Below are 56,864 nucleotides of genomic sequence, written 5' to 3' on the forward strand. Positions count from 1 at the left end.
TCACCTATAGGACTAGGTGCAAAAATAAAAAGCGTCTGCACCCTGAATCCTTTGAATTTACCCTTTGAATTTTCTCACAACAGCCAAATAAATGTCAGAACGCGTGGCAATTAAACACTTAACGTTTGTGGACGCGTGCCATTTGCCAGCAACTCCACCTAGACCTACGGTGCAACTTAAAATGGCCTAAAATGTTTCGAATATCTTACCTAAGCCTTCATTGTGAGTATGACTGAATTTAACTGTGAAAGCATTGGAGGCAAATCAACACAACTTAATGAGACTAAGTTAGGCTTTTCTTTCTTCTGGCTCCGGAGTGGCGGATCGGTCAAAGGCACTGCATCTCAGTGCTAGTGAAGTCACTACAGACACCCTAGTTCGATTCCAGGCTGTAATAAAACCGGGCGATTGCGGCCCATAGGGCCTAGCGTCTTCCTGGTTTTGCCGGTGTAGGCCGTCATTGTAAAAAACAATTTGTCCATTAACTGACATGCAGTAATTAAATAAAGCATAAACAAATTCAACTAGACTTACTTGTTCAACATATGTGACCATATGAAGATAACAAGATTATAGCATTTTAAGTTGCACCGTAGGTCCAAGTTTTTCTGTTGAACATCAATAAAACAAACTGACATACTGGTAAATATTTAATCAAGGAATGTTTTTTATTTTGTAATATAATAGGAAAATACTCTAAAAATAAATTAATGTGCAAAATAGACTAGATAAATATGACAGAATAATATAACTTATACATAGTACATATTGTGATGGTGGAGTCACAGTAATTGTGTAATATTTACAGAATGTACATTTGCTCTTGTGCTAGATCAGGGCCAAGGCCGCCACACAGACTGGCTGGCTGGAAGGTTCTGAGATTGGGCTTCTTTGGCAGCGTGTCTGTGGGGCAGCTGGGGAGGTTTGGGATCTCCATGTCGGAGTGAAGCTCTGTGAGCATGAGACAGATGTCTCCTGTAGACTTCACAAAGCTGTTGTCTGTAGTGGGACTCCTGTATCTTCATCAGGTGTGAGGACTGGTGGCACATTGTGCTGGGCAGAGAGTTGGAAGAGTGGGCTTTAGCCGGAACTTCGGTGTTCATACAAGCATAGCTGTTCAGACGAGCAGAGAAAGTAGAGTTCAGTGCTGCCTCCAGCTGCAGGCCCTCCCCTTCCTGCCCCAGGAAGTGTGCAGCTCTCTGCAGGCAGCCTGAGAAGCCATCCTGGAAGGGATGTTGCTTTTCTCCATCTTCACCTTTTTTCCTGTCCCCATCTCCAGTGTTCTGGAGAAAGAGAACAGTGTGTTCCAGGATCTCAGCTTTCTCCACTCTACGCTGAGTCACACCCTGTTGGAGAGAAAGAGAGTGCAGATTAATGCACAGTCATACTACACTTCTCAGAGGAGCTGACACCTGTATGAGCTGCATTTAGAGCAGAGTCAAGTTAGAGGTGAACTTCATACTTGATGTAGTGGTCCCTGCAGCAGCAGGGTTCTCAGGCTCTCCAGACTGTGGTTCATTCTCTCTCCGACGTCTCTCCACCTGAGGCTTGAGGAGCTACAAGAGGAAGATGAAAGGAGATCAGACCAGGGAGATTAGACCAGTGTCTCTGCTAAACCAGTGTGTCTGAAACAGTCACTTTGTACTAAAGTAAGGGCTCCTAAAACCTAAATCTATTTACATGGTAGGACTAGCTCCTTAGGTACATTTTAGGAACACATTGTTATTCCAATTTCAATAAAAAGCTAAGAACAAAATAGGCCTACGTGTTTTAGTTGAAATCGATTTTGATTGACTAATAGGTATTACAGATATACTGATGAATATAATCACTTCAAAGGTTAAAATCTCACCATTCTGTCAATTTTCCTGTTCTCTTTTTTCCCAAGTGGTTTCGTCTTTGTTAATCAACAAGCTGCTGTTGTCCTTCATCCAGAGGTCAGAGAATGTCCAGATGTAAATAATCAAGAAGAACAGTAGTATTTCTCTGTGCTGTGTCACTGAATCTGGCATTCTGTCTCTGAACGACTTTTGAGTCCATAGGAATACGAGGTGACTTTGTACTCCTCCCATTGCCACCGGTAGCCGAACCCTGAGCTTCGCGGTACGCGCCTTGTACTGTTGAAATACAGTAGAGTAGCCTGCACAAGTTAGAAATGTAATACAAAGTGAATTCATAGAAGATGTCAGGATAGTCATAAGGAGGATAAATAGCATAATGGGTTGTACAAATCTGTAGGCCGATTGAAACGGACTGATGGCCAATGTAACCCAGTGAAGTGATGAAAGTAGTTGGTTCAAGTTAGTTTGACACAGATCATTGTCGTGCTTTCTCATGGTGTCCCAGGTTTAACAACTTGTATATCAAATAGGACCTCATGGTGCTTCCGTAGAATCCATCACATCCGCAGTAAAACCCCTGGGCACGTGTGCGCTAACAAAAGCCACGCGTATTGTAATTATAACAATGGAGGTGTAGGCGAGTGTCGACGAGTCTCCAGTGTGACACGGATTTGCAAATGAATTAAGTGACACCTCAGCCTCTCAAACACAGACAGGCACACGCACAGCCACAAGGTTTTGTCCATTCCAATCTGCACAACATTTTACGCACAGAACCAACACGCGCTTCTGACTTTGTTAGTGGATGAATATTGCTTTAATACAATTGACTATTACACTATTATTTTGATTTAATTATATTGTTATATTAGCCTATGTTAATTAACATTTCAGAGGTCAATGTGTGCGCGTGAGAACTGGGAACCTGGGAATGCTCCATTAGATAGTCGGTGGCGGTATTTGCTAAATTATGTACAAATTCTAACAGGTAATAAAGAAGAAACTGCTGTCTTTCCTACATCTTTTCCCAAGGGAAAAATCTCAGGACAATTTCCCAGTGTATCACATCAGGGACCATATATGATTTTGGTCTCCTCATTTTCTTGGCTTGTCAATATAACTATTTCAGGTTAATCTTATAAAAAATTGGGCCTATATTGAGCCACATGCTGTAAAAGGTACTTTGTCTGATAAAGGTAGTGTGAATTTATAATATTATTGGAAGTAGTTGAGATTCCATCACATAACATTCTAATAACCGAATAATATGGTGATATTGATAAATATATATCCTGTCTAAGAAATATGTCTTCCGTCCCAGACTTAAATTAATCGGATCAAGTCAGACTTTTTATAATTGCCACACATTGTAATTGTACTGATGATGAACCACATTTGTTAAATATTATTAGCTCAGACTTACTAATATTAATGAATGTTAATTACGTTGGAATTTGCTTTCAGACTATAGGTTACTCTCGATATTTTAGAGTAAATCGTTCTATAGTTGTAAACGTTCCTTACACCAAGGCTGTCCCACTGCTGTTTTAGGCATAATTTGTTATAAAGCCTATATAAAATATACTTTGGAGAAAAAATAACGTTTTTTTCAATTAAGGAAAATGAAATATTTTACCATGAACCTCTGAACAAAATACTGTGAATGAATGATTCATTCCTATATTCCAAGAATGTCACGCCCTGACCTTAGATATCTCTGTTTTTCTATATATTTTGGTTAGGTCAGGGTGTGACTAGGGTGGGTACGCTAGTTTTGTATGTCTAGGGTTTTGTATGTCTAGGGTTTTTGTATGTCTAGGGTTTTTGTATGTCTAGGGGTTTTGTATGTCTAGGGTTTTGTATGTCTAGGGTTTTTGTATGTCTAGGGTTTTTGTATGTCAAGGGTTTTTGTATGTCTTGAGTTTCGTATGTCTAGGGGTTTTGTATGTCTATGTTGGCCTGATATGGTTCCCAATCAGAGACAGCTGTTTAACGTTGTCTCTGATTGGGGATCATATTTAGGTAGCCATTTTCCTCGTTTGTGTTGTGGGATCTTGTCTACATTGAGTTGCCTGAGTGCACGCGCACCTGTAGCGTCACGGTTCGTTTGGTTGGTTGTTTTGTTTGGTGAGTTTCAGTTGATTAAAAATATGTGGAACTCTACTCACGCTGAGCCTTGGTCTCATCTTTACGACGAGCGTGACAAAGAAGAAGGAGAAGGAGGACATCATTTTTCTAAGTCGAGAGAAACTCCTTGTTTCCGTCATTCCGCATTCTCTCGGTTATAAAAAGGCCCTAAAAACCTTCGTTTGAGTTTGAAGTGTGATTGGAGGTCGCTGTCCCTGAACCGTTTGCTCTTCTTGACCGGGACGTAACAGGTGTTAAAGCGCGCGGTCTCTTCGCACCTTTGACTTAAACACACACATGCCAGCTATCAATGAAATGAAAATCTATGAAAACTTTGCAGTACTTTTAACTGGCATCGGAACGTGCCTAGACACCTTGAGTAAGTTGAATGGTAAATAAGTCATTTAAATATTGAATGTCTGGCTGAGAAAGCAGATGACAACAATAACCAAAAACAAATTTGACACTTTAATACATTATGGATTAAGATACCATTGAGACAATGTTTTTAAAGGAATGTGTTTTATTTGTATTTCAACATACAGGCCTATATATCTGGAAAAACATAGGAACAAGTCCCATAATAAGTTAATGTGCAAAAATAGACAAGATATCAGAGTACTACAACTTATACATAGTACATGTTGTAATACTAAAGTATAGAGAAATTGTACAATATTTATATTTTCTTTGCAGTACAACATTGTCATATCACTGCAAATCTATGGAGTCCCTGAGTCCAGTGTTTACAACACTGTATGCATTTAAACACCATAGCAACCTCAGCAGCAAAGGATGTGGCATCCTGGTTATCAGTTCATAGGATATTGGAGTTGTTTTACAGTTCAATATCCCAATTCAGGCTCCTCTGCTAGATCAGGGCCAAGGCCGCCACACAGACTGGCTGGCTGGGAGGTTCTGAGATTGGGCTTCTTTGGCAGCGTGTCTGTGGGGCTGCTGGGGAGGTTTGGGATCTCCATGTCGGAGTGGAGCTCTGTGAGCATGAGACAGATGTCTCCTGTAGACTTCACAAAGCTGTTGTCTGTAGTGGGACTCCTGTATCTTCATCAGGTGTGAGGACTGGTGGCACGTTGTATTGGGCAGAGAGTTGGAAGAGTGGGCTTTAGCCGGAACTTCGGTGTTCATACAGGCATAGCTGTTCAGACGAGCAGAGAAAGTAGAGTTCAGTGCTGCCTCCAGCTGCAGGCCCTCCCCTTCCTGCCCCAGGAAGTGTGCAGCTCTCTGCAGGCAGCCTGAGAAGCCATCCTGGAAGGGATGTTGCTTTTCTCCATCTTCACCTTTCTTCCTGTCCCCATCTCCAGTGTTCTGGAGAAAGAGAACAGTGTGTTCCAGGATCTCAGCTTTCTCCACTCTACGCTGAGTCACACCCTGTTGGAGAGAAAGAGTGCAGATTAATGCACAGTCATACTACACTTCTCAGAGGAGCTGACACCTGTATGAGCTGCATTTAGAGCAGAGTCAAGTTAGAGGTGAACTTCATACTTGATGTAGTGGTCCCTGCAGCAGCAGGGTTCTCAGACTCTCCAGACTGTGGTTCATTCTCTGTCTCCGACGTCTCTCCACCTGAGGCTTGAGGAGCTACAAGAGGAAGATGAAAGGAGATCAGACCAGGGAGATTAGACCAGTGTCTCTGGTAAACCAGTGTCTCTGAAACAGTCACTTTGTACTACAGTATGGGCTAAATATATTTACATGGTTGGACTTGCTCCATAGGTACATTTTAGGAGCACACTGTTTTTCCAATATCTGTCAACAACATGAGATAAAGCTAACAACAAAATAGGCCTACATGTTTTAGTTGAAATCGATTTTTATTGACTAATAGGTATTACAGATATACTGATGAATATAATCACTTCAAAGGTTCAAATTTTACCTTTCTGTCAGTTTTCCTGTTCTCTGTTCCCTCAAGTGGTTTCATCTTTGTTAATCAACAAGCTGCTGTTGTCCTTCATCCAGAGGTCAGAGAATGTCCAGATGTAAATAATCAAAAAGAACAGTAGTATTTCTCTGTGCTGTGTCACTGAATCTGGCATTTCTGTCTCTGAACGACTTTTAAGTCCATAGGAATACGAGGTGACTTTGTACTCCTCCCATTGCCACCGGTAGCCAATCCCTGAGCTTCCCTGCGCCTTATACTGTTGAAATACAATAGAGTAGCCTGTGCAAGTTAGAAATGTCATACAAAGTGAATTCGTGGAAGTCAAGATAGTCATAAGGAGGATAAATAGTATAATGGGGTGTAAAAATCTGTAGGCCGATTGAAACAGGCTGATAGCCAATGTAACACAGTGAATGAAGTGAAGAGAGCAGTTGGTTGAAATTATTTCGACATAGCTCATTGTCTTCCTTTCGGACGCTGTCCCACGTTTAACAACTTGTGTATCAAAGAGGACCTCATGGCACTTCGGTACAAGCCATCACATCCGCAGTAACACCCGTGGGCATGTGTTCGAAAGCGCTAACAAATGGCACGCGTATTGTAATTACAAGAGAGGTGTAGGCGAGAGTCGACCAGTCTCCAGTGTGACACGGATTTACAAATGAATTAAGTGACACCTCAGCCTCTCAAACACGGACAGGCACACACGCATAGCCAAAAGGTACTGCCCATTCCAGTTGCCACAGAATTTTACGCACAGACCCAACACGTGTTTTTTACTTTGTTTTTAAAAAATATAACCTTTATTTAACACGGCAAGTCAGTTAAAAAATAAGTTCTTATTTACAATGACAACCTACAGGGGAGTAAATGCCTTGTTCAGAACGACAGATTTGTACCTAGTCAGTTCGGGAATTCAATCCAGCAACCTTCCGGTTATCGGCCCAAAACTCTAACCACTAGGCTACCTGTCGCTCGTAGATGAATGTTGCTTTAATACAATTCACTATTACATAGATACTATTATTTAGATTGAATTATATTGTTATATTAGCCTATGTTAATTAACATTTCAGATGCCGATGTGTGCCGGTGAGAACTGGGAACCTGGGAATGCTCCACCAGACAGTCGGTGGCGGTATTTGCTAAATGATGTACAAATTCTAACAGGTAATAAAGAACAAACTGCTGTCTATCCTACACCTTTTCCCAAGGGAAAAATCTCAGGACAATTTCCCAGTGCATCACATCAGGGACCATATATGATTTTGATCTCCCCATTTTCTTGGCATGTCAATAGAACTATTTCAGGATAATCCTTTTTTTTAAAATGGGGCCTATATTGAGCCACATGCTGTAAAGGGTACTTCGTCTGATAAAGGTAATGTGATTTAATAGTATTATTGGAAGTGATTGTGATCACGTGTGGCTCAGTTGGTAGAGAATGGCAGCTGCAATGCGGGTGTTGTTTGGTCGATTCTCACCGCAGACCAGTATGAGCAAATATGAATGTACTCACTACTGTACGTCGCTGTGGATAAGAGCGTCTGCTAGATGACTGAACTTTGGAAGTTTCCTCACAGAACATTTCTATTAACCCAACCATTATCCCACTCATAAATTCATTGGATCTCATCAGAGCAAATTTAATAACCACACATTGTAAGTGTACTGATGATCAACCACATTTGTTAAACATTTCTATCTTAGACTTACTAATATTAATGAATGTTAATTACGTTGGAAGTTGCTTTTAGGCTAGTTTTGATATTTGAGAGTAAATCGATCAATATATGTAAACTCTCCTTAAACCAAGGATTTCTCCCTGCTGGTTTAGGAATAATTTGTTATAAAGCCTACATACCATAGCTCTATGAAATAAAACAAATCTGTTAAGAAAAGCTAATATTGTCTCATTAACCTCTGAACAAATGACTGTGAATGTATTATCCTTTTCAATAACCCAACGAGACGAGGACATAATTTTTGTATATTTGAGAATGTCAAGAGAAGCTCCTTGTTTCCGGTAGATGGCATCCTCTCAGGTTATAGAAAGGCCCCAAAAATCTTCCGTTGAATTTGAGGTGTGATTGAAGGTTGCTGTCACGTAGCACTTTGATGTTCATGCCCGGGTCCGCACAACATGAGGTTTCAAAGCGCGTGGTCTCTACGCACCTTTGACCTAAACACACACGTGCCAGCTATCAATGAAATGCAGATCTATGATAACTTTGCAATACTTTTAACTGGCATCGGAACGTGCTGGATCGTGCTGGAAAGTGCCACTACATTAGCAGATGATAAGCATAACTAAAAACACAGGTTATACTGCTATACATTATGGATTAAGATACCATTGAGACAATGTTTTTAAAGGAATGTTTTTTAATTGTATTTCAACATACAGGCCTATCTGAAAAACATAGGAACAAGTCCCAGAATAAATTAATGTGCAAAATAGACAAGATATCAGAGTACCTCAACTTATACATAGTACATGTTATAATACTACAGTATAGAGTAATTGTACAATATTTAGAATTTATATTTGCTTTGCAGTACAACACTGTCATATCACTGCAAATCTATGGAGTACCTGAGTCCAGTGTTTACAACACTGTATGCATTTAAACACCATAGCAACCTCAGCAGCAAAGGATGTGGCATCCTGGTTATCAGTTCATAGGATATTAGAGTTGTTTTACAGTTCAATATCCCAATTCAGGCTCCTGTGCTAGATCAGGGCCAAGGCCGCCACACAGACTGGCTGCCTGGGAGGTTCTGAGATTGGGCTTCTTTGGCAGCGTGTCTGTGGGGCAGCTGGGGAGGTTTGAGATCTCCATGTCGGAGTGGAGCTCTGTGAGCATGAGACAGATGTCTCCTGTAGACTTCACAAAGCTGTTGTCTGTAGTGGGACTCCTGTATCTTCATCAGGTGTGAGGACTGGTGGCACATTGTGCTGGGCAGAGAGTTGGAAGAGTGGGCTTTAGCCGGAACTTCGGTGTTCATACAGGCATAGCTGTTCAGACGAGCAGAGAAAGTAGAGTTCAGTGCTGCCTCCAGCTGCAGGCCTTCCCCTTCCTGCCCCAGGAAGTGTGCAGCTCTCTGCAGGCAGCCTGAGAAGCCATCCTGGAAGGGATGTTGCTTTTCTCCATCTTCACCTTTCTTCCTGTCCCCATCTCCAGTGTTCTGGAGAAAGAGAACAGTGTGTTCCAGGATCTCAGCTTTCTCCACTCTACGCTGAGTCACACCCTGTTGGAGAGAAAGAGTGCAGATTAATGCACAGTCATGCTACACTTCTCAGAGGAGCTGACACCTGTATGAACTGCATTTAGAGCAGAGTCAAGTTAGAGGTGAATTTCATACTTTATGTAGTGGTCCCTGCAGCAGCAGGGTTCTCAGGCTCTCCAGACTGTGGTTCAATCTCTCTCTCCGACGTCTCTCCACCTGAGGCTTGAGGAGCTACAAGAGGAAGATGAAAGGAGATCAGACCAGGGAGATTAGACCAGTGTCTCTGCTAAACCAGTGTGTCTGAAACAGTCACTTTGTACTAAAGTAAGGGCTCCTAAAACCTAAATCTATTTACATGTTAGGACTAGCTCTGTAGGTACATTTTAGGACCACATTGTTATTACAATATCAGTCAACAAGCTAAGAACAAAATAGGCCTACATGTTTCAGTTCAAATCGATTTTGATTGACTAATAGGTATTACAGATATACTGATGAATATAATCACTTCAAAGGTTAAAATCTCACCATTCTGTCAATTTTCCTGTTCTTTTTTTCTTCAAGTGGTTTCATCTTTGTTAATCAACAAGCTGCTTTAAAAGCATATTCATCCAGAGGTCAGAGAATGTGCAGATGTAAATAATCAAGAACAGTAGTATTTCTCTGTGCTGTGTCTCTGAAGAAGAATCTCAATATGGCATTTCTGTCTCTGGACGACTTTTAAATCCTTAGGAATACGAGGTGACTTTACACTCCTCCCATTGCCACCGGTAGCCAATCCATGAGCTTCGCGGTACGCGCCTTGTACTGTTGAAATACAGTAGAGTAGCCTGCACAAGTTAGAAATGTCATACAAAGTGAATTCATAGAAGATGTCAGGATAGTCATAAGGAGGATAAATAGTATAATGGGGTGTAAAAATTTAGGCCGATTGAAACGGACTGATGGCCAATGTTAACCAGTGAAGTGAAGAGAGCTGTTGGTTAAAATTATTTCGACACAGCTCATTGTCGTGCTTTCCCAGGTTTAACAATCAGTATATCAAAGAAGACCTCATGGCGCTTGGGTACAATCCATCACATCCGCAGTAACACCCGCGGGCATGTGTTTGAAAGCGCTAACAAAAGTTGTAATTATTACAAGTGAGGTGTAGGCGAGAGTCGACCAGTCTCCAGTGTGACACGGATTTTCAAACGAATGAAGTGACACCTAAGCCTCTCAAACACAGACAGGCACACGCACAGCCAAAATAAATTGCACATTCCAATTGTGACAACATTTTACGCACAGATTCAACAGGCGTTTCTGACTTGTTAGTGGATCAATATTGCTTTAATACAATTGACTATTACATAGATAATATTATTTTGATTTAATTATATTGTAATATTAGCCTATGTTAATTAACATTTCGGAAGTCAACATGTGCGCGTGAGAACTTGGGAGCCTGGGAATGCACTAGACAGTCGATGGCGGCTTTCATTAAATGATGTACAAATTATAATAGGTAATGAAGAACAAACTGTTGTCTATCTAATCCCTTTTCCCAAGAGAAAAAGCGCAGGACAATTTCCCAGCGTTTCACATCAGGGACCAAAGATTCATTTGGTCTCCTCATTTTCTTGGCATGTCAATAGAACTATTTCAGGTTAATAGTTATAAAAAATGGGGACTATATTGAGCCACGTGCTGTAAATGGTACTTCGTCTTATAAAGTTAGAGTTAATGAATAATATTTTTGGACGGTATTGTGGTCACGTGTGGCTAAGTTGATAGAGAATGGCATTCGCAATGCGAGGTTTGCTGGTTCGATTCTCACGGGGGAATTGTGTTCAAAAATATGAAAATGTATTCACTCACTATTGTAAGTCGCTGTGGATATGAGTGTTGGCTCAATGTAAATTCCATCACAGAACATTTCTAATAGCCGAATAATTTGGTGATATAAATAACTAGCTATCCTGTCTAAGAAATGTGCCTTCTGTCCCAGACTTAAATTAATAAGATCTGGTCAGATTACTTATTTTTTACCACTTTTAATAGGCACACATTGTTATTATACTGATGATGAACCACATTTGTTAAATATTATTAGCGTAGGCTTACTAATATTTATGTATGTTAATTACATTGGAAGATGCTTTTAGACTGTAGGCTAGTCTCGATTTTTGACAGCAAGTCGCTCAGCAAGTCGTAAACTCTCCTGAAACCAAGTCTGTCCCCCTGCTGGTTTAGGAATAATTTGTTATAAAGCCTGCATACTATAGCCCTATGAAAGAAGAAAAAAAACATGTTAAGAGAAATCTAATATTCTACCATGAACCTCTGAACAAATTACTGTGAATTAATGATCCGTTCCAATACCCCAAGGAGAAGACGAATGCATAATTTTTGTATATTTGAGAATGTCAAGAGAAGCTCCTTGTTTCCGACAGATGGCATCCTCTCCGGTTATAGAAAGGCCCTAAAAATCATCCTTTGAATTTGAGGTGTGATTGAAGGTTGCTGTCACGTAGCACTTTGATTTTCTTGCACGCGACTTAACAAGTTGAGGTGTCAAAGCGCGTGGTCTCTTCGCACCTTTGACTCAAAAACACACATGCCAGCTATCAATGAAATGCAGATCTACGAAAACTTTGCAGTACTTTTAACTGGCATCGGAACGTGCCTAGACACCTTGAGTAAGTTGAATGGTAAATAAGTCATTTAAATATTGAATATCTGGCTGAGAAAGCAGATGACAAAAATAACCAAAAACAAATTTGACACTTTAATACATTATGGATTAAGATACCATTGAGACAATGTTTTTAAAGGAATGTGTTTTATTTGTATTTCAACATACAGGCCTATATATCTGGAAAAACATAGGAACAAGTCCCATAATAAATTAATGTGCAAAAATAGACAAGATATCAGAATAAAACAAGTTATACATAGTACATTATGTAATACTAAAGCATAGTGTAATTGTACAATATTTCGAATTTATATTTTCTTTGCAGTACAACATTGTCATATCACTGCAAATCTATGGAGTCCCTGAGTCCAGTGTTCACAACACTGAATAAATTATTAGATCCACAGCAACCTCAGCAGCAAAGGATCTGGCATCCTGGTTATCAGTTCATGGGATATTACATTTGTTTTACAGTTCAATAACCCAATTCAGGCTCCTCTGCTAGATCAGGGCCAAGGCCTCCACACAGACTAACTGCCTGAGAGGTTCTGAGATTGGGCTTCTTTGGCAGCGTGTCTGTGGAGCAGCTGGGGAGGTTTGGGATCTCCATGTCGGAGTGGAGCTCTGTGAGCATGAGACAGATGTCTCCTGTAGACTTCACAAAGCTGTTGTCTGTAGTGGGACTCCTGTATCTTCATCAGGTGTGAGGACTGGTGGCACGTTGTGCTGGGCAGAGAGTTGGAAAAGTGGGCTTTAGCCGGGACTTCGGTGTTCATACAGGTATAGCTGTTCAGACAAGCAGGGAAAGAAGAGTTCAGTGCTGCCTCCAGCTGTAGGCCCTCCCCTTCCTGCCCCAGGAAGTGTGCAGCTCTCTGCAGGCAGCCTGAGAAGCCATCCTGGAAGGGATGTTGCTTTTCTCCATCTTCACCTTTCTTCCTGTCCCCATCTCCAGTGTTCTGGAGAAAGAGAACAGTGTGTTCCAGGATCTCAGCTTTCTCCACTCTACGCTGAGTCACACCCTGTTGGAGAGAAAGAGGGTGCAGATTAATGCACAGTCATGCTACACTTCTCAGAGGAGCTGACACCTGTAGAAGCTGCATTTAGAGCAGAGTCAAGTTAGAGGTGAACTTCATACTTGATGTAGTGGTCCCTGCAGCAGCAGGGTTCTCAGGCTCTCCAGACTGTGGTTCATTCTCTCTCTCCGACGTCTCTCCACCTGAGGCTTGAGGAGCTACAAGAGGAAGATGAAAGGAGATCAGACCAGGGAGATTAGACCAGTGTCTCTGCTAAACCAGTGTGTCTGAAACAGTCACTTTGTACTAAAGTAAGGGCTCCTAAAACCTAAATCTATTTACATGGTAGGACTAGCTCCGTAGGTACATTTTAGGAACACATTGTTATTCTAATTTCAATAAAAAGCTAAGAACAAAATAGGCCTACATGTTTCAGTTGAAATCGATTTTGATTGACTAATAGGTATTACAGATATACTGATGAATATAATCACTTCAAAGGTTCAAATCTCACCATTCTGTCAATTTTCCTGTTCTCTTTTTCCCCAAGTGGTTTCATCTTTGTTAATCAACAAGCTGCTGTTGTCCTTCATCCAGAGGTCAGAGAATGTTCAGATGTAAATAATCAAGAACAGTAGTATTTCTCTGTGCTGTGTCACTGAATCTGGCATTCTGTCTCTGAACGACTTTTGAGTCCATAGGAATACGAGGTGACTTTACACTCCTCCCATTGCCACCGGTAGCCGAACCCTGAGCTTCCAGGCACACGTCTTGTACTGTTGAAATACAGTAGAGTAGCCTGCACAAGTTAGAAATGTAATACAAAGTGAATTCATAGAAGATGTCAGGATAGTCATAAGGAGGATAAATAGCATAATGGGTTGTACAAATCTGTAGGCCTATTGAAACAGGCTGATGGCCAATGTAACCCAGTGAAGTGATGAAAGTAGTTGGTTCAAGTTAGTTTGACACAGATCATTGTCGTGCTTTCTCACGGTGTCCCAGGTTTAACAACTTGTATATCAAATAGGACCTCATGGTGCTTCCGTAGAATCCATCACATCCGCAGTAAAACCCCTGGGCACGTGTGCGCTAACAAAAGCCACGCGTATTGTAATTATAACAATAATTGGCAAGAGTCGACGAGTCTCCAGTGTGACACGGATTTGCAAATGAATTAAGTGACACCTCAGCCTCTCAAATACAGACAGGCACACGCACAGCCACAAGGTTTTGCCCATTCCAATCTGCACAACATTTTACGCACAGAACCAACACGCGCTTCTGACTTTGTTAGTGGATGAATATTGCTTTAATACAATTGACTATTACACTATTATTTTGATTTAATTATATTGTTATATTAGCCTATGTTAATTAACATTTCAGAGGTCAATGTGTGCGCGTGAGAACTGGGAACCTGGGAATGCTCCACCAGATAGTCGGTGGCGGTATTTGCTAAATTATGTACAAATTTTAACAGGTAATAAAGAACAAACTGCTGTCTTTCCTACATCTTTTCCCAAGGGAAAAATCTCAGGACAATTTCCCAGTGCATCACATCAGGGACCATATATGATTTTGGTCTCCTCATTTTCTTGGCTTGTCAATATAACTATTTCAGGTTAATCTTATAAAAAATTGGGCCTATATTGAGCCACATGCTGTAAAAGGTACTTTGTCTGATAAAGGTAGTGTGAATTTATAATATTATTGGAAGTAGTTGAGATTCCATCACATAACATTCTAATAACCGAATAATATGGTGATATTGATAAATATATATCCTGTCTAAGAAATATGTCTTCCGTCCCAGACTTAAATTAATCGGATCAAGTCAGACTTTTTATAATTGCCACACATTGTAATTGTACTGATGATGAACCACATTTGTTAAATATTATTAGCTCAGACTTACTAATATTAATGAATGTTAATTACGTTGGAATTTGCTTTCAGACTATAGGTTACTCTCGATATTTAAGAGTAAATCGTTCTATAGTTGTAAACGTTCCTTACACCAAGGCTGTCTCACTGCTGTTTTAGGCATACTTTGTTATAAAGCCTATATCAAATATATTTTGGGGGGAAAAACTACTTTTTTTTTCAGTTAAGGAAAATGAAATATTTTACCATGAACCTCTGAACAAAATACTGTGAATGAATGATCCATTCCTATATTCCAAGAAGTAGAGGACATCATTTTTCTAAGTCGAGAGAAACTCCTTGTTTCCGTCATTCCGCATTCTCTCGGTTACAAAAAGGCCCTAAAAACCTTCGTTGGAGTTTGAAGTGTGATTGGAGGTCGCTGTCCCTGAACCGTTTGCTCTTCTTGACCGGGACGTAACAGGTGTTAAAGCGCGTGCTCTCTTCGCACCTTTGACTTAAACACACACATGCCAGCTATCAATGAAATGAAAATCTATGAAAACTTTGCAGTACTTTTAACTGGCGTCGGAACGTGCCTAGACACCTTGAGTAAGTTGAATGGTAAATAAGTCATTTAATTATTGAATGTCTGGCTGAGAAAGCAGATGACAACAATAACCAAAAACAAATTTGACACTTTAATACATTATGGATTAAGATACCATTGAGACAATGTTTTTAAAGGAATGTGTTTTATTTGTATTTCAACATACTGGCCTATATATCTGGAAAAACATAGGAACAAGTCCCATAATAAATTAATGTGCAAAAATAGACAAGATATCAGAGTACTACAACTTATACATAGTACATGTTGTAATACTAAAGTATTGAGAAATTGTACAATATTTCGAATTTATATTTTCTTTGCAGTACAACACTGTCATATCACTGCAAATCTATGGAGTCCCTGAGTCCAGTGTTTACAACACTGTATGCATTTAAACACCATAGCAACCTCAGCAGCAAAGGATGTGGCATCCTGGTTATCAGTTCATAGGATATTAGAGTTGTTTTACAGTTCAATATCCCAATTTAGGCTCCTGTGCTAGATCAGGGCCAAGGCCGCCACACAGGCTGGATGGCCAGGAGGTTCTGAGATTGGGCTTCTTTGGCAGCGTGTCTGTGGGGCAGCTGGGGAGGTTTGGGATCTCCATGTCGGAGTGGAGCTCTGTGAGCATGAGACAGATGTCTCCTGTAGACTTCACAAAGCTGTTGTCTGTAGTGGGACTCCTGTATCTTCATCAGGTGTGAGGACTGGTGGCACATTGTATTGGGCAGAGATGTGGAAGAGTGGGCTTTAGCCGGGACTTCGGTGTTCATACAGGCATAGCTGTTCAGACGAGCAGAGAAAGGAGAGTTCAGTGCTGCCTCCAGCTGTAGGCCCTCCCCTTCCTGCCCCAGGAAGTGTGCAGCTCTCTGCAGGCAGCCTGAGAAGCCATCCTGGAAGGGATGTTGCTTTTCTCCATCTTCACCTTTCTTCCTGTCCCCATCTCCAGTGTTCTGGAGAAAGAGAACAGTGTGTTCCAGGATCTCAGCTTTCTCCACTCTACGCTGAGTCACACCCTGTTGGAGAGAAAGAGGGTGCAGATTAATGCACAGTCATGCTACACTTCTCAGAGGAGCTGACACCTGTAGAAGCTGCATTTAGAGCAGAGTCAAGTTAGAGGTGAACTTCATACTTGATGTAGTGGTCCCTGCAGCAGCAGGGTTCTCAGACTCTCCAGACTGTGGTTCAATCTCTCTCTCCGACGTCTCTCCACCTGAGGCTTGAGGAGCTACAAGAGGAAGATGAAAGGAGATCAGACCAGGGAGATTAGACCAGTGTCTCTGGTAAACCAGTGTCTCTGAAACAGTCACTTTGTACTACAGTATGGGCTAAATATATTTACATGGTTGGACTTGCTCCATAGGTACATTTTAGGAGCACACTGTTTTTCCAATATCTGTCAACAACCTGAGATAAAGCTAAGAACAAAAAAGGCCTACATGTTTTAGTTAAAATCGATTTTGATTGACTAATAGGTATTACAGATATACTGATGAATATAATCACTTCAAAGGTTCAAATTTTACCTTTCTGTCAGTTTTCCTGTTCTCTGTTCCCCCAAGTGGTTTCATCTTTGTTAATCAACAAGCTACTGATGTCCTTAAATAGTGTATTTTTCAAGAGGTCAGAGAATGTCCAGATGTAAATAATCAAAAAGAACAGTAGTATTTCTCTGTGCTGTGTCACTGAATCTGGCATTCTGTCTCTGAACGACTTTTAAGTCCATAGGAATACGAGGTGACTTTGTGCTCCTCCCATTGCCGCCGGTAGCCAATCCCTGAGCTTCCCTGCGCCTTGTACTGTTGAAATACAATAGAGTAGCCTGTGCAAGTTAGAAATGTAATACAAAGTGAATTCATAGAAGATGTCAGGATAGTCATAAGGAGGATAAATAGTATAATGGGGTGTAAAAATCTGTAGGCCTATTGAAACAGGCTGATAGCCAATGTAACACAGTGAATGAAGTGAAGAGAGCAGTTGGTTGAAATTATTTCGACATAGCTCATTGTCTTCCTTTCGGACGCTGTCCCACGTTTAACAGCTTGTGTATCAAAGAGGACCTCATGGCACTTCGGTACAAGCCATCACATCCGCAGTAACACCCGTGGGCATGTGTTCGAAAGCGCTAACAAATGGCACGCGTATTGTAATTACAAGAGAGGTGTAGGCGAGAGTCGACCAGTCTCCAGTGTGACACGGATTTACAAATGAATTAAGTGACACCTCAGCCTCTCAAACACGGAGAGGCACACACGCATAGCCAAAAGGTACTGCCCATTCCAGTTGCCACAGAATTTTACGCACAGACCCAACACGTGTTTTTTACTTTGTTTTTAAAAATATAACCTTTCTTTAACACGGCAAGTCAGTTAAAAAATAAGTTCTTATTTACAATGACAACCTACATGGGAGTAAATGCCTTGTTCAGAACGACAGATTTGTACCTAGTCAGTTCGGGAATTTAATCCAGCAACCTTCCGGTTAGCGGCCCAACGCTCTAACCACTAGGCTACCTGTCGCTCGTAGATGAATGTTGCTTTAATACAATTCACTATTACATAGATACTATTATTTAGATTGAATTATATTGTTATATTAGCCTATGTTAATTAACATTTCAGATGTCGATGTGTGCCAGTGAGAACTGGGAACCTGGGAATGCTCCACCAGACAGTCGGTGGCGGTATTTGCTAAATGATGTACAAATTCTAACAGGTAATAAAGAACAAACTGCTGTCTATCCTACACCTTTTCCCAAGGGAAAAATCTCAGGACAATTTCCCAGTGTATCACATCAGGGACCATATATGATTTTGATCTCCCCATTTTCTTGGCATGTCAATAGAACTATTTCAGGATAATCATTATAAAAAAATGGGGCCTATATTGAGCCACATGCTGTAAAGGGTACTTCGTCTGATAAAGGTAATGTGATTTAATAGTATTATTGGAAGTGATTGTGGTCACGTGTGGCTCAGTTGGTAGAGAATGGCAGCTGCAATGCGGGTGTTGTTTGGTCGATTCTCACCGCAGACCAGTATGAGCAAATATGAATGTACTCACTACTGTACGTCGCTGTGGATAAGAGCGTCTGCTAGATGACTGAACTTTGGAAGTTTCCTCACAGAACATTTCTATTAACCCAACCATTATCCCACTCATAAATTCATTGGATCTCATCAGAGCAAATTTAATAACCACACATTGTAAGTGTACTGATGATCAACCACATTTGTTAAACATTTCTATCTTAGACTTACTAATATTAATGAATGTTAATTACGTTGGAAGTTGCTTTTAGGCTAGTTTTGATATTTGAGAGTAAATCGATCAATATATGTAAACTCTCCTTAAACCAAGGATTTCCCCCTGCTGGTTTAGGAATAATTTGTTATAAAGCCTACATACCATAGCTCTATGAAATAAAACAAATCTGTTAAGAAAAGCTAATATTGTCTCATTAACCTCTGAACAAATGACTGTGAATGAATTATCCTTTTCAATAACCCAACGAGACGAGGACATCATTTTTCTATATTTGAGAATGTCAAGAGAAGCTCCTTGTTTCCGGTAGATGGCATCCTCTCGGGTTATAGAAAGGCCCCAAAAATCTTCCGTTGAATTTGAGGTGTGATTGAAGGTTGCTGTCACGTAGCACTTTGATGTTCATGCCCGGGTCCGCACAACATGAGGTTTCAAAGCGCGTGGTCTCTACGCACCTTTGACCTAAACACACACGTGCCAGCTATCAATGAAATGCAGATCTATGATAACTTTGCAATACTTTTAACTGGCATCGGAACGTGCTGGATCGTGCTGGAAAGTGCCACTACATTAGCAGATGATAAGCATAACTAAAAACACAGGTTATACTGCTATACATTACGGATTAAGATACCATTGAGACAATGTTTTTAAAGGAATGTTTTTTAATTGTATTTCAACATACTGGCCTATCTGAAAATCATAGGAACAAGTCCCAGAATAAATTAATGTGCAAAATAGACAAGATATCAGAGTACCTCAACTTATACATAGTACATGTTATAATACTACAGTATAGAGTAATTGTACAATATTTAGAATTTATATTTGCTTTGCAGTACAACACTGTCATATCACTGCAAATCTATGGAGTCCCTGAGTCCAGTGTTTACAACACTGTATGCATTTAAACACCATAGCAACCTCAGCAGCAAAGGATGTGGCATCCTGGTTATCAGTTCATAGGATATTAGAGTTGTTTTACAGTTCAATATCCCAATTCAGGCTCCTGTGCTAGATCAGGGCCAAGGCCGCCACACAGACTGGCTGCCTGGGAAGTTCTGAGATTGGGCTTCTTTGGCAGCGTGTCTGTGGGGCAGCTGGGGAGGTTTGGGATCTCCATGTCGGAGTGGAGCTCTGTGAGCATGAGACAGATGTCTCCTGTAGACTTCACAAAGCTGTTGTCTGTAGTGGGACTCCTGTATCTTCATCAGGTGTGAGGACTGGTGGCACGTTGTATTGGGCAGAGAGTTGGAAGAGTGGGCTTTAGCCGGAACTTCGGTGTTCATACAGGCATAGCTGTTCAGACGAGCAGAGAAAGTAGAGTTCAGTGCTGCCTCCAGCTGCAGGCCCTCCCCTTCCTGCCCCAGGAAGTGTGCAGCTCTCTGCAGGCAGCCTGAGAAGCCATCCTGGAAGGGATGTTGCTTTTCTCCATCTTCACCTTTCTTCCTGTCCCCATCTCCAGTGTTCTGGAGAAAGAGAACAGTGTGTTCCAGGATCTCAGCTTTCTCCACTCTACGCTGAGCCACACCCTGTTGGAGAGAAAGAGGGTGCCGATTAATGCACAGTCATGCTACTCTTCTCAGAGGAGCTGACACCTGTAGAAGCTGCATTTAGAGCAGAGTCAAGTTAGAGGTGAACTTCATACTTGATGTAGTGGTCCCTGCAGCAGCAGGGTTCTCAGACTCTCCAGACTGTGGTTCAATCTCTCTCTCCGACGTCTCTCCACCTGAGGCTTGAGGAGCTACAAGAGGAAGATGAAAGGAGATCAGACCAGGGAGATTAGACCAGTGTCTCTGCTAAACCAGTGTGTCTGAAACAGTCACTTTGTACTAAAGTAAGGGCTCCTAAAACCTAAATCTATTTACATGGTAGGACTAGCTCCTTAGGTACATTTTAGGAACACATTGTTATTCCAATTTCAATAAAAAGCTAAGAACAAAATAGGCCTACGTGTTTTAGTTGAAATCGATTTTGATTGACTAATAGGTATTACAGATATACTGATGAATATAATCACTTCAAAGGTTCAAATCTCACCATTCTGTCAATTTTCCTGTTCTCTTTTCCTTCAAGTGGTTTCATCTTTGTTAATCAACAAGCTGCTTTACGCTTAAAGAGCATATTCATCCAGAGGTCAGAGAATGTGCAGATGTAAATAATCAAGAACAGTAGTATTTCTCTGTGCTGTGTCTGTGCTGTGCTGTGAAGAAGAATCTCAATATGGCGTTTCTGTCTCTGGACGACTTTTAAATCCTTAGGAATACGAGGTGACTTTACACTCCTCCCATTGCCACCGGTAGCCAATCGATGAGCTTCGCGGTACGCGCCTTGTACTGTTGAAATACAGTAGAGTAGCCTGCACAAGTTAGAAATGTAATACAAAGTGAATTCATAGAAGATGTCAGGATAGTCATAAGGAGGATAAATAGTATAATGGGGTGTGCAAATTTAGGCCGATTGAAACGGACTGATGGCCAATGTTACCCAGTGAAGTGAAGAGAGCTGTTGGTTAAAATTATTTCGACACGGATCATTGTCGCGCTTTCTCACGCTGTCCCACGTTTAACAACTTGTGTAAGAGACCCAAAGAGGACCTCATGGCACTTCGCTACAAGCCATCACATCCGCAGTAACACCAGTGGGCACGTGTATGAAAGCACTAAGAAATGGCACGCGTATTGTATTTATAACAATGGAGGTGTAGGTGAGAATCGACCAGTCTCCAGTGTGACACGGATTTACAAATGAATTAAGTGACACCTCCGTCTCTTAAATACAGACAGGCACACGCGCAGCCACAATGGCCTATTCCAATTGGCACAACATTCTATGCACAGACCTTTTCTGACTTATTTGTACAGACCTTTTCGGACTTATTTGTTGACTTCACATACGTAGCTAACTACACTCACCTACGTATTTATTTGGAAAGTGAAGCTAAAACTTATTATGTGGCTCTATTCTCCAGCATTTTGGATTTCACATCAAATGTTTAATATGAAGCGACAGTAGAGCCTGTGGAATGTCACCTTTTATTTGAGGATATTTTCATACATATCTGTTTAGAAATGAAAGCACTTTATGTATCTAGTCTCCTCATTTGAAGGTGTCATAAGTATTTGGACAAATTATCTTATAGTATATTACATTTAATCAAACGTTTAGTATTTTGTCCCATATGTTATAGCTCACAATGACGACATCAAGCTTTTGACTCTACAAACTTGTTGCATGCGTATGCATTTTAGTTGTGCGCAATGAATGGTAAATCATGTATTGTGTAATTTTGGAGTCACTTTTTATTTAAAATAAGAATAGAATATGTTTCTGAACAGTTGTACATTAATGGGTGCTACCATAGTTACGAATAATCATGAATGAATCATGAATAATGATGAGTGAGAAAGTTACAGAGGCATGAATAGCATACCCCCCCCAAAAAAATACTAAACTCCCCTTTTATTGGTAATGGTGAGCAGTGGCATATCCAGGAGATGACACAGGGTGGCCACTGCTCCACATATATCCGTGACCCCCCAGAAATTCGGAGATCTGATAGGTCGTCTCTGAATATAGCCTATAGATCATTTTGACCAAGACACTCACCGACAGCATCAATCATGTCATATTTGTTGGCCAAACAGCATTAACTACACGGGCTACAGATACTAAGACAGAGAAATGTTTGCCTTGCTCGGATGCTTTTTCTGGTGAAATAGATTCAGCCTCTTGCGAATTGAAGGGAAATTATTAAACACTGATAGACATGAACGAGAAATAATTGTATAAGTTTGTTTCTTTTTTATGGTAATTTTTGGGGGGAAGCCTGGCTTCCCTTGGCATCCATGAATACAAGCCACTTTGTAGGCTGAATGTCATTACACTAATGGTGTTAATAATATATGTCCTTTTCCATTCAAATGGATGCTAAACTTATTTTGGAATACATTTTATTGACAATCAAATGAAAACATCATGACTGGTTGTGTTCAGGACACATTAAAAGGTATTACATTTTTACAGTTAAATGACATGCCTTTACTATAAAGCCCATATAAAGCGACAGTAGATCGTGCGCGTGCATACATAAATAGAGAATCCCGAATGTCACAGTATAATTCGCACTCTGGATATCACTTTCAAGTGATTTTACTGATTTAAGCTAATACCCTTATTTAAAAATCTGCCCTTGAATGCAAACACTGTAACATTTTATTTTATTTAACTAGGCAAGTCAGTTAAGAACACATTATTAAAAGGCCCTGGGGGCTGGGATTAAAAATAAAATAAATAAAAATATAGGATAAAACACACATCACGACATGAGAGACAACACAACATTACATAAGGAGAGACCTAAGACAATAACATAACAAGGCAGCAACAAATGACAACACAGCATGGTAGAAACACAACATGACAACAACATGGTAGCAACACAACATGGCAGCAGCACAACATGGTAGCAGCACAAAACATGGTACAAACATTATTGGGCACAGACAACAGCACAAAGGGCAAGAAGGTAGAGACAACAATACATAACGCAAAGCAGCCACAACTGTCAGTAAGTGTCCATGATTGAGTCTTTGAATGAAGAGATTGAGATAAAACTGTCCAGTTTGAGTGTTTGTTGCAGCTCGTTCCAGTCTCTAGCTGCAGCGAACTGAAATGACGAGTGACCCAGGGATGTGTGTGCTTTGGGGACCTTTAACAGAATGTGACTGGCAGAACGGGTGTTGTATGTGGAGGATGAGGGCTGCAGTAGATATCTCAGATAGGGGGGAGTGAGGCCTAAGAGTGTTTTATAAATAAGCATCAACCAGTGGTTCTTGCGATGGGTATACAGAGATGACCAATTTACAGAAGAGTATAGAGTGCAGTGATATGTCCTATAAGGAGCATTGGTGGCAAATCTGATGGCCGAATGGTAAAGAACATCTAGCCGCTCGAGGGCACCCTTACCTGCTGATCTACAAATGATGTCTCCGTAGTCTAGCATGGGTAGGATGGTCATCTGAATCAGGGTTAGTTTGGCAGCTGGGATGAAAGAGGAGCAATTACGATAGAGGAAACAAAGTCTAGATTTAAATTTAGCCTGCAGCTTTGATATGTGCTGAGAGAAGGACAGTGTATGTCTAGCCATTCTCCCAAGTACTTGTATGAGGTGACTACCTCTAAACCCTCAGAGGTAGTAATCACACCTGTGGGGAGAGGGGCATTCTTCTTACCAAACCACATTACCTTTGTTTTGGAGGTGTTCAGAACAAGGTTAAGGGCAGAAAAAGCTTGTTGAACACTAAGAAAGCTTTGTTGTAGAGCGTTTAACACAAAATCCGGGGGGGGGGGGGGGGGGGGGGCAGCTGAGTATAAGACTGTATCATCTGCATATAAATGGATGAGAGAGCTTCCTACTGCCTGAGCTATGTTGTTGATGTAAATTGAGCGTGGGGCCTAGGATCGAGCTTGGGGTACAGGCGAGTGGCTGTGACAGCAGATGTTCTGACTTTATACACTGCACTCTTTGAGAGAGGTAGTTAGCAAACCAGACCAAAGACCCATCAGAAACCAGTCAGTTGATTATTGACAGGTTTTTCCAACACTTTTGATAAACAGGGCAAAATAGAAATAGGCCTATAACAGTTAGTATCAGCTTGATCTCCCCTTATTGATCTCCCCTTATTAATAACGACTATTAACGATTAATAAGTATCCATAATCATGGTAGAATCCACATGACTGTAGAAGTGTTCAGAAACATATTATATTCTTATTTACAATAAAAGTGACTCCAAAATGACACAATACATTCTTTACCATTCATTTATATTGGTCACAACATAATTTGAAACACAACCAAGACAAACTGAAAATGCATCCAAGAAGTTTGTAGAGTCACAATCTTGGTAGTCATTGCATGCTATGAATATGGGACCAAATACAAAACTTTAGACTACTTTAATACACATAGCCTATATTAATACAAATCAGTGAATTTATCCAAATATTTATGACACCTTCAAATGGGGGGATGAGATTATTTAATTTCTAAATGGTAAAACAGGTGTGAAAATGACATTCTGCACTGTTCTAAAATCAAAAATCTGGAGTACAGAAAGTTTTAGCTTCACTGTCCAAATAAATACGTAGAGGAGTGTATGTGATAAATAATTCTATTCAGATGTAATTATATTTAACCTTAATTTACATTTAAAGGGAAACGTGTGCTGTGGCAACCATCGCACTTCCAGTGGCAACACGTCATCGCTAAATGATGTACAAATTCTAACAGGTAATGTGTTAAACCCAAAACTTTCCCAAGGGAAAGGGTTGAGTGACATTTTCCCAGACTGTCACATCTGCGAACAGCAAAGTGAATTTGGTCAATGTTCTAAAGTACAGGCCTAACATAGCAACTGAATGCATTAAACAACCACAGCAAAATGCGCAAAACATACAGTGAACGCTGTGATGAGTGACATGCTTGACAATCTGGAACTAAAAACCAAACAAATATTAATTAATCTAATTTCAAGAGTTTGCCCATTATATTGAGAAAAACTAATATTGCAATTGTTCACATTAATCTATTTTTGTGCTATAAGATCTTGTTGAGGGATCGCCATTGATCTCTCAAGTGTTCATACCGCCCTCTTGCGCTGTCGCTAATAACTTGAGGATCAAAGCAACCTCATGGATCTGAGGCACGCGCTGTCCTAAACAAACCAACCCTGGCACGTGTGTGTGATAGACAAATGTCGTGCGTACGGGAGAGGTGTTGGTGACAGTTGAGAAGTGAGATGATTGGCGAGAGTCGACCATCAGTCTCGACGGCACACGCAGCACCAAATGGTATTACGCATTCCAAATACGCTCAGATTCAATAGCTTAAGCTTTTCGATTTTGACCAATTCAGACAGGATGAATATTGACTTAATATGTAACTTTGTGATAGGCTACATTTTGTATGTAATAATATGCTAACGTTATGTTTAGCCTACATTTAAGAGGACAATGTGTGCTGTGGGAAACATCGCACCTCAGTCATTGGCGACACTTGTCTTCTAAATTATGTACAAATTCTAACAGGTAGGCTCATAAACAAATGTGTAAATCCTATAGTTTTTCCCAAGGGAAAGGGCTGAGGCACATTTTCCCAGTCTGTGACATTAGAACAGCAAAATGAATTTGGTCGACTCACCTTAGAAAGAACGGGCCTATCTCATTGCTCCCGAGTGGCGGAGCAGTTTTAGGCACTGCATCTCAGTGCTAGAGGGGTCCACACAGATCTAATTGGCTTCCAGGCTGTATCACAACCGGCGGTGATTGGGAGTCCCATAGGGCGAAGAACAATTGGCCCAGCGTCGTTAGTGTTTGTCCGCGGTAGGCCGTCATTGTAAATAAGAATAGGTTCTTAACTGACTTGCCTGGTTAAATAAAGATACAAACACAACAACCCAGGCACGTGTGTGTGAAAAACAACTTCAACTTCTGAGTTTGACATTAAATGTGACCCCCAGACTGACAAGGCAGAACGGACAGATATATTATGGCATTCTGCGCAAAATTCAATAAGCTATTCCAACTATATGTTGAATGGGTGTTAATTGAACTTATTGTGTGAGTTGTGTCAGGACATTTGATTCCAGGGTCAGAGGGTCGACATGTGCGTGTGGGAACAAACACACCTATCAGAACGTTAGCGGCAGCACTTTGATATCATATTATTTTACTTTTTATGAAAATGTATTTAACTAGGCAAGTCAGTTAAGAACAAATTCTTATTTACAAATGACGGCCTACCCTAGACAACCCGAACCTGGGCCAATTGTCCGCTGCCCTATGGGACTCGCGATCACGGCCGGTTGTGATACAGCCCGCGATCGAACCCGGGCCTGTAGTGACGCTGCGCCACTCAGGGTCCCTTAAATGACCTCTCACTGAATAATGTACATATTCTAACAGGTAATAAACCACAACTCCTGCCCTTTCACATGAGAGAGTGGGCGGCAGGTAGCCCAGTGGTTAGAGCGTTGGGTCAGTAACCCGGTTGCTAGATCGAATCCACAAGCTGACAAGGTAAACATCTGTCGTGCTCTTTTAACCCACTGTTCCTAGGCCGTCATTGTAAATAAGAATTTGTTCTTAAATGACTTGCCAGTTAAATAAAAAAAGAGGGAGATTGTTGACATTTTTCCAGGCATGGTCATTTGTGCGAAATGTTCCGATGAAACGTCGACACAAACAATTAACAGGATGTAACGGAATATCATCGAGAAGATATTTGACATCCCATCTTGGAAACATTGCTTTTAATAGTTTTAGCATGTATGTTATACTGTTATTTCAAACTTACTGTGCATCACTTGTGTTTATAGCCTTCTCCCAGTTAATAGCCTTTTCCCAGGGTATGCCCGTGGCAAATTTGCACCTCTGTCCAGACTTCCCACTTGTGCATTTGTTCATTCACTGCTGTTACGCGCGGTCATGCACCTCCAAAGTTTATCAAAATTTGGTTTGTTTTCGAATTATTTGTGGGTCTGTGTAATCTAAGGGAAATATGTGTCTCTGATATGGTCATACATTTGTCAGGAGATGCAGCTCAGTTTCCACCTCATTTGTGTGCAGTGTAAACATATAGCCTGTCTTTTGAGAGCCAGGTCTGCCTACGGCAGCCTTTCTCAATAGCATGGCTATGCTCACTGAGTCTGTACATACAGTAGTCAAAGCTTTCCTTACGTTTGGTCAGTCACAGTGGTCAGGTATTCTGGCACTGTGTACTCTCTGTTTAGGGCCAAATAGCATTCTAGTTTGCTCTTTTTTTTTGTTAATTCTTTCCAATGTATCAAGTAAATATATTTTATTTTCTCATGATTTGGTTGGGTCTAATTGTGTTGATGTCCTGGGGCTCTGTGGGGTCTGTTTGTGTTTGTGAACAGAGCCCCAGGATCAGCTTGCTTAGGGGACTCTTCTCCAGGTTCATCTCTCTGTAGATGATGGCTTTGTTAAGGGTTTGGGAATCGTTTCCTTTAAGGTGGATGTAGAATATAATGGCTCTTTTCTGGATTTTGATAATTAGCGGGTATAATTCTGCTCTGCATGCATTATTTGGTGTTTTACGTTGTACACGGAGGATATTTTTTTTATTTTTTTTATTTTTTACGCAGGACCGTAACCATAGATGGAAGTGCTATTCTCGATTCTTGTGCATGTCAAATTTCCCACGGCTCATATGTGTATTTCATGTTGATTAATAACGCAACCTCACCTGCAGCAGATGGTTAGTATGGCACGCTCACACAAGGTGCGGCTATTGTAAAGCCTAAATTGGCACTTACATGGAATGTATACATCATAAAGGCGAGTGTGTTCGAGTTGGTGTGATTGTGTTCATTCTGACACTTTTTCACCAACAGTATTTCTCTGTTCCCACGAGAAAACCAACGTTCCCAGGGCACTCTTGTCTAAAAGGACAATTTGGCACATACATATGAAGTTATGCTATACTGCTATGGATAGTCAAAATACCCCCTATGATGCATTGAGTGTGAAGACACTCCAACCAACTCAATATAGTATTCCAGCTATAGACACATTTTGTACCAAATTGGTCCTATATTTACATAAAACAATCACTGCTTTACTGGTCAATTGCGCCAATAATGTCATAAACGTATTATTGTCAATGCCAAATAAAGGTCAAAGAAGTCTAACCCGGGCATTTACACGTCATAACATAATACTGTATAGCAAATGGCTGCGTCTTATGGGGGGGGGGGGGGGGGTCATTTTATATACATTTTTGTAAAAATAATAATAATAATAATAATAATGCACCGAATCACACAGCCTACTCTTCTTCGTCAGCCATATCTACAAGTTATGGGCTATATGGACTCTACTCTCATTCTAAATGTTTATGCTGTATTGTATATATATATATATATATATATATATATATATATATATATATATATATATATATATATATATATATATATATATATATACATATATTAGACCATTCCAAGGAGGCACATTGATTTACTGAAATGAAGCTAGATTACAGTAGCAGAAAACAGCTAATGTTTTGCCAATAGATTTATTTTCTCCATATCTTTGAACATATAATCATTTTTGGAGTATCAAGAAGGGGTAAGTGCAGTTAGCATAAGGTCGTGAACGCCATTGTCACCTTTCAACCAATGACAATCGGTCTGCTTGACCTTATAAATAGCCTGCGGGCTCAAATGATAATAAACCAGTCCCGAGCGAGTGTGGATACTTTCTTTTCAGCTTGACCTGGCCGGATTGGATGAATTTATCGTTTTCTTTTTGGAAAAGTCGTCTTTATTAATATAGGTCTACTCTTCTTCATCGAGTAAAGTTCGAGAGATCAAACATGGATAATCGTAAAGCCTTAAAGAGGGTAAGTTCAGACCCTGCGTAAAATGTATCTTTCAACTAGTTCATCTATATATTTTGGTGTCCGTGAATTGGTTTTGGATTTGGTTTTGTTGAAATAACTGATTATAATTATTATTTTCTAGGTTCTAAAACCGGTGATTGAAAAGAAGAGGCGAGATAGGATAAATCAAGGCTTGGATGAGCTAAGGACTATTCTGCTAAGCAAAACTTCTGACATGGTGAGCGGAGTTGGCCACAGCTTTTCTAGTTGCGTCTGAAATCAGCTCCTTGTGTGTCCCTCTTGTATGAATGAGCCCACTGGACACAGACGTCAATTCCACGTTGGTTCAACCTATAGTTATTGAAATGACGTGGAAACAACGTTGATTCAACCAGTGTGTGCCCAGTGGGAGGGGGGAAATAATAAACAGCAGGGAACCGATAAGTTGTATATTAATAATAGACGTTGTCAACTTATTAATGACATTTCAAATAGCCCATAAAACCACAAACAAACCAGACTCTTGGGAATGATATGGAGAAATGGTGTTGCGCGAAACTTCGAGTTTTACGCACGTATCCTAATCTATGTCCTCAATTGAATGGAATTGAAAACGGGACTTGAAAACGGGACTTGATAGGCACCTCTGTGGCATATATGTTGTTTAAATTTGTCTTAAAAACATAAGATTTGACCATAAAATCATAATTACTTCCATACCAAAATGAGTCCTTCAAAATTAAAATGTGAAATATTGTGCGCAATGGCTGTGTATTATGCCATGTTCAGTAGGATTATTCTTTCTCTCTCACAGCGGCTGAAAAATCCAAAATTAGAAAAAGCTGAAATTTTAGAGTTGACCGTCGATTACATACGAAGAAAATCAAATGGAAATGACAGCAAAGGTATCTATCAATCCATTAAAAAAAAAGTTTTCTGGTGTGGGTTTGTTATTTAATTTATTTCAGAAATGGTAAATATGGTAATACGCCCCCAAATTGCTGATATAGACACAACATTGTTGATATTAACGTGAGTGCTAATAATTTTTTTCTCTCTCCCCAAAACCTCCCTATATCTCACCTACAAACACACACACACACACACACACACACACACACACACACACACACACACACACACACACACACACACACACACACACACACACACACACACACACACACACACACACACACACACACACACACACACACACACACACACACACACACACCATTGGCTTTTGCTAATTGTTTTGACTCTCCCATTGATTTATATCCTGCTTCTCCATACTGTTCTCTCTCTGTCCACTTTTGAATGATCTTTTATCACCTGCTCATCTTCCTCTCTGCTTTCTGTTCTCTCTTCTCTTTCTGTCCTCACTTCTCTTTCTGTCCTCTCTTCTCTTTCTGTTCTCTGTTCTCTGTTCTCTGTTCTCTGTTCTCTCTTCTCTCTTCTCTCTTCTCTCTTCTCTCTTCTCTTTCTGTCCTCTTCTCTTTCTGTCCTCTTCTCTTTCTGTCCTCTTCTCTTTCTGTCCTCTTCTCTTTCTGTCCTCTCTTCTCTCTTCTCTTTCTGTTCTCTCTTCTCTTTCTGTCCTCTCTCCTCTTTCTGTCCTCTCTTCTCTTTCTGTTCTCTCTTCTCTTTCTGTTCTCTCTTCTCTTTCTGTTCTCTCTTCTCTTTCTGTCCTCTCTCCTCTTTCTGTCCTCTCTTCTCCTTCTCATTTACTCCCTGTACTGCCTGGCTCTCACTATTGACCAACACTAGCCTTCACAGAAAATTCCATGAAAGAGTCCTCTGCTCCAGTGACTAGTGCTGTGAGTTCCCAATGGACAGACCCCATACACGAGCAAACACCGCCATTACCCAACCCTGTCTATAGTGCAGGTTTCACAGAGTGCATCTCCCGCCTGGGCAACTACATCGACAGCGTGGACCCATCCCAGAGAGAGAGCTTTGTCCAGGGACTTAGGGACCACCTTGATACCCACAGTGCCTGCCCTCTGGGGAAGGTGCAGAGCCAGACCTTCCCCCTGGACTTCCAGCCCTGGGGCCCTGCAGCAGAAAGACCATGCTTCCTGGGCAGAGTAAAAAACAGGAAGGGGAGCACAGTGATGGGGCATCAACGAGCCAGCAGGGAGGCCACTTTCCCTTATATCAACACCTCTCTTCCCATCTATCCCAACACCTTTGTGCTTCACCACCCCCACCCCCACCCTACCCAACACCTCTCACACCCATACCCATCTCCCCCTTACTCCCTCTCACCCCCCCCCTCCCCCTGTTACTCAAACTCCTCGCCACCTTTCACCACTACCTCTCCATACCTCTCCATGCCATGCCACTTCCCCTTCCCTCCTTCCCCCTCTCGTCGTCCATCAGATTCCTTGTCATCCCCCTCTCACTCTACACCTCGGCCCGTGGTGCCTCTGGTACCAGCCCATCCTCCCCTGGTGTCCAGTCCCCCCACCCTTCTAAGTCTCTCTGGCCCTGAGCCCGTAGGCCCAACACGGACTCTGAGGCGGTCACTATTTCAGATCCAGCCCCAGGTAGTATGGAGGCCCTGGTCCTGATATGTGGAAATCCACACAGGACACACACACACACGTGTCCACAATCTGTGTTCTGAGAGAATCTTTACGGAAACCTAGCCACCCAGATCATCATGGGACACGTTCAGGACAACATTCATCTTTCCTATCAAGCAGCGTGTGGTGAGGACCGGCTAAGAGAAAAAGATGTGGAGGTCAAGGACAATCAAACGTTTTCTGAAAACCTGTCACTTTAGAAGGCCTGTTTAACAGACTGAAGAATTCTCTGTTTTATGACATTCTCTTCAGAGTTCCTGGAGCTCCTCTTTATTTTCTTGTCGTGAACAATGAATTTCTTCTTTTACATTCCTATACAGTTATTCCCTGTCCCCGGTTCTTTCCTACATTATAAATCATGTAAAGTATTGTAAATATATTTATGTTTTATCATGTAAAAAGTATTGTAAATAAACTCATGAGAATAAAGTTCTTATTTTGTTAACTTGCTTCATTTCCAACTTGTCTCACTGCCTGTCAGTGCTAATGTAACCAACTCAGTAGAACATTTAAACTGAATAAAACTGGATTACATTTTTTTTAAATTAATGCATTAGAAATGTAATCACTGTAAGGAGCTAATTATCAAAATCATGATAATAACACGAGTATGGTTTAAGTGCCAGATTAACTGCTAGTTAGGCTATAAGTATGGTTGAGATATTTGTCATGGTTTAACATTTTTGTAGATGGTATCCAAAGCCATAATCTATTATTTATGTCTCCAATGAACATGAACAACCCTGGACTTTTCAGTGCCTTGCTAAAGTATTCATCGCCCTTGGCGTTTTTTCCCTATTTTGTTGCATAACAACCTGTAATTTAAATAGATTTTTATTTGGATTTCATATAATGGACACAAAATAGTCCAAATGGGTGAAGTGAAATTTAAAAAATGACTTGTTTAAAAAAAAATTGCGGAAAAGTGGTATGAAGCCCCTAAATAATGTCTGGTGCAACCAATTACCTTCAGAAGTCACATATTTAGTTAAATAAAGTCCACCTATGTGCAATCTAAGTGTCACATGATCTGTCATATGATCACAGTATATATACACCTGTTCTGAAAGGCCCCAGAGTCTGCAACACCACTAAGCAAGGGGAACCACCAAGCAAGCAGCACCATTAAGACCAAGGAGCTCTCCAAAGAGGTCAGGGACAAAATTGTGGAGAAGTACAGATCAGGGTTGAGTTATAAAAAATATCAAACATTTTGAACATCCCACGGAGCGCCATTAAATCCATTATTAAAAAATGGAAAGAATATGGCACCACAACAAACCTGCCAAGAGAGGGCCGCCCACCAAAACTCACAGACCAGGCAAGGAGGGCATTTATCAGAGAGGCAACAAAGAGACCAAAGATAACCCTGAAGCAGCTGCAAAGCTCCACAGCGGAGATTGGAATATAGGACCAATTTAAGCCGTACACTCCACAGAGCTGGGCTTTACGGAAGAGTGTCCAGAAAAAAAGCCATTGCTTAAAGAAAAAAATAAGCAAACACATTTGGTGTTCGCCAAACGGCATGTGGGAGACTCCCCAAACATATGGAAGAAGGTACTCTGGTCAGATGAGACTAAAATGGAGCTTTTTGGCCATCAAGGAAAACGCTATGTCTGGCACAAACCCAACACCTCTCATCACCCCGAGAACACCATCCCCACAGTAAGGCATGGTGGTGGTGGCAGCATCATGCTGTGGGGATGTTTTTCCATCGGCAGGGACTGGAAAACTGGTCAGAATTGAAGGAATGATGGATGGCGCTAAATACAGGGAAATTCTTGAGGGAAACCTGTTTCAGTCTTCCAGAGATTTGAGACTGGGACGGAGGTTCCCCTTCCAGCAGGGCAATGACCCTAAGCATACTGCTAAAACAACACTTGAGTGGTTTAAGGGGAAACACTTAAATGTCTTGGAATGGCCTAGTCAAAGCCCAGACCTCAATCCAATTGAGAAATCTGTGGTATGACTTAAAGATTGCTCTACACCAGCAGAACCCATCCAACTTGAAGGAGCTGGAGCAGTTTTGCCCTGAAGAATGGACAAAAATCCCAGTGGCTAGATGTGCCAAGCTTATAGATACATACCCCAAGAGACTTTCAGCTGTAATTGCTGCAAAAGGTGGCTCTACAAAGTATTGACTTTGGGGGGGTGAATAGTTATGCACGCTCCAGTTTTCTGTTTTTTTTGTCTTATTTCTTGTTTGTTTCACAATAAAATATATTTTGCATCTTCAACGTGGTAGGCATGTTGTGTAAATCAAATGATACAAACCCACCAAAATAATTTTTAATTCCAGGTTGTAAGGCAACAAAATAGGAAAAATGCCAAGGGGGTGAATACTTTCGCAAGCCACTGTATATGCCTATTGATGTTGGATATCGTCTAGCTAAAAAACATTAACTTTTTTAAATAAATCCCCAACCAGGTGGCACGGAGCCAATATTATGATGCAATAGCAAAGTAATCAAATGCTCACCCAGAGGCAACAACAACAACATGCCTCTAGGCCAGCTACATTTACATTTACATTTAAGTCATTTAGCAGACGCTCTTATCCAGAGCGACTTACAAATTGGTGCATTCACCTTATGATATCCAGTGGAACAACCACTTTACAATAGTGCATCTAACTCTTTTAAGGGGGGGGGTTAGAAGGATTACTTTATCCTATCCTAGGTATTCCTTAAAGAGGTGGGGTTTCAGGTGTCTCCGGAAGGTGGTGATTGACTCCGCTGACCTGGCGTCGTGAGGGAGTTTGTTCCACCATTGGGGTGCCAGAGCAGCGAACAGTTTTGACTGGGCTGAGCGGGAACTGTACTTCCTCAGAGGTAGGGAGGCGAGCAGGCCAGAGGTGGATGAACGCAGTGCCCTTGTTTGGGTGTAGGGCCTGATCAGAGCTTGAAGGTACGGAGGTGCCGTTCCCCTCGCAGCTCCGTAGGCAAGCACCATGGTCTTGTAGCGGATGCGAGCTTCAACTGGAAGCCAGTGGAGAGAGCGGAGGAGCGGGGTGACGTGAGAGAACTTGGGAAGGTTGAACACCAGACGGGCTGCGGCGTTCTGGATGAGTTGTAGGGGTTTAATGGCACAGGCAGGGAGCCCAGCCAACAGCGAGTTGCAGTAATCCAGACGGGAGATGACAAGTGCCTGGATTAGGACCTGCGCCGCTTCCTGTGTGAGGCAGGGTCGTACTCTGCGAATGTTGTAGAGCATGAACCTACAGGAACGGGTCACCGCCTTGATGTTAGTTGAGACTTTCATGTAAAGCTACGACTTTCATGTAAGGTTAATAAATTCACCTGAGATTATAATTGAATCAAAACAGTTTCTCTGGGCAATATAAATGGGTTAGCTGACAACGTCACAAAAACAATGTGCATGCTTCAATGGGGCAGAAGTCTGTGAGTTGTTGTGATTCTGGATGGCCAGATAGCTATCAACAATGACAAGAAACTGTCATGTGGGGAATCATCATTTATTTCAGCTAGTTTCATGTTGTTCTTGATACCATGTGTTGTTTTGAGGTGTTTCCACTGATTTCATATCACTGCTAATATGGATAAAATTCACTAGCTAGTTAACCAACACATGTAACAATGTATCTCAGAGACAACACATGCTCATTGTGCAATTGCATTTATGTTTTCAATAAACATTGGAGACTAAATATTGTTTACATGTTGTCAACAATCTAAGCCAACACCATCTGTTTTGCCTCATAGTTAAGCACGTGTAGGTTTCGTTGCTAAACAACCAACCCCTCTAGGGTTAGCAAAACATCACTGTCCTGACATCTATAGCCTAAAATAAACATTTTTAAAAGGGTTACAGGAGATTTGATTTAATTAATTACGATCCCTGTTACCCGACGCCAATGGCAACAGCTAGTCTGACTGGGGTCCGACATAACGAAGAAGACATTACAGACAAAATACTTTACAATTTACAAACATTTAAAAACATTAACATGTAGTGTGTGTGTGCATCTATTAGTTACACATACTGTACATGTCAGTACATACACAAGCAAGTAAGTCACATGGGGGAGAGGCGTTGTGCTGTGAGGTGTTGCTTTATTTGTTTTTTGAAACCAGGTTTGCTGTTCACTTGCACTATATTAGATGGAAGGGAGTTCCATGCACTCATGGCTCTGTGTAATACTGTACATTTCCTTGAATTTGTTCTGGACCTGGAAAGACATTGGTGGCATGTCTGGTGGGGTAAGTATGTGTGTCAGTGCTGCGTGTAAGTTGACTATGCAAACAATTTGGAATTTCCAACACATTGAGGTTTCTTATAAAAACAAGAAGTGATGAAGTCAGTCTTTCCTCAACTCTTAGCCAAGAGAGACTGGCATGCATAATATTAATATTAGCCCTCTGATTACAATGAAGAGCAAGACGTGCCGCTCTGTTCTGGACCAACTGTTGCTTAACTAGATCTTTCTTTACAGCACTTGACCATATGACTGGACAATAATCAAGATAAGATAAAACTAGAGCCTGCAGGACTTGCTTTGTGGAGTGTGGTGTCGAAAAAGCAGATTATCTCTTTATTACAGACAGACCTCTCCCCAGCTTTACAATGTGTAACCTTTATTTAACTAGGCGAGTCAGTTAAGAACAAATTCTTATTTACAAACATTGAACCTATAAGTTTTGACCATGACAGTTTACAATCTAAGGTAACACCAAGTCATTTAGTCTCCTCAACTTGTTAAACAGCCACACCATTCATTACCAAATTCAGCTGAGGTCTATAATTTAGGGAATGATTTGTACCAGATACAATGTTCATAGTTTTAGAGATGTTCAGACCAGTTTATTACTGGCCACCCAATTCAAAAACAGACTGCAACTCTTTGTTAAGGGTTTCAGTGACTTCATTAGTTTGATTGCTGATGCGTATATGTGTCACGGCTTTCTTCCTGGGATGAAGGAGAGGACCAAAATGCAGCGCAGTTAGTGTTCAACATGTTTAATATAACGAACTGTGAACACTTACAACAATACAAAACAACAAACGTGAAAACCGAGACAGTCCTATCTGGTGCAGAACACAAACACAGAGACAGGAAACAACCACCCACAATCCCCAACACAAAACAAGCCACCTATATATGATTCTCAATCAGGGACAACGATTGACAGCTGCCTCTGATTGAGAACCATATTAGGCTGAACACAGAAACAGACAAACTAGACACACAACATAGAATGCCCACCCCAACTCACGCCCTGACCATACTAAACAAATACAAAAACAAGGGAAAGCAGGTCAGGAACGTGACAATATGGTTGAATCGTCAGCATACATTGATACACATGCTTTGTTCAATGCCAGTGTCATTGGTAAAAATAGAAAACAGTAGAGGGCTTAGAGAGCTGCCCTGCGGTACACCACAGTTTACATATTTGACATTAGAGAAGCTTCCATTAAAGAAAACCCTCTGAGTTATAATAGATAGATAGCTTTCAACATAATAGATAGATAGCTCAACATTTTGCTAAGTGCTGGCAGCAAGCTGATAGGTCTGCTGTTAGAACCAGTAAAGGCGGATTTACCACTCTTGGGTAGCGGAATGACTTTAGCTTCCCTCCAGGCCTGAGGACAAAGACTTTCCTATAGGCTCACATTAAAGATATGACAGATAGGAGTGGCTGTAGAGTCAGCTACCATTCTCAGTAGCTTTCCATCTAAGTTGTCAATGCCAGGAGGTTTGACATTATTGATCGATAACAATCCACCTCTTCCACACTAAAATTCAAATTTGCAATGCTTTTCTTTCATCATTTGTTTTTTTATACATGAGTACAAAGGCTCACTGTTCGTTGTTGGCATTTCTTGCATCTGCATTTGCAGGAATGGCTCCCCCTCGAGCATCCCAGTGCTGCCTACATGAACACCACCCCCATCCCATTGGTTCCTGCCCTCACCATCGTTAACAGAACTATGGGAAAACAATGCCCGACAGGCATCGATGAAGGACACTGTCTTCTGGTTGCCCCTGCCTCCTGCTAGCACAGCAGGCGGAAGGCTGGGGCGACACTGTGTGCTAGCTAACTAGCTATCTTGCTAGTTAGCAACACCATGTGCTAGCTTCTTAGTTAGCTAGCTAGCAGATGGTTTCACCCCCGCTTTCCACCCGCTGTGTACCTGAGAAAACTGTGCACGATTGGTGGGGGTGAAGGACACTGTCTACCAGTCATCCCCGCCTCTGGCTAACACAGCAGACTAGCAGGAGGCTAGTTGACACCACAGATAGAACATTGAGACAGATATTTCACCGGATGTATAAATGTGAAGCATCCACTTAGGGTTTCCACTCACTACCAAATATGGTGATGAGAGGAATCCCAGTGGCCGGCAGTGAGAGAAGGTGGATCGAGATGGATTTTGGTCGACATTCTGCAATTTTTTTCAGCAATAAAACATTTGATCTCCTTACAGTTTTCTGTTTCCAAAACTATAATCTATAACAAACAGAGTGGACTGCTTTTTGTAGACATTACCCTTTGCCCAAGTTTTTAAAAATTGCATTGTTTAGAAGGAGTGCAAGGGCGAATTGAGTTATTGCACGTGTCCTTCACAGATTAGGCCATCCCTAACGGAAATATGCAAATAAATGCTAGAATGCACCAATAGGCTCTCAGTAGCTTGTGCTTGGCTCTGCCCACTTCCATGCTTGTTCTGCCCACTATGATCAATTTGCTCCCATTGGAAATGACAGGCTCTGGTCTACCTTGGGTTAGTTATACAACTCTTTGGCGACACCGTGTGCTAGCTTGCTAGTTAGTTAGCTGGTGACACCGTGTGCTAGCTTGCTAGTTAGTTAGCTAGCACACGGTGTCACACCTGCCTCCAACTTGCTGTGTACCGGAGAAAACCGTGCCCGACAGGCGGTGGCGAAGGACACCTTTATACTGGTCGTCCCTTCCTCCCGCTAGCACAGCAGGCAGAAGACGAGGCGACACTGTGGGGCAACACACTAGTTAGCTAGCACATGGTGTTGCCCCCACCTGCTGTGTATCGGAGAAAACTGTGCTCGACAGGCGGGGGCGAAGGACACTATCTACTGGTTGTTCCCGACCTCCCGCTGTGTGATAGTTCTGGTACACAGCTTGCTAGCTAGTTAGCTAACTCACAGTGTTTCCCCTGCCTCCCGTGTACCAGAGTACTCTTTCATCGCCGTATTTAACAGAACTGCAGGAAAACAGTACCTGACAGGCGGGGGCAAAGGACACTGTCTACAGGTGTACGGCTAGCTACCTAGGGGTCTACCCTTCTTCTGTGGGGTTTATAGGTGGCTGGCATCCAATGTTATTGCGCATGAACATCATCCATGGTACTGGAGTGCCCCTGCCCCTGCCCCCGGCCTGTCCTTATTGAAAAATTGACCAATAGAAGTATAAAGAGGGTTCTTGCATATGCAGGAATGACCACATACAGGAACGCCCCACAATTGCACCCTTCTCGAAGATCCAGGACATTGTTGGATAAAAACTACAAATCCCAATGACAATTCTCAATTGCCCGCCCTACCACATGTCAGTGAATGAGAAGGGGGTGGGAGCGTTGTAATCTGTTGTTTTGTTTTGCCTCTCCAACCTTACCTTGATGTAAAATGTGTTAACAAAATGATGCGTATAGACCGTATACAGATTTACAATATATTCTTAAATATTTAATTTCGCCAAATGGCGGGGGAATAACAAATACAAATTCAGAAAGGCAAATTATGGGATACCTATTTGTGTGCAAAACTAGGTCGACGTGTATTGCTCAACCCCTACACGTCTGTAATTGGTCGATTTCATGAAGACTGCCTAAAAACCGTCACCTTATTGGTTCCGATGCCTGTCTGTTTCAGGGTTTAGGCTCTGGCAAAAGATAAAACAAACAACGATTGGAACCTTCCAATCTGCGTGAGGTTGAGCTGTTGAGCTAGAAGTTAGCGATTGGAGTTTGGAGTGTACAGCGAGCTCACAATCGCACAGTTACCACCACACTGGTTGTTTTATTATTTTTAGAGAGGCTTGTTTTCCAAACATTATTGATTCATCTCACCAGTGAAAATAATATTATCGAACAATCAAGCTATCAACGAAGCTGATGATGCAGCAACGTCAGTAACTCGGGAGGGAGTGTGGCAGTGACAGTTCAGCTTCCCTAGAAGGCGGGTAGAACGGTGAGCTGAGACTGTTGTTGTTGATGAACATACAGTTGCCTCATGCTGTAGCTAGATGGCTAGTTTACTTATTTTTGTATCTTACTTAGTCGCATTTATTAATGAACGCAAAGTGGTGGATTCTTGCAAAATATCGGCATTTATAGAGCGCTAGCTAGCGTAACAGTATTGGGGAACCATTGGTATTGGTTCACGCGCAGCAGCTGGCATTGATGATGGGTTCAATGTCTTCACTGTAGACGTTCACTCAACGTTTGCCTCCAATATAATGGATGTATACTATCCAGTGGCATGCATGCACCTTGGGTCTTATAGAATGACATGCAGGCACAAATCATCAAGTTACTTTCAGTTGTCAACAAATAAGTGCTTTACTAAATAGCTGGGAAAGCAGCAACTGGGGACTGAGCACTATTGTAATCTTGTCCAGTTATAGCTGGGGTTTAAATAATACATCTTATGATTTATTGGGTTCGGTGGTCATTATTCTAATCTATTTTGATGTGTTTCCAGATCAGTTGTCCCATGTCAGCACCAAAACAATTGAGTGGAAGATGATAGAGATGTCTGTTGATAAAGAGACTGTTCCAACCAGAAGTATGAAAGTGGACCCAGTGCCACCCCAGAAACTCTCAGAATGCACTGGAAGCTGCAACAATGCCCCCAAAGTGCTAGAGGTCACCCTGGCCAACTCAGACAGCACTGATGGTGCTGCTACCTGCCCCATGCCAGACAGTGGTGCCCAAACCAAGCAAAGCAGCACGACTGACCCCCACGACCAGACAAAGTGTGTTGAGCAGGAGGCCATGTTGACTGAGCAGCATGTTAACCCTAAAAATGGCTTTCAGCAACCCAAACAACCGCAGCAGCAGAAACTCTCAAAGCGTCGCAGCACAATGATTGCAGGGTTCAAGCATCCAGCAGGTAAGCGACGACGACGGGTAAACTCAGAGAGCGACTCGGTTCTGCCCACCAACTTCCTGCTGGGAGGAAACATATTTGACCCGCTGAACCTCAACAGCCTGCAGGACGAGGAGGTGAACAGGGCCCTGAACGCTGAGACGCCCAAGTCCTCCCCTCTTCCTGCCAAGAACCGCGACCCTGTGGAGATACTCATTCCCAGGGACATCACTGACCCTCTCAACCTCAACAGCAGGATGGGAGGTAGGAGCCTCCTGGTGTCGCCCTTCAAGAGTGGCGGCAGGAGGAGACACCGTAACAGACACCATGGAGGAGGAGGTGGGGGTTCCACAGTCTCTGTGTTGGACCTGTCAGATTCAGAGAGAAGTGGTGAAGTGACCAACACCACTTCTTCTCTGTCTAACCTGGCATCTGCTAGTGCTGCGTCTACCTCTGTTCTAGAAGCACCCAGTGTCCCAGCTGTCCTGGACCCCCAGGATGCTAATGGTAATGAGATCAACCCATCCAACTGCAGGCATGAAGCCATGCTCACTGTATCGGCCCCCCAGGCTAAGCCTCGAGCCCAGGAAGACTCCTCAGCAGCCACGGCCGGAGGCCCAAACCATCTCTCTAGCCGGCAACGCAAACGCAGACGCAACTCTGGTAAAACAGAGCCTCCTATGGTCCAATCTACTCTTATGGCCAGGTCGGGGACGGAGGAGAGGGGCCGTGGAGCTGGGCCCGGGAGAGACGCACAGTCCTCCTTCCACACCCCAGTGGGAGGTCCCAGGGGGTCCTCCCAGGTACCAGGGGGTCGGCAACCGCATCTTCACAACCAGCACAAACAACAGCACCAAGGCAACAAGAAGTTCCAGTATGGGAACTACAACAAGTACTATGGCTACCGCAATCCAGGCTGTGCCGAGGACCCACGGTTCCGTTGTCTACGTCCGGAGTGGTTCCATGGTAAAGCAGTACTGGACCTGGGCTGCAACACGGGCCACCTGACTCTGTGTATTGCTAAGAAGTTGCAGCCCGCCCGCATATTGGGGTTGGACATTGATGGGGGTCTGGTGCACGCGGCCCGCCAGAACATCAGACACTACCTGTCAGAGCTGCTGGCCCAGGAGGCCCGGCGAGCCGCAGGGGATGAGAAGGAGAAGACCAATGGACCAGGAGAGGAAAGGGAGAAGGCCAACAGACGGGAAGACGAGTCACACTCAGGAGGACTAACGCACAAACAGAATGAAAGACAGCCCAGTAGGGCAGAAAATGGAAACGCTGAAAAGCAGGTCCCTGCAGAGGCAGCGGGTGGCGTGGTGTTGTCACGTCACGCAGAGAGAAGAGCTCAGGAGAGGGGGGCTGAGGAGATGGAGGACTCTGGCGCACCTGCTGTTGAACTGGGAACCAGCTCCTTCCCTGTCTCCTTACGGATCTCCAGGGGGCCCATAGCAGCACCCCCACTCCCTGACACACCCACCATGCCTCCTGGTAACTTCCCCTCCAATGTCTCCTTTGTCAAGGTAGGTGTATGCACTGCAGCCTTTTAATGTGTTTCCATTTTAATAATCATTATTCATAATATTAAGGTGGAAATTAAGAATATTATGATGAATCATTTGTTGCTTCTCTTTCTACTTGATCCTCACAGAGAAACGTCCCACATTGTTTACAACTCATCCCCTGTCGTCATCTTTCTCCTCCGTAGGGGAATTATGTCCTGGAGAGTGATGCTCTGCTGCTGACCCAGCGGCCAGAGTACGACGTCATCCTATGCTTCAGCGTTACCAAGTGGGTCCACCTGAACTGGGGAGACGATGGCCTGAAGCGCCTCTTTCACAGAGTGTTCAGACACCTGCGTCCTGGAGGCCTGTTCGTCCTGGAGCCACAGCCCTGGATCACCTACGGCAAGAGGAAGAAACTGACGGTGAGATGAGGAGAAAGCTTAGTGTTGCAAGGACCAATGGTGTGATCTGCTACTGTAGATGTGCATAAATGCAGTATATAGCCAAAACAATAACTAAAACATATTACAAGTGGCCTGTTTCTTTGTTATAGACATGAAAGTATGTGTTGCTTTGCTCAGCGCTGAGACGGAATCGTGTCTGACTTTCCGCTCTCACTGTTGCAGGATAGCATCTTTAAGAATTACCACAGCATCCGCCTCAAACCAGAGCACTTCTCCACATACCTGACATCTGAGGTGGGATTCTCCAGCTACGAGTTGATCGGGACGCCTAACAGTTCATCAAGAGGTATGTCACTGGTTCATTAGATACCGATATCATCTCTGATTCTTTCACGTGTCCTTTTCTATTCTGTTTCTCAAACTAATGGATTTGTATGTCTTCCACAGGTTTTCAGAGGCCAATCTACTTGTTTCATAAAGGAACATAATCTGCCAGGAAGTGGGTTGGAGCAGGAGAAACCAAACCACCATGAGACACAAAACAAGCCACCTGCTCAAAGATCTGCCTTCATCTCCAGTCTGTAAGCATATAGGTCAACCCCAATCAGAGCTGTCTACTTGTTTGTGATGCTGTGTTCAGACGGTAGCTTAGGAGACCAAAACATGAGACTTGATTCTATAGAAGGACTATCTGATGGGTTCTCTACACACAACTCCAGTCTAGATGATGAGAAGAAAAGCATTGGGACAGGGTGAACTCAATCATGACTCTTTGGGCTGGTTGCTCCCTATGCACAGGCATTGTTCCATATCTTTTTATTACTGTTCGTACTCTTGTTCAGTCAAGGATTGTATTTTTTTCACATTTTAATATCGCCGTTCATCAATAGATCAACTTTTGAAGCAGAATGGACAACCAAAACCTCATTTGAATCCTTTGCATAAAATGTACTCCCATGTAATGTCCAAATAGAACTAATCTAGGGACATTTCTCACACTTTTTATAGGATCAGAGCGTCTTCAATTTTAAGACTGTTCTGCTTAACATAAGTCCTCACTGAGTTCTCTGTGGCCTAACTGACTGACCAGGAAAAGCAGTTTGACTCTGGATAAGTGTGGCCTGTCTTCAGCCTGCTCCTGACCCGGAGTGCTTTTTCTCTAGATATCTTACTGCCTCTCTGGGGACTGTTCCTGTCTTTCTATTGGTAGCTGATTCAACAACTGTCAGTCAGGTGGAGTTGCTATGGTGAGATGTGAGGGAGGATCAATGTTTTTTCTTTGACTGTTATAAGAATGATTGCTTGTTCTTTTATTTGACTCGTGTTCTTTTTTTCATTTTCTTTCAATGGATTCTTCTTGTCATGTGTCCAAACAAAGGTTGGCTGCCAATGTATCATATGTAACCTATATGTTAATCCAGCTCACTTTAACCCAAATCACTTCATCATAATGAAATGTTTATGCTTTACTCAATTCTTATGCTTAATATTTTGTTTACTCGCACCAGGTGCTGGTTTAGTTCTGATTTTGTTGAAATGTTTTTGTTTTTAATAAACAAATCAATTGAAATGCAGTCAGTGCTCATTAGTCATTCTACAGATGCCTCCAATCTACAGGCCCTAAGACATCCACAGGCACTAAACAAATCTGATTCACAGGGTCAAACCCAAACCAATCTATTCATCTCAGCCTTCTCCATAAGATCCTAGACATAGGGAAACGTTATGGGGAGCAAAATGGCTTGATGAAAAGAGTCACTTCTATTAATCATTTTTCTGTTGATGTTGTGCAGAATTGTAACCACCCATTTATGACTTTTATATAAAGTTTTAATCTGTTATATATTTGACTACCCTTGGAATGCCAGCGCTGATGTATGTGTGGTTGAGTTATCACTAGTCATGTGAATGCTTGATCAAAGGAATCTGCATGAGAGATTTGCTACAGGTATGTTGCAACAAATCTTCTCAATCTGAATTTGCACTGATATGAGAGGCATTTACTATCAATTGTCATTTATACAAAGTCCATAATGTTAATGTCATCTGAAAATCTGTATTCTGGAGGTTTGGGCTAATTATTGCCGGGGGGGGGGGGTCACATCAAATTGTATTGGTCACATACATACGTTTAGCAGATGTTATTGCAGGTGCAGCGAAATGCTTGTGTTTCTAGCTCCAACAGTGCAGTAAGATCTAAAGTAACATTTCAATAAGGTTGTCAATCATAGAACAGCAGACACTACCTGTCAGAGCTGCAGGTCCAGGAGGCCCAGCGAGCCTCAGGGGATGAGAAGACTGATGGACTAGGAGAGGAAGGAGAAGGTCAACAGACAGGAAGAGCGGAAGGAAGACGAACTAATGCACAAACCGAATGAAAGCGAGCTCTCCGTACATAAAGTAGCAGTCTGCAGTTCAAACAAGAACAAAGCGACCACTGGTTTGGTAAAAAAGCTGAGGAATGGGGCTGGAGAAATGTAACAATTCCTTGACAGAGCTTTGGATGCAAGAACTGACCATCCATTACATAAACCTAGTATTAACTGTTTTGAGGTTACACAGTGCTAGTTTACAATTACATGGTTTACAAAGGGGTAAAACAAACTTCTATTTGGGGTTTTGATGGGGTACGGCAGTTGAACTAAGCTCATGAGGCTGTGTGCATCGGACATCCAGAACAGAACAATTTGTAGCCAGCCCTAGCCTACCATACATTACTGTTTTAATATGGATAACAAGGGTTAATGATAGGCCTATGTCAAAAACATGAGCAAGTGCCATGATCCCCAAGGAAATAGGAGTTTCATAAATGCTCCAGAGTTGAGAATATTAGCGGCATATCCAGGAACCGACAAGTTAAACAGATAATCATGTTTTATTTGCAGGAGCGGGGGAAGAATCAAATTATGCATTTTAAATGATCTACTGCTAAAAAGGCCGGGTTGATGCTAGTAGACCCTAATGAAAATGTCCCGCCCCCCAGGGTTGGAAACCACTGTTACAAAGATGTTGTGGCACAAGGTGTTTGGGCTGTTGAGTCCTCATAGCAATATGGTCTTTGGAAATAAAACATCTGGGGAAATTACAAACAATTGCTAGTGTTCTTCATCTGTGTTATTATAGTTACTTTGTTGTAGTCCATTATAGTACCACTGGGTGGCATAACACTCCATGAAATGTCTGAAATGTTCTGACATTTTCTTCTCCGGCTCAAACCAAAACCAGGAGCCCAGAAACTGGGGTAAGTAGTCAGATCATCAAAACCAAAAAACAAGTAGCCTAATTGAATACTGTAATTAGAATTCAACTGTTTGAATTTGACTATTTGCACTTTTGCTGAGTTTTGCTTATACTAAGTGTTGTATGTGAACAAGAAAAGTCCTGACATCCCTGGTTGTGATGTCATTTTGTGACCTAGTTCAAGTCACAGCTGTGAGATTTGTCAAATATCTAAAATAAATGTGATCCTCGGGCAGCCTCCTCATCGTCCACATGTTCCTCCTGGGTTCCATTTAGCTGACCAGAGCCTGGCCTTGGTCTACTTCCAGTCAAACTGAGCTGAGGCATCTTCAGGACCAGCAGAACAGTATTGTCTTGAGGAAAGCGGGACTAGAGGATGGAGACTAGATACTTCTCAGTGAGTTTTTCTCCAGTCTCGGATATCTTGAAGAGCATCGTTAAGTGGTTGTGTTACTGTAATGGATGTCTGTCAGTGTGGATCCTTTGTTTTGCTCTGTTTCTGGCTGCCATTCTATTAAGATGAATTCCTGGGTTGTTTGTGTATCAAATCTCCAGCTGCATGCTGTTAAAACGAGCAGGAGATCAGTAGGTGGACAAAAGCCATTGGTTAGTTGGACAACCTACATAGATGTGTGTGTGTGTGTGTGTGTCTGTGTGTGTGTATGTGTGTATGCTAGAGAGAGAGAGAGGGTCTGAGAAATGGCATGCAAGCTAAATTTGAATGTGTTAGCTTCTGTTTTGTGTGAGGAGGGTGCATGTATATCTGTCATTATTCACACACACATACTACTTTCTCTCTGTCACTCTCTATGCAATCTTGTAACGATTTATATTTTATATGTGGTTTAGAACATGAATGTTCAGGAAGTTTTGTTAAGTCAGTAGTCATAGTCAGCTCCTGGCTGAATACTGTCGTTTAACACAGGCTGCGGTTCCATATTGTATTTTCAATCATACCTTGCAAAATATTTACACTGTATTTAATGGAATTTAGGTGAATGGTACAGCATGTGATGTTATCAAGACAATGTTCTCTAGAGGTCAATATGGGTCTGGTCAGTTGTGGTCCATGCTGTCTCCTCTGTGGGCTCTGGAACTCCCTGGAACCCTCTGGAACTCCCTGGAACCCTCTGGAACTCCCTGGAACCCTCTGGAACTCCCTGGAACCCTCTGGAATCCCCTGCCTCTCCCTAAAGGGAGCAATTCCAGACCAGTTCAGGTAGTTTGGTTCAGGTTATGCTGTGTGAATAGGTGGATGGGTGCCCAGATGGGGGACTGGAGCATTCCTATACACACTGTTACAGTACTCTGCTTGGTGTTTTTTTCTGTATTCATGAGTGTGCGTGGTTAAATACGTGTATGCTAGTGTATTCATGAGTGTGCGTGGTTAAATACGTGTATGCTAGTGTATTCATGAGTGTGCGTGGTTAAATATGTGTATGCTAGTGTATTCATGAGTGTGCGTGGTTAAATACGTGTATGCTAGTGTATTCATGAGTGTGCGTGGTTAAATACGCGTATGCTAGTGTATTCATGAGTGTGCGTGGTTAAATACGTGTATGCTAGTGTATTCATGAGTGTGCGTGGTTAAATACGCGTATGCTAGTGTATTCATGAGTGTGCGTGGTTAAATATGTGTATGCTAGTGTATTCATGAGTGTGCGTGGTTAAATATGTGTATGCTAGTGTATTCATGAGTGTGCGTGGTTAAATACGTGTATGCTAGTGTATTCATGAGTGTACGTTGTTAAATACGTGTATGCTAGTGGCAGTTGGTGATGTTTAAGATGAGCATGGCCTTATTTCTATTACAGCATATTGGATGACTGTCATTCATATTCCATTCACTCAGCTCAATGTAACATCACTAGGTTTAAGCTACTACATGATACTCTAATTCTCCCTATACCCATCATGAGGTTCCTACAACCTAGCCTATGAATGAAAGTTTACAACGTAGGTGCACAGGTTAAGAGAAAAATTTGAGTAATCCAGGTGACATACAGTGACACATTCAATACCGCCTTGCACACTCTTGCCTGCATCTAGCTGATCTAGGAAGTAATCATTAGTCCAACAGTTGCAAATGAGAGTTTCTATTGGACAAATTCAGGTATGTTTATCCCCGTTTCATTCCATTTGCTTCCGTTTAAGAAACATTTTTCAACAGAATCGTTGGAATGAATACACACCTGATCACACGCAAAACACAGTTCACATCCATAGCAGCCACATACAAACAGCATGATCATTTTGCTCATCTACAAGCTCTCCTCCTCTCACCTTTTCCCTTCGCTTGTGGAAACACATCAGCTGTCTGTGACCTGGCAAAAACAACTTTCCTAACCTTCCTATCCGCAAACCGCTACACGCAGCCTACCTACTTCGTCGTAGCTACTAGAACTAATGCATTAGTAAAGCAGCTACAATCATGCAGTACAGTGTACAGTCAGCAAGCAGTATTAGCAGTGTCAATAAATTAATAAAACCAAAACCTTACCTTGACTTGGAAGAGTTCCAGTGTTGGATAGCCATAGCCATTGCTTCTCCTTCATTTTTAAAGGAATGTATTTGTTCAAAACTGTTCAACTATTGTCTTTCCCTTTGAGTCAACTACTCACCACATTTTAAGCACTGCAGTGCTTCTGTAGCTAGCTGTAGCTAGCTTATGCTTTCAGTACTAGATTCATTCTCTGATCCTTTGATTGGGTGGACAACATGACAGTTCATGCTGCAAGAGCTCTGATAGGTTGGAGGACATCCTCCAGAAGTTGTCATAATTACTGTGTAAGTTTATGGAAGGGGGTGAGAACCATGAGCCTCCTACGTTTTGTATTGAAGTCAATGTACCAAGAGGAGGATGGAAGCTAGCTGTCCTCCGGATACACCATGGTGCTACCCTACAGAGTGCTGTTGAGGCTACTGTAGACCTTCATTGCAAAACAGTGTGTTTAATAAATTATTTGGTGACGTGAAAGTATTTAGTATAGTTTTATCTAAAAATAATAACTTAATGTTTCACTATATTTATTTTTATGAAATTCACTGAGGAGGATGGTCCTCCCCTTCCTCCTCTGAGGAGCCTCCATTGATGTATGCCTATGTGTACACACATACCTATGTGTGTGGGTGTGTGTTGTAGGTTGGATCTATGCCTCTCTCTCCACCCCAGGGAATTCAGATGAAGTCGGAAGTTTAAATACACTTAGGTTGGTGTCATTAAAACTCGTTCTTCAACCACTCCACAAATTTCTTGTTAACAAACTATAGTTTTGGCAAGTCGGTTAGGACATCTTCTTTGCGCATGACACAAGTAATTTTTCCAACAATTGTTCACAGACTAATTATTTAACTTATCATTCAATGTATCACAATTCCAGTGGGTCAGAAGTTTACATACACTAAGTTGACTGTGCCTTTAAACAGCTTGGAAAATTCCAGAAAATGATGTCATGGTTTTCGAAGCTTCTGATAGGCTAGTTGACATAATTTGAGTCAATTGGAGGTGTACCTGTGGATGTATTACAAGGCCTACCTTCAAACTCAGGGGAGCAATTTCCAAATGCCTGAAGGTACCACGTTCATCTGTACAAACAATAGTACGCAAGTATAAACACCATGGGACCACTCAGCCATCATACCGCTCAGGAAGGAGACATGTTCTGTCTCGTAGAGAGGAACGTATTTTGGTGCGCAAGTGCAAATCAATCCCAGAACAACAGCAAAGGACCTTATGAAGATGCTGGAGGAAACTGGTACAAAAGTATCAAAAGTAAAGTCACTGCTCAAAAACCGCCATCAAAAAGCCAGACTACGGTTTGCAACTGCACATGGGGACAAAGATCGCACTTTTTGGAGGAATGTCCTCTGGTCTGATGAAACAAAAATAGAACTGTTTGGCTATAATGACCATCGTTATGTTTGGAGCAAAAAGGGGGAGGCTTGCAAGCCAAAGAACACCATCCCAACCATGAAGCACGGGGGTGGCAGCATCATGTTGTGGGGGTGCTTTGCTGCAGGAGGGACTGGTGCACTTCACAAAATAGATAGCTTCATGAGGATGGAAAATTATGTGGATATATTGAAGCAACATCTCAAGACATCAGTCAGGAAAAAAAAAAAAACTGAGTTCAAATGTATTTGGCTAAGGTGTTTTTTAAACTTCCGATTTCAACTGTATGTGTGTGTTCATAATTTAGAATGGCATTATTGCTGCACCATTGCTCCTGCATTGTGGGGAGCTGGCAGAGGGGAGGGGGGTTATGCTGCCTTTTGTACAATTACCAAGCTGAGGGTGCAAAGATCTTGGCCATGTCACAGTTGTAAATGAGAACTTGTTCTCAACTAGCCTACCTGGTTAAATAAAGGTGAAATAAAAATAAAATCAAAAAAGACACGAAGCACACATTTCCCCGTAAACCAGGCTTTAGTGGTGCGGTCTGTACTCTTAAAGGCAAAGTGTACCCCTAAGATGCACACATGATTCTATTAATTTTACTGCAATGCATTTGAACAAAGGTTCCAGTCCAAATTCACTGCATTGACATTACTCAGTCATAGAAGGAACACCCCCAGCTAACTGTAGAAACATATAGTCACAAAGAGAAATATGAGAATGGCATGGCTTTACACCCAAAACACCCTCCATGTATGCTTCTTAATTTTTAACTTAAAATCCTTATACCCCCTTTACCTCTCTCTCTCTCTCTCTCTCTCTCTCTCTCTCTCTCTCTCTCTCTCTCTCTCTCTCTCTCTCTCTCTCTCTCTCTCTCTCTCTCTCTCTCTCTCTCTCTCTCTCTCTCTCTCTCTCTCTCTCTCTCTCTCTCTCTCTCTCTCTCTCTCTCTCTCTCACACACACACACACACACACACACACACACACACACACACACACACACACACACACACACACACACACACACACACACACACACACTCAGTGAAGACGCACATACAACCATTCACACAGACCCCAGCACCACGGCAACGGCTACATGATAACAACAACCCTTCCTATTGCCATGGCAACAATTGCACCATTGCTAAGGCAACAGCTGCAGAGCACCACAACAAGCAGAAAACCCTTCACGCTTTTTCACCTTCTGTCATGGTTTCCTCTAGTTTATGTTCGGGTTGTTTTTGTCACTCTGATTGTCGTATGCGTTTCCATTTTCTGTGATGCATATGTAATTCTCTCTCCCCCTCTACACATTTTATTTCAGTCTAATTCCTTCTGTTTTCACATACACACCACATACACTGACTCTCTCTTTCTCCTTCGCTGTCCCCTCCCTCGGCTCTTCCTCTCCATCCTCTGCTGTTTCGCTGTCTAATCCTCTCTCTCTTTCTCTCTCTCTCGCTTTCTCTTGCAGAGCGAAACTCCCCTTTTTCCCATACCACCTCTCCTTTCTACTTCCTTCCCCCTCTGTCCATTTCCTTTCATATTCATCCCTGCTTCTCCTCTTCCTCTCTTCCTCTTCTCCTCTTATAGAAGAGTTCCCCCTCTCCCTCCCCCTCTCTCTCTCCCTCTCCCTCTCCCTCATACAGATTCGGAGCCCACCCTCTCTCGCTTTCTTTCTCTCTCTTGCTCTTTCTCTCTCTTTCCCTGTGTCCCTCCCCTTCCCTCTTTACGTTTCCCCCTCCCTCCATCCTCTCTTTCCCTCGCTGGTTCAGTAAGTAAAGAAAGAGATACACGGAAGCAAAGAAAAAGGGGGAAAGGCAGGACGAGAGAGAGCAGGAGTGGGGCAGGCTGGGGCGAGGGGTGTGGGGTCTCAGCCCTCTGTTGTGGGGGGGTGGGGGGTTGAGATACACCCCACCTGTTTGTTCTCACTACCATGGACTGCCTCTGCATTGTGACTACAAAGGTAAGCTGATCCGCCGTTGCTTCCAGAGAGAGAGAGAGAGAGAGAGAGAGAGAGAGAGAGAGAGAGAGAGAGAGAGAGAGAGAGAGAGAGAGAGAGAGAGAGAGAGAGAGAGAGAGAGAGAGAGAGAGAGAGAGAGAGAGAGAGAGAGAGAGAGAGAGAGAGAGAGAGAGAGAGAGAGAGAGAGAGAGAGAGAGAGAGAGAGAGAGAGAGAGAGAGAGAGGGGGGGTAATCACCTCCTCGTGTTATCTGCTTTGTCTCATCCTTTCTTTGTGTCTGGGTTAAACGGTAAATGTAACAGGGCAGCATGTCTTTGCAAAGATAGGATATTTGATCATTATTTCTCTCCTGTTAGCTCTTTGTGGTCTTTTGGCTACTTATATAGGGGTGGCAAGTAGCCTAGTGGTTAGAGCATTGGGCCGGGAACCGAAAGGTTGATAGATCGAATCTCCGAGCTGACAAGGTAAAAATTCTGCCCCTGAATAAGGCAGTTAACCCACTGTTCCTAGGCCGTCATTATAAATAAGAATTTGTCCTTATCTGACCAGTTAAATAAATATATTTTTCTTGAGAGTGAACTGCACTGGCTGAGAGTGTTAGTGTGTCAGTAGCATTGTCCCTGTCTTTCTCTATATTTCTGTTTCTCCCACTTTCTTTCTCTCCCCATATCCCTCTCCGTGTGAGGCTGTGTGAGTGTGATAGCTAGCAGGGAGTGGGTTAACCTGCATGGCAGGATGCTGTAGGAGTGAGTGAGCTAGCGAATAGGCCTGAGGTTGGGGTGCTAATTCTGTCATTGTGTCATGTTGGAAGGTCCAGGATGTCAGTAGATGGGACCAGGCCTGGGCGCCCTGCATGCCTCAACCTCCTCATTTAGACACCCTCACTCTCACCTCAACCACTGCCATGGAGCTAGCTCACACACAAGCTGGGAGCTCCCACAGCCTCACACACACACATGTTATACCACACACACGAGGCCAGTGACATGCTGGGGCTGACTGCTCCACACAGCCAGCCCCTGTCGTGAAATTGGCTCTCAGAGAGAGAGCGTTTATGGAATTCCATCCAAGCCCTGTCTCTCAACTATTCAGCCTGCTCCCAGTCCCAGGCTCTCACCGTTCCCCTCCTCTCCTCTCCTCTCCTCTCCGCTACTCTCCTCTTCTCTCTCCTGTCCCCTCCTCTGCCCTCCTCCCCTCTCCCTTACTCTCCTCTTCTCTCCCTACTCTCCTCTTCTCTCCCATACTCTCCTCTTCTCTCCCATACTCTCCTTTTCTCTCCCATACTCTCCTCTTCTCTCCCCTACTCTCCTCTTCTCTCCCTACTCTCCTCTTCTCTCCCATACTCTCCTTTTCTCTCCCGTACTCTCCTTTTCTCTCCCTACTCTCCTCTTCTCTCCCTACTCTCCCCTTCTCTCCCCTACTCTCCTCTTCTCTCCCCTACTCTCCTTTTCTCTCGCCTACTCTCCTCTTCTCTCCCTGCTCTCCAATTCTCTCCCTATTCTCTCCCTACTCTCCTCTTATCTCTCCTGTCCCCTCTGCCCCCCTCTCCTCTCCCCTACTCTCCTCTGCTCTCCCCTACTCTTTTCTCCCCTACTCTCCGCTTCTCTCCCCTACTCTCCTCTTCTCTCTCCTGTCCCCTCCTCTCCTCTTCTCTCCCCTTCTCTCCCCTACTCTCCTCTTCTCTCCCCTACTCTCCTCTTCTCTCCTTTTCTCTCCCCTACTCTCCTCTTCTCTCCCTACTCTCCTCTTCTCTCCCATACTCTCCTTTTCTCTCCCCTACTCTCCTCTTCTCTCCTCTTCTCTCCATACTCTCCTCTTCTCTCCCATACTCTCCTTTCCTCTTTCATACTCTCCTCTTCTCTCCCTACTCTCAACTTCTCTCCCCTACTCTCCTCTTCTCTCCCCTACTCTCGTCTCCTCTCCCCTACTCTCCTCTTCTCTTCTCTCCCATACTCTCCTCTTCTCTCCCCTACTCTCCTCTTGTCTCCCCTACTCTCCTCTTCTCTCCCTACTCTCCTCTTCTCTCCCATACTCTCCTTTTCTCTCCCATACTCTCCTTTTCTCTCCCCTACTCTCCTCTTCTCTCCCTACTCTCCCCTTCTCTCCCCTACTCTCCTCTTCTCTCCCCTACTCTCCTTTTCTCTCCCCTACTCTCCTCTTCTCTCCCCTACTCTCGTCTTCTCTCCCCTACTCTCCTCTTCTCTCCATACTATCCTCTTCTCTCCCCTATTCTCCTCTTGTCTCCCCTACCGTCCTCTTCTCTCCCTACTCTCCTCTTCTCTCCCATACTCTCCTTTTCTCTCCCATACTCTCCTCTTCTCTCCCCTACTCTCCTTTTCTCTCGCCTACTCTCCTCTTCTCTCCCTACTCTCCTCTTCTCTCCCATACTCTCCTTTTCTCTCCCCTACTCTCCTCTTCTCTCCCCTACTCTCCCTACTCTCCTCTTCTCTCCCATACTCTCCTTTCCTCTCCCATACTCTCCTCTTCTCTCCCTACTCTCCCCTTCTCTCCCCTACTCTCCTCTTCTCTCCCCTACTCTCGTCTTCTCTCCCCTACTCTCCTCTTCTCTCCCATACTCTCCTCTTCTCTCCCCTACTCTCCTTTCCTCTCCCATACTCTCCTCTTCTCTCCCTACTCTCCCCTTCTCTCCCCTACTCTCCTCTTCTCTCCCCTACTCTCGTCTTCTCTCCCCTACTCTCCTCTTCTCTCCCATACTCTCCTTTTCTCTCCCCTACTCTCTTCTTGTCTCCCCTACTCTCCTCTTCTCTCCCTACTCTCCTCTTCTCTCCCATACTCTCCTCTTCTCTCCCATACTCTCCTTTTCTCTCCCATACTCTCCTCTTCTCTCCCCTACTCTCCTCTTCTCTCCCTACTCTCCTCTTCTCTCCCATACTCTCCTTTTCTCTCCCGTACTCTCCTTTTCTCTCCCTACTCTCCTCTTCTCTCCCCTACTCTCCTCTTCTCTCCCCTACTCTCCTCTTCTCTCCCCTACTCTACTTTTCTCTCGCCTACTCTCCTCTTCTCTCCCTGCTCTCCAATTCTCTCCCTATTCTCTCCCTACTCTCCTCTTATCTCTCCTGTCCCCTCCTCTGCCCCCCTCTCCTCTCCCCTACTCTCCTCTGCTCTCCCCTACTCTTTTCTCCCCTACTCTCCGCTTCTCTCCCCTACTCTCCTCTTCTCTCTCCTGTCCCCTCCTCTCCTCTTCTCTCCCCTTCTCTCCCCTACTCTCCTCTTCTCTCCCCTACTCTCCTCTTCTCTCCTTTTCTCTCCCCTACTCTCCTCTTCTCTCCCTACTCTCCTCTTCTCTCCCATACTCTCCTTTTCTCTCCCCTACTCTCCTCTTCTCTCCTCTTCTCTCCATACTCTCCTCTTCTCTCCCATACTCTCCTTTCCTCTTTCATACTCTCCTCTTCTCTCCCTACTCTCAACTTCTCTCCCCTACTCTCCTCTTCTCTCCCCTACTCTCGTCTCCTCTCCCCTACTCTCCTCTTCTCTTCTCTCCCATACTCTCCTCTTCTCTCCCCTACTCTCCTCTTGTCTCCCCTACTCTCCTCTTCTCTCCCTACTCTCCTCTTCTCTCCCATACTCTCCTTTTCTCTCCCATACTCTCCTTTTCTCTCCCCTACTCTCCTCTTCTCTCCCTACTCTCCCCTTCTCTCCCCTACTCTCCTCTTCTCTCCCCTACTCTCCTTTTCTCTCGCCTACTCTCGTCTTCTCTCCCCTACTCTCCTCTTCTCTCCCATACTCTCCTCTTCTCTCCCCTACTCTCCTCTTGTCTCCCCTACTCTCCTCTTCTCTCCCTACTCTCCTCTTCTCTCCCATACTCTCCTTTTCTCTCCCATACTCTCCTTTTCTCTCCCCTACTCTCCTCTTCTCTCCCTACTCTCCCCTTCTCTCCCCTACTCTCCTCTTCTCTCCCCTACTCTCCTTTTCTCTCGCCTACTCTCGTCTTCTCTCCCCTACTCTCCTCTTCTCTCCCATACTCTTCTCTTCTCTCCCCTACTCTCCCCTTCTCTCCCCTTCTCTCCCTATTCTCTCCCTCTTCTCTCCCTACTCTTCCCCTTCTCTGCCTACTCTCCTCTTCTCTCCCTACTCTCCCCTTCTCCACCCTACTCTCCCCTTCTCTCCCTACTCTCCCCTACTCTCCCCTTCTCTCCCCTCTTCTCCTCTCCTCTTCTCTCCCTACTCTCCCCTTCTCTCCCTACTCTCCCCTTCTCTCCTAATATCCCCTTCTCTCCCCTTCTCTCCCCTACTCTCCCTACTCTCCCCTACTCTCCCTACTCTCCCCTACTCCCCTCTTCTCTCCCCTACTCTCCTATTCTCTCCCTACTCTCCTCTTCTCTCCCTACTCTCATCTTCTTTCCCCTACTCTTCCCTTCTCTCCCCTACTCTCCTCTTCTCTCCTCTTCTCTCCCTACTCTCCCCTTCTCTCCCTACTCTTCCCTTCTCTCCACTACTCGCCTCTTCTCTCTCCTCTTCTCTTCTCTCCCCTACTCTCCTCTCCTCTTCTCTCCCCGTCCCTCTCCTCTTCTCTTCTCTCCCCCTCCTCTTCTCATCCCCTCCTCCTCTCCCTACTCCCCCTTCTCTCCCTACTCACCCCTTCTCTCCCCTCTTCCTCCCCTTCTCGCCCCTACTTTCCTTCTCTCCCCCTCCTTTCCCCTACTCTCCCCCCTCCACTCTCCTCTCCTCCCTCTACTCTCATATCCCCTCCTCTCCTCTCGTCGAGAATCCTGGTGGGTTTTCACACACACTTACACACACACAAACATACACACAATCACTGTCACAAACACTCAAACAGCCTAGCAGCTGCTCCTGCATGCTGGCTGTGGGAGTGTGTGTGAACCATGCTAATACAAGGACTGTGGGACAGATGAGAGGTATCTCATGCACACACTGGATGAACTTGGACAGGCTCTTGTAGTTTTGTTATGGGAAATGTGGTCCAGTATTTGCTCTCTGTATGTAGGAACTCTCACCACTAGCCCGAACGCAGTTTTATTTATAGAAGGGGAAAGAATGCTTGGTTGGCTCCGTTTTTCATAAATCATTGCTTGTTTAGACACGTAAAATCTGATTAATTTGCTTATCAATCACTTTGATGTAAGCCAGTTCCCTTGACAACAGGGCTCCTTATGGCCAGTTGACAGAGATAGCCATGATAGGGAAGATGAGTATGAAGAGGCAGTGTGTCATTTACACCTTTACACTTCGTTTATGTGTGTGTGTG

General features: G+C 43.0%; 7 protein-coding genes and 1 pseudogene across 9 annotated transcripts; 2 read left to right on the plus strand and 6 right to left on the minus strand.

Moving 5' to 3' along the window:
- Nucleotides 1-833: 833 nt before the first annotated feature.
- Nucleotides 834-2,072, minus strand: LOC120021055 (annotated as a pseudogene).
- Nucleotides 2,073-4,844: 2,772 nt separating this feature from the next.
- LOC120021056 (transcription factor HES-7.1-like) lies at nt 4,845-5,910 on the minus strand. Its single transcript, XM_038964706.1, has 3 exons — nt 5,866-5,910; nt 5,472-5,567; nt 4,845-5,357 (listed from the first exon to the last, which is right to left on the minus strand). The coding sequence occupies exons 1-3, from the start codon at nt 5,908-5,910 to the stop codon at nt 4,845-4,847; spliced, it is 654 nt and encodes a 217-aa protein (XP_038820634.1).
- Nucleotides 5,911-8,610: 2,700 nt separating this feature from the next.
- LOC120021057 (transcription factor HES-7.1-like) lies at nt 8,611-9,675 on the minus strand. The gene is made up of 3 exons (XM_038964707.1): nt 9,631-9,675; nt 9,238-9,333; nt 8,611-9,123 (listed from the first exon to the last, which is right to left on the minus strand). The coding sequence occupies exons 1-3, from the start codon at nt 9,673-9,675 to the stop codon at nt 8,611-8,613; spliced, it is 654 nt and encodes a 217-aa protein (XP_038820635.1).
- Nucleotides 9,676-12,312: 2,637 nt separating this feature from the next.
- Nucleotides 12,313-13,354, minus strand: LOC120021059 (transcription factor HES-7.1-like). Its single transcript, XM_038964708.1, has 3 exons — nt 13,310-13,354; nt 12,918-13,013; nt 12,313-12,801 (listed from the first exon to the last, which is right to left on the minus strand). Exons 1-3 carry the CDS (start codon nt 13,352-13,354, stop codon nt 12,313-12,315), a joined length of 630 nt encoding a protein of 209 aa, XP_038820636.1.
- Nucleotides 13,355-15,777: 2,423 nt separating this feature from the next.
- On the minus strand, nt 15,778-16,845 carry LOC120021060 (transcription factor HES-7.1-like). The gene is made up of 3 exons (XM_038964709.1): nt 16,801-16,845; nt 16,407-16,502; nt 15,778-16,290 (listed from the first exon to the last, which is right to left on the minus strand). The coding sequence occupies exons 1-3, from the start codon at nt 16,843-16,845 to the stop codon at nt 15,778-15,780; spliced, it is 654 nt and encodes a 217-aa protein (XP_038820637.1).
- Nucleotides 16,846-19,557: 2,712 nt separating this feature from the next.
- LOC120021061 (transcription factor HES-7.1-like) lies at nt 19,558-20,623 on the minus strand. The gene is made up of 3 exons (XM_038964710.1): nt 20,579-20,623; nt 20,187-20,282; nt 19,558-20,070 (listed from the first exon to the last, which is right to left on the minus strand). The coding sequence occupies exons 1-3, from the start codon at nt 20,621-20,623 to the stop codon at nt 19,558-19,560; spliced, it is 654 nt and encodes a 217-aa protein (XP_038820638.1).
- Nucleotides 20,624-28,943: 8,320 nt separating this feature from the next.
- On the plus strand, nt 28,944-31,522 carry her1 (hairy-related 1). Its single transcript, XM_038964712.1, has 4 exons — nt 28,944-28,970; nt 29,092-29,187; nt 29,764-29,854; nt 30,786-31,522. The coding sequence occupies exons 1-4, from the start codon at nt 28,944-28,946 to the stop codon at nt 31,520-31,522; spliced, it is 951 nt and encodes a 316-aa protein (XP_038820640.1).
- Nucleotides 31,523-39,445: 7,923 nt separating this feature from the next.
- Nucleotides 39,446-44,108, plus strand: LOC120021389 (7SK snRNA methylphosphate capping enzyme-like). Of its 3 annotated transcripts, XR_005472505.1 has the most exons (6): nt 39,446-39,725; nt 40,239-42,148; nt 42,334-42,552; nt 42,757-42,880; nt 42,982-43,115; nt 43,543-44,108. XR_005472505.1 is itself a non-coding variant. In XM_038965141.1 (5 exons), exons 2-5 carry the CDS (start codon nt 40,280-40,282, stop codon nt 43,020-43,022), a joined length of 2,253 nt encoding a protein of 750 aa, XP_038821069.1. In that variant the 5' UTR covers nt 39,446-39,725; nt 40,239-40,279; the 3' UTR covers nt 43,023-44,108. The 3 variants fall into 3 exon arrangements, 2 of the variants coding, with proteins under 2 accessions (XP_038821069.1, XP_038821070.1); XM_038965141.1 differs by having other exon boundaries at nt 42,982-44,108; XM_038965142.1 differs by lacking the exons at nt 42,757-42,880; nt 42,982-43,115; nt 43,543-44,108 and having other exon boundaries at nt 42,277-42,391.
- The last annotated feature ends 12,756 nt before the right edge of the window (nt 44,109-56,864 follow it).

The sequence above is a fragment of the Salvelinus namaycush genome, chromosome 26 (genome assembly GCF_016432855.1).
Source record: "Salvelinus namaycush isolate Seneca chromosome 26, SaNama_1.0, whole genome shotgun sequence".
Classification (NCBI taxonomy): domain Eukaryota; kingdom Metazoa; phylum Chordata; class Actinopteri; order Salmoniformes; family Salmonidae; genus Salvelinus; species Salvelinus namaycush.

Coding starts and splice junctions, on each gene's coding strand:
- LOC120021389 (XM_038965141.1), top strand. CDS start 40,280: ATGATAGAGATGTCTGTTGATAAAGAGACTGTTCCAACCAGAAGTATG. Junction 42,149..42,333: donor CCAATGTCTCCTTTGTCAAG/GTAGGTGTATGC, acceptor TCTCCTCCGTAG/GGGAATTATGTCCTGGAGAG. Junction 42,553..42,756: donor GCAAGAGGAAGAAACTGACG/GTGAGATGAGGA, acceptor TCACTGTTGCAG/GATAGCATCTTTAAGAATTA.
- LOC120021056 (XM_038964706.1), bottom strand. CDS start 5,910: ATGAAACCACTTGAGGGAACAGAGAACAGGAAAACTGACAGAAAG. Junction 5,568..5,865: donor ACAGGAAAACTGACAGAAAG/GTAAAATTTGAA, acceptor TTCCTCTTGTAG/CTCCTCAAGCCTCAGGTGGA. Junction 5,358..5,471: donor TGCAGGGACCACTACATCAA/GTATGAAGTTCA, acceptor TCTCTCCAACAG/GGTGTGACTCAGCGTAGAGT.
- her1 (XM_038964712.1), top strand. CDS start 28,944: ATGGATAATCGTAAAGCCTTAAAGAGG. Junction 28,971..29,091: donor ATCGTAAAGCCTTAAAGAGG/GTAAGTTCAGAC, acceptor ATTATTTTCTAG/GTTCTAAAACCGGTGATTGA. Junction 29,855..30,785: donor AAATGGAAATGACAGCAAAG/GTATCTATCAAT, acceptor CCCAATGGACAG/ACCCCATACACGAGCAAACA.
- LOC120021057 (XM_038964707.1), bottom strand. CDS start 9,675: ATGAAACCACTTGAAGAAAAAAAGAACAGGAAAATTGACAGAATG. Junction 9,334..9,630: donor ACAGGAAAATTGACAGAATG/GTGAGATTTTAA, acceptor TTCCTCTTGTAG/CTCCTCAAGCCTCAGGTGGA. Junction 9,124..9,237: donor TGCAGGGACCACTACATAAA/GTATGAAATTCA, acceptor TCTCTCCAACAG/GGTGTGACTCAGCGTAGAGT.
- LOC120021061 (XM_038964710.1), bottom strand. CDS start 20,623: ATGAAACCACTTGAAGGAAAAGAGAACAGGAAAATTGACAGAATG. Junction 20,283..20,578: donor ACAGGAAAATTGACAGAATG/GTGAGATTTGAA, acceptor TTCCTCTTGTAG/CTCCTCAAGCCTCAGGTGGA. Junction 20,071..20,186: donor TGCAGGGACCACTACATCAA/GTATGAAGTTCA, acceptor TCTCTCCAACAG/GGTGTGGCTCAGCGTAGAGT.
- LOC120021060 (XM_038964709.1), bottom strand. CDS start 16,845: ATGAAACCACTTGGGGGAACAGAGAACAGGAAAACTGACAGAAAG. Junction 16,503..16,800: donor ACAGGAAAACTGACAGAAAG/GTAAAATTTGAA, acceptor TTCCTCTTGTAG/CTCCTCAAGCCTCAGGTGGA. Junction 16,291..16,406: donor TGCAGGGACCACTACATCAA/GTATGAAGTTCA, acceptor TCTCTCCAACAG/GGTGTGACTCAGCGTAGAGT.
- LOC120021059 (XM_038964708.1), bottom strand. CDS start 13,354: ATGAAACCACTTGGGGAAAAAGAGAACAGGAAAATTGACAGAATG. Junction 13,014..13,309: donor ACAGGAAAATTGACAGAATG/GTGAGATTTGAA, acceptor TTCCTCTTGTAG/CTCCTCAAGCCTCAGGTGGA. Junction 12,802..12,917: donor TGCAGGGACCACTACATCAA/GTATGAAGTTCA, acceptor TCTCTCCAACAG/GGTGTGACTCAGCGTAGAGT.